Source organism: Varanus komodoensis, unplaced genomic scaffold (genome assembly GCF_004798865.1).
Source record: "Varanus komodoensis strain SLA01 unplaced genomic scaffold, ASM479886v1 scaffold4, whole genome shotgun sequence".
In the NCBI taxonomy this organism is placed as follows: domain Eukaryota; kingdom Metazoa; phylum Chordata; class Lepidosauria; order Squamata; family Varanidae; genus Varanus; species Varanus komodoensis.
Window position 1 is genome coordinate 54,491,317 of NW_025335941.1, and position 72,089 is coordinate 54,563,405.

Sequence of the window (72,089 nt, forward strand, 5' to 3'; positions counted from 1 at the left end):
ATCTGAGATATGGTCTGCAAAAAAATTAGCATTCCCTCCATGGTATTGTACAGAGTGAAGGGAGCTGTGTTTGCATGCTTCATAAATGACTACACTCTGCAATCTACCATGCCAGGGAGAAAATGGACTTAGCATGCTATTTTATTTTATTTCATTATTTTATTTCATTATTTTATTTTATTTTGCCATGCTAACATTGTATCTGCAGGTCCTTTTTTCAAATGACAATAACACCATACAAGCAAACTAGCAAAGTTGAGGCATTTAATATGGTCAAATGGTATAGCCTTACCCTCCATCAATCAGTCTTGTTGTTGTTAGTCGCGAAGTCGTGTCCAACCCATTGTGACCCCATGGACAACATTCCTCCAGGCCTTCCTGTCCTCCACCATCCCCCAGAGTCCACTTAAGCTCATGCCGACTGCTTCAGTGACTCCATCCAGCCACCTCATTCTCCACCTCAGTCTAAGCTCCCTTTAAAGCTATCAAAATATAGATCATACCAGAAGTATCTTGTACAAAAGAAGCAAAACCACTCTGCATTTCTCTTTAACTTGAAGACTTTTCAGGGATGCTGCTTGCCCCCAATATTCTTTGTCACAGAGAAGATGAAAACTTTCCTACACTTCAAATCTTAAATGAGATGTTTCTTAAATGGGATCGGAATCTTCTTGCTTATCTTTGCATTTCTGGGGGCGGGGGGGATTGAGTTTCCACTGATTTCCCTCTCTTCTCTACAGCTGGTGCCATTTTGGATATGTAAGTTTGGCACTTATCAGAACATCAGAAAGCAACAGAATGATGCTTTCCTACCTATCACAGACTCACTCTCCACCCCCTTCTCCTTTGCTGTATGCTACAACATACTATGCTATAGTAGATTGTGTGTGTCATTTTCGGCTGCCTTACTTTTTAACCTGCACTTCAAAATAAATGAAAATGATCTATTACTAATTAAATTTATATCCTGACTTTCCACCTAAAATGGTTTTCAGTATGTCTCAAACAGAAACTTAGTTACAGCATTACAGTGTTTGCTGTTGTTATGTGCCATCAAGTCATGTCTGACTTAAGGCAACCCTATGAATGAAATCTCTCCAAGGTGTCCTATCCATGACAGCCATGTTCAGCTCTTGTAAATTCAAAGCTTCCGTGATGGAGTCAGTCCATCTCAAGTTTGATCTTCCTTTTCTTCTTCTGCCTTTGACTTTCCCTGATCTGACTGTCTTCTCCCAGGTACAAAACAATTAAAAACATAAAGAAGATACCAGTAAAATATATAAACAAATCGGGCACCCAACCCATTAAAACCCTCCATTAACACCCACTTCAATCTGTTAATACCCCCTTCAGACATGCCTCACATGCCAAAGATTTCCTGAATAACTACATTGAGTGATGTCAGCATTTGGAGAATATACTTGTCTTAGGGTTGTACCTAAAAGGTCCAGCTAAGATTGGAATTACATTTCAGCTTAGATAAATGACATGAAATCTTTCTTGAAATGAGTTCAGTAATTGCAGTGCCCACTTAGGCATGGTTTAGTCAGGTCTGGTGTGATCAACTGTCGCTCTCAGGCAGCTTTTAGCACCCCAGGTGATGCAGGAGTACAGCTGACAGCCCTGGGTTTCCCCTAGCTACAGTACCAGCAGAGGGCAGCCATTTTAATTTCCCACAATACCCGACTGCAGGGCACTGTGTGGAATTGTAATGGTGGCCCCACTGGTGGCAATGAAGTACAGCAATGCCGAGAGCAGTACTGCTTTGGGGGGATTATGTGAAGTGGAAGAGAAATGCTTTCCACAGTGATGATCAGGCAAGGCTATGTCTGTGTAGGAGGGGGCCAATCAGAGGGCAGTTCTCAAGAACATCTTTAGACTCAAAGCCAACCCTGCATTCCACGCATGCCCCATGAATTAACCTGACGGAAAACTTTGACCAGCATGGAATCTTTTGAAGTTCTACTCCAATGCATGACTAGCTACTGTGGGAGCTTTTCAGGATCAAAATTTAAGAAATAAATAGTCACTTTGGATTAAATATTCAGTGCAATATTTAAGGGAAATTATGTGCTTAGGTACAACTAGTGGAAGATGAAATGGGCAGCATGGATACAGCATGGCATTCAAGAAGCTGCCGTGGTTTTTAAGAAGACATTTCAAAACTTAGCACTAATTTAGTTCTCTGATCACATACTGTAACTGGTAGACCTATGCCTAATCGGGTATTCAGTCTACCTGTTCCTTTTACTATATTGAAAAGGGTACATCTCTGCAATGTATTCTCATAAGCCATGTGCAAAAAATGCTGGCATTCTTTGATTGCACATAATAAAAGCCAAGAGCTAGTGCTATGAATTTGTCCTGAAGGCAAAAAGCCTTTATCTGTCACTTACTTTTTTTCTGCATTGTTAATGGCCACTGTCCTACAAGCCTCTCCTTCCCAGCCCTCCCAGTTCCCTTTATGCTCATCTCTGCATTGTGCTTGCTTAGCTGGAGAAACACTTGAGTGAAAACTAAGAGCCTGTAACAGATTCCTCCTGACAACTGCATTAGAACTAAATGGCCCAAGATTAGAAAGCCTAATGGAACTGACAAAGTCATCACCACTGGTCTCCATGGCAAAGAGGTCAAGGAACATTCTGAAATGCTCCAGTGGAAGCAAAGAAACAACAACAACCTTCTGTATTTCTTTTACAGGAGAAAACCCCAAACCTCCTGCAGTATCCTTTTACAAGGCATGCTCTGGTTAGAAAATACCAAACGTTGCAGAGCTAAATGAAACATGATGCAAAATATCCACTTGCCTCTGAATCCAGTGAATGCACATGTCTTCTTCCCAAATCTCCCCCATAACAGCTAAACAAAATTCCTTGTATCATAATAAAGATACTCTTCTTTCAGACACTACAGAGATGCTACAGCCTCAGGAGACAAACCAAATGCAGGATGAGTGTTGCTAGCGTGGGGGTGCGTCTGAATCCACCTTTTTTGCTAGAAGTTCAGGGAGCTCCTTGTGGCCAGGAGTACCTTTGTCCACCTTCAACTGATGCACCTGCTTTGCTTCTCCCTGAAAATGTATTGTTCTTTATTGTTGTTATTATTGTTGCTCTTATTAACTATAATATTGTTATAGTTATTGTTTAATAATAATCTCCAAATGTAACAGCACAATACTATTGTTTTGTTTTGTTTTAGTCTTAGGTGGGCTGTTAAATTTTTTTGGTTCCATGCAGCTTTTGAGGGATTTGAAATGTATGAGTTCCACTTTTTTTTAAAGTAGGGTTGTCCTCCATGATCTTGAGTTTAAGGTCTGTTTTCCATTTATACCTTGTTTTCAAAGTTTAAATTTTAACACTTCTTTCAGAGTGGAAGGAAGCCCTTCTGGGCTAAAAGGCAACTCAAAAATTTCTCTCTCTCTCTCTCTCTCTCTCACACACCCACACACACACAGCATTTACCTACATTAAGGGGAAAGGACCCTGCCCCTAGGAGCTTCCAATGTAGTATTTCACCCTATTTCTGATCTTTATGTGTGAGTCCTGATAGGTACACAGGCAAAACAGCATTACCTGTGCACAAGAGGCAGATTTCAGGTGGCTCAGGGGAACTTCAAGGTTTGCAGAGGTACAAAAAACCCTGGTGAGGGAAAACAAACCTAAGGCTTGAGCCTAAAAGGGTCTGATGAAGATTGGCTGTGCAAACTAGCCACAGAATGATGACCGACTGTTGGGAAGGAATTTGAAAACCGAGGGTGCGGAGGAATTCCATTCACATTTGCAAATCATGGAAACGTGTCCTTTTCGCAAAATATGGACATGAATGCATTCAGCAACGAAGCACTCAGGAAATGTTTCCAGTTGCCTGAACTTCCATTCATAGGTGCACATTTATGCCATGGCACATATTCAAAGGTACACAAACACACGCACACATAAAGACACTTTTGCATTGCAAATATTTGCTGAAGGGGAAAATGCACATTTTCTGACTGGAAAAAGGTGCACGTTTAAAATTTTGTAATTTGTGCAATTGGAAAAAGAAAAGGTGGTCTCATTTGGGATGTCAAATGAGGCAAAATGAGCTTCAAGGAAGAATATGAAGAACCTTCATGAGCCTGGACATCGGTCTATCCCTACGGAAAGCCAGATGGGACAGAAAATTTATTATTTATTTATTTAAAACTTTTATATGCCGTCTTCTATGCATGGCATCTCAGGATGGCTTACAAACATCAAAATAAAAAATGAATAAACAATACAAATATAATACAGTATACAGCCAAAAATAAATTAAATCAAGAAAGACTCCTGAAAACTATTAAAATACTAATTTTTAAAGTAACACTTAAATAAAAAGGTGTTGACCTGGTGCTGAAAAGAATATAGGCTTGGCGCCAGGCGAACCTCTCTGGATTGGGCTATCTTGGAGGAAGGTACTGCTGACTGGAGGATTCCATAATGCATCGTGGTATTGCCGGCTGGACTTGTATAGATCCATTTCAATTAAACATACTTAGCAACTAGTTTGACTCTTGCTCAGAATATGCATTGGCCTGGGCCAGGGTGGGGCTGCATGCAATGAGAGGCAGTCAGCAGCCCTAATAACTAATTTCATGTTTTGTTTTAGTTCAGCAGGGAACAGGCCCGGACATACGATCATCATATCCTCAGCCATGCCAGGTATGAGAACATGTTCTTTGCTTAAGTTAAAAATGCAGTAAGATCAGCTCTGTAACATTCAAGAGCTGCATGAATTCGAAGGTCCTTGGAGCTGAAGATGAGTCAGTAAATTTCACAGTCAGGAATATCTTGAATATAATGCAGCGTACCTAACCCACGTGAATATTTCTTCAGAAATTATGGACTAGAGAGTATATCATCCCACGCTTAGAGAGGTAAAGTGTGGGGGGATGCCATAATAGCTAGCGAGGAAGGAGAAAAAGGGAAAGTACCCCCCCCCGCCCCGCAAAGTGCTGCTAGGATTTTGTGCTTAATTACCACCCTACTTAAATTCAGTCATTCCAGAAACCTTTTCTTTTAGTCACTAGCCCAACTGCATTAATAATGCCTATATTCTTAAGGACGAGCTACATATTTTCCCTGATATCTGCATAAACAAGACAGCTAAAGATTTGCTTTTAACAAATAAATACAGATGGGCAAATCAGCAAAACACAAGATTCCCCAAGTTCTCTGGATTCTCTCTCAGAGTTTGTTCCAACCAGCATCCATATCAGATTGTGAGGACTGTTTTCCCTTTCCACATGAAAGTCCTGTGTAATCATCGGTTGTGCACTTCTGTCAAATGTACACAGTATTTTCTTACTGCTTGAACTCCATGTGTGCCTATATTTGTGTATCTATTTTAAATCAGTATTTTAAAGTATAGAGTTTAATGCAGTTTTCCAATGTGGGCATGCTGTTTAAGCTATTTATGAGTCCATAAAGCACATGAACGTTATAACTGCACGTCCTTCTACTTGTTCTATTTGCCAAGCCTGAACTTGTGCAGTGCTGACTAAAAGCGGATTTCACATATGTTTGAACAAACATGTATGTATGTCTGTACATTCTTTGCAAATGAAAATGCAAAGTTCAACAAACTCGCATAGAGCGTGGGAAGATATGGAGAGAGTTCTTTCCAGAGGCTGCAGTATATGGAGTGTGTTTGTTTGTAATTCCTTTGGCAACTTTGTTTATTTTGTCTATTTGAGTTCTGTTTATGTTAGTCTTTGTTTTGTTCTGTATTTTTTCTATGTAATTGTAATTAATATTTTTTTAAAAAATGCAAAGTTTTTTTAAAAAATATTAATTACAATTACATAGGAAAGGCAAGATGTTTGGAAGCTTGTTCGGCACATGCATGCGTGTATGGGTGAGAGAAGGATGGATATTCTTCCATGCATAATAAAACCAACACTTTTCAAATGTTGCTTATCCTCATATTCTCTCCCTGCCTCACCCAAGTTCAATGTTTTGGATCGTTAGGAAATCTTATCCTTTAGGCCACTTAGCCAGAATGAATAGATGCCAGAGAGTGCCTTATTTCTGAAGCAGCCAGGTTTATTTTAAAGGTTCCCCTGGCAGCGTCAGACTTTGGGAATCTTTTGTCAATGTTATTATACCAGTTCAGTGACTGGAAGACATAATAGAGGTCTATTCTAGAGGTCTCTAATGACTGTAATGCATGGCCATAATAATTTTACTCATGGTACAATGCCATTTTAAATATGTTTTGTGCTACTTAAAGTTCAAAATCAATTTGTAAATGTGACGTTTTGCTACACATTCTCCTAAAGGCAATCATAGTAAATTTGTCACATAGCCAGCCCAAAAGGACAGGCTAGTTGGCATCCTGGCACCTTCTGCCTGACACTAATCATGGTTTTCTGTCATTAAAACACATATCCATTTGCCTTAAAAAAGTTAAGCCACATTTAGCATCCTGAAGAGGAAGGGGAGAGATCAGAAGTTGTTTTTTTCTGATGAAAGAAAGACGTGTAGAAAGGGGGAAATGATAGATTGGGGTGGGGAGATAGATAGAATGTCTCTTTTTAATAAGGCACTTTTTGGAGCACTAAAAATCTGCAGTCTAGCCATGATAATGGCAAGATGGGGAGGTACTGAAATGTCAAATGAAAAGTTCTTACACATGCACATATGGTTGAGTAACATAGAGTAATATCTATGACTATGTTGTCTTAAGCAATCATATGCAAGAATAAATAGTGAAGCACCGTGTTTGGGATGCTAACCTCTCCTTCTCAAACAAGCTGCAGGAATAGAGCTCTGACACACCACACCTCACCTCCTAAACATTCCCTTCCAATTCCAGTCTGGGATCAGGATGCTTCCATGTTCGCAAGGTGGCAAAGTGATCGCCATCATTTTAATTATGGAAGTCTTTTAATGCCCACCAAGGGTGCGGTGCTTTCAGGCTGCTGGATGCTCACCATTTCATGTGGTAGTGGTAGTCGCCATTTGTTTTTACTTCTTTCTCTTTCTTTGATTTATTCTGTTAACTCTTTCTCTCCATCAAACAAGGGCAAGGCAAACATTTGGCAAGTAGCTACACATTGCATTGGGCAACTCTTTCAACTGTACCTAAAGTTTTTGTTATGTGATGATGAAGCATAGTTTCTGTGACAATACATGGGAAAAAAATCTGTCACCATAAGTGCAATGGGAGGAACATACGAGTGTTTAATTAAATACCCTCAAGAGATGCAACATGAAGTTGTCAACAAACAACAGCTGTAAAATGGTGTTATCCAGTTACATGGTACACTGCTACAGGTCTCCAAAAACAGCTACAAGGATGGCAGAAATAAAGAATGAAAATAGTGTCATCCATATTTCGATGCTGCAACCATGAATGGAATACAGATTGTCACTGTTTCTTTAATAGGAGAGTTATCCAGGATTAAGCAAACAACAAGCCATACATCCCAAGACAACAAGTCTGACATCATCTATTTATAAATATGTTCCACGGTTGACATTATTGCATTGCATTACAAAGAGAAAAGCGTTTGTAGAATGATTGCATTATCCTATTAATTCACAGCAAGCATCAGCAACGTTCTGAGCCAAATCAGTTCTTTTTGGCAACTGGAAAACCATTTAGCCAGTGATGGCAATGCAAAGGAGGTATGCAAACAGACTTAGGATGTTTTCTTGATGCAGCTTGTGCCATAAAAAGCAGAATATTATCTGTGTGCAACAAGAAAACAAGTTGAATACAAAGAGGTGCAGAAATTTAGCAAGTAAGGATTCGATATTGAATATAAGGATTCAATAGATGACAAAATCATCTAGCATCATTGGGACTTTTGCTGATTCTGAATTGCTGTCAGACAAATATACAAATGTACATTATCTTCATATGGTGATCATAGTAATGTATGGATTGCATAAAATCCATTCCAGCTACATTTCCATTCTGTCTTCTATTCTTCAGTGGAATTAGATTTTGCACAAATGAATTCATACACAAATAAGCAATTTTCTGAAAGGCACAAGTCTCTGGAAAATGTGTGTTTCTCTACTTTAGCCTAAGGGGGAAATGCACATTTTTTCTTTTCAGTATCTTCCTATGACCAAATCTAAGTAACATTGGAGAAAACAAACAATCAACAAGCTTTTGGAATCCATGTGGCATAGGAAAAGCCAGTCTACTGCAGAATTTGCAAGTTGGGTTCTTAGAAATCTGAACTAATTTGAGTACTTCACAGACATTTCCAATTCTGCTAAGTAATATCCCAAGATCACTACTGGCTCCATTTTAGTTTCTGCATCTAACACTGCACATCTGTCTTCTATTCAAATCAACGAATGCATCTTCACCTTCTTTCTCTCTCCTGCATCTTTCCCGTTGATATACAATACCCAGAGAAGTAAGTGGGAAGGAACTGTGAAGAACTGGCAAAATGGAGGTGATTTGCTTGAAGTGCCACTTCCCCAGTCATGCAAGGCACTGCAAGTTTCTGGGATGCATTTCCTGAAATCGGTTTTGCACTCCAAGCAGCTCTGCCACTGAATCAGTGGTTCTGCTTTGAGTAAAAAATGCAAGAAAATTCAAGAAAAAGTCTTGACAAAGACTATAATGGCGGAGTCTTGATTAATGACAAATGACAGTTCACAGTTCTCCCCACAGTAGGGATAGAGGAGAATTTTTATTCAGTTTATATAATGATACATATTTACCAACTTGACACTTCGGAAATCAGTACCTGTTTTCAGAAGGCAGTAGCCCTTTCTTATTTCCAGTTTGTGACACTAGTGTCCCGACACAGAATGTGCACACGCACCAAGATAAATAATAAAATAATAAAATAAATCAGATCAGAGAACTGTGCTCAGAAAATAAAATGCATGAAAGGGGGAAATCATTACAGAAGGGAAATTTGCTTGGGGTAAATGAGGGTTTATTATGCAAAAGTGCTCACTAAATGCATACATTAGTAAAATGCATACAAAAAATCTAGAACTTTCTAGAGTTCATTTATAAAGAAAAAGTATGCAGTGAGGCAGAATACAGAAGTGGGAGGGGTGAACTAAAGGCTAAATAAGATAAAAATGGCTTTTGAAATTTATTATACTTATATACTACCCCCTCCTGCAGGCAGAATCCTCCCCCATTTCTCTATTTCATCTTCACAACAGTGATGTGAGGTAGCTTGGGCTGAGAGCCCTTGATAAGCCCAAAATCATCCAGGCCGCTTCATGGCTGAGCAGGGACTGGAACCTGGATTCCTGCATCCCAGTCCAACACTTTAACTACTACACCACACGCTGATGAGGTTTGCTAACTTTACTGCACAGCCTGTGGCACTAGCCCAGACGACTGTATGCTAAACAGCTATATGGCTGAACGGTGCTTTTCCTTTAGGGAATGCTCATTGAGATGCTCATTATAACAACATGATATAATTATTTATAGCCAATCATTCTTTGATGTGGGGTGTTTGTTTGTTTTTATATAGCCTCTACAGCAGACCTGTTTGAGGAGGGGTGGCTTTTTGCCCACCCCTCAAGGGCCCTCTTTCAGGAATTGTTTGGAATTTATGCATTCCTGGCCGCTTCTTAGGTGGGTATCCATGGGGATCAAAGTCCTCGAAAAGTTCGTACACACAGTTTTATGATCATGTGAATGAATTACTTCCCTTTACAGAAGCAAGGAAGCGACTTGCTCAAACTCCCTGCACTGAGTCTGTGGCATAACAATAATTTGAACAAGGCTCTCCAAAGCTGAAGGAGTGGACTACAATTAATTTTCTCCACGTCATTATGTTTTAATAATTGTTCAGAGCTGATTTCTCCCAGCTGCTTAGCACTTGTTATGAAACAAGCACAAAAGAAACATTTTAAATGCAAGAGCAGTGAAAATTGCAACAAACTGGATAGTGCATAGGAATAATAGATTATCTCAAAAGAAACAGCAGACTCTTAACTTCTCACCTGCACACCAGTAATGAGGGAGAGTTGGTCCACAAAGGATTCTACCATTTTGTTGCCAGACCTGACAAGACCCTGCCTGGTATAACCTTCTCACTCATCTGTTGCCAAGCTGCATACACAAATGGTGTTGTTAGTGAGACAGGCTAAATTCACTGGGAAAGAGATGGTCTTGGAGGTATCGGTACCGGCCAGGCTGAAAGCCTAGCAGGAAATTTATTGAATTGCTATGTTTGGCAAAATCTTGGCTTGTTAACCATTCAACATTAATCCTATTAAATGGGGCCCCAGTGTGAGCCAAGCCTGGCCCTGGAATAAATCTGTAATGTTCCTTGAAAATACGCTCTTGAAGCATGGTAATATTATTAGATATTATTACATTATCTTCCTCTCTGTGATAAAGACTGACTGTGGAATTCTGCTGAACACTCACAAAAGAGCAGCAGTCAAATATGTGAGAGCCACATTTGGCAAATGGGGCAGAATATATTTTATATCTACTCTGCTGCACCTTACATGAAATGAATCGGTCACAGTTCACAACATTAGAGAAGCAGCATGTTTCATTTCTGAGCATCTCCAGAGACACATGTATTAACAGAAATGGAATTTGCCTGACCTGCTTCCCAAAGCTGGATGCTAAGACCTTGAGGGGTGGGGAGGAGAAAGAGAAAACCCTTTAGTAAAGCAATCATGTAAAAAGTTACTCAGAGATTACTGAACACTCTGCTTGGGACTCCCATCTGCACTACTATTTCAGCTAATGGAAGCATGGAATGGGGTTGCACTCCCCTTGAACAAGCAGGAGCCATCTTTCTCACTTGAGGTCCAGGTGTCCTCAGTGACAAACACTCTCTTATGCTACCTAAGCTTGGTGGCCCAGCGATGCTCCTGCTTGGACAGGGACAGCCTGATTTCAGTAATCCAGGACCAAAGTCGGTATCCAAACATGTCTTGGCTGGAAGCTGGGAACTGGGTACATCCTGCACAGACATGATGCGAAAGAAATTTCTCCAACAGCTCTTATGACAATGTTTTATCCTTTGCCAGCCCATTGGTTCATCTCTGTCTGCACTCTCTACTCAAGCTAATAACAGTAGTTTGCGGGTTGGGCATGGTCTTCCCAGTCACCTGCCTTACCTGACCCTTTCACTCAGGGGAGTTGAACCTCAGAGCCAGCTGCGAAATACAGCCGACTGGGTCCTTGTGCTATGGTTTTTTTCAGGTAGCTACCATCTCTTCCTCACATTACTAGATTCTTGCTACTTCACATACGCAACTGATCATTTTAGGTTTTCCTACCATTGTATTTGAAGAGGTATTCCTAAGGCCTTCCGCTAAACCAGGTGAGTATTTTTATTTATTTTATTTTATTTATTTAAAACTTCTGAAGTTCCTTACCAAAGTCTCAGGATGGTTTAACAATGCAAACTGTAAAATAAAACACAGCATCCCAAAATTCAATGGGCAATAAAACCCCAATTAAAACAATCAGATCTTAAAACATTGGGAAAATAAAAAGGTGATGAGGACACTCAAAATCCTGAAGGGCAGCTACTACATGGTAGCTGAAGATGACACTGGTCACCAGTGTCATGTAGTTTAGACACGTGCACCATCTTTGCATTCAGTCCCATACAACACTGGAATGCAGCACCAAGAATTTGTCCCCCTGGCCAAAAGAGGTTCAAAATCACTGAACCTGAGAATCACTGTATGCAGAATATGTGTTCTGTCACTGAGCTGGAGCCTCTTGCCTGCATATAATTCCTGTAATATTTGCAACAAACTCTTTTACTGCAGAATGACCCTCAGCCTCAGTTCACTATTTCAAAAGTGATAAAAGTAGTACATTGTTCTATTTCCACTCTGTAAGGAGCTGAGGAACATATAAATGGTTTCTCTTAACTCCTGCTCTGTTACAATCTCACAAGAAGCCTGGGAGTGGCGTAAACCAGGAGTGAGCCAGCAATTTAAGAAGGGATTTAGACCAATTTCTCCAAAGACTGAATTCACCACCAAAGCAACATCAAAATGGTTCTAAAGGAATTAGAGTTTTCTACAAATGGAATATGCAGAAAACACCACCTGCTTTTTAAGTGGGTTGCTTTTGTCCTTTCAGGCAGTCAATCACCCAAGTTTAGAAGTTCACAAATTGCAAACTACTGGGTCCAGACTTGGTTACACATAAAGCAGACCCACTGGAATTTATGGAACTTAAGTACAGGGTTGTATGAGAAAATCTCTCCCGCTTTCTCTCTCCCTCCCCTTAAATTTCCTTTTGATCAGGATTTTAACTTACCTTCCAGACTGAAAATGGACTCAGTCACAGTCTGTGGTCCAAACTTGCATTGCAATCCATGCTTCCCGAAAAATGTGCTCAGTAGCACACACATGTGTGAAATATGCACATGGAAAATACACACTTTAGAAAAATACACATAGATACACTTTAAGTCCTGGGGAGAAGCTGCATTTATTTCAAAGATGTGTATAAGGCATTCATGGATCTTGAAAAATCTGCATTGATTTTTCATGCAAAAAGTGGTGGGGGGGGGGGACCTTGCAATATGAAAAAGAGTCCAGCTGGAAACTGGTTAGCTTTTGCTGACTCACACATACCTATTTAAAGGTGGCACCCTAGGCCTGTTTGGACAGAAAACATCCTCCAGCTGACCGCATGCCCTCACCAGTGTGTTCTGAGCTAAAGATTTCCCAATACGCTATTCAATGAAAAGTTCCACAACTGAACCTAAACACAAGCCATAAGATAGCTTACTGTGGAAAACTATGCATTTCAGGGATGTCCTTTAAAAAGAAAAAGTTTTTAACTATTTCAAAAACAATTTTAATCTGATGATCTGAAATTCATTTTCAGATTTTTTCCACAGACATCCATGTATAAGAGGGCCCATGGTCCACATATTAAAATAGAATATAACATAAAATAATAAAAAACAAAGGAAATTTTTACACATGGCACAAATTGATGCAAATTGAACAACTCACGGTATTTTGCATATTTGGTGCAAATTAGTCCCAGAAAACATGTACATTTAGTGTAATTTGCATAGAATTGGCTAATCTGTGCAAATCATGCCGAATCCAGATGCCCTTTGGTTGCCAATATGTGTAAAACTTGAAACACGCTGTGATTTGCTTAATTTGTGTAAAGCAATGTAAATTGCATACACAAATTGCACAAATAGTTCATTTGCAGAGATTTCTTAAGCACTTGTTTTGAATTCACAAGCATAATTCTGTTTTGCCCCTCTTTAGAATAGTAGAACATCTGTCCTATGGCTAGTTTTTGTTTAGCTTTTTCATTTATTTGCTTGCTTGCCTGTTTAGGCCTGTGGTGCTGATCAAACATAGCTGATCTCTGTTTGCGACAGAGCAAGTGAGCACACACAAACAACATCAGGTGCAAATATTTGTGTTAACTCTGAGTTTCATTAGAGGGAAGCAGAATAGATAAGCATGTCTAAATACTACCAGCAAACACAACACTTTGATGATTTAGTGCACCGGGAATGCTTATCTGATATAGGCATTTAATAGGGAAGGTCCAGAAAACCTTTAGTGAGTTATTATGTGTGTGTTTGTGTGCATGTGCCTGTGAAAGTGGGGGGCACCATCAAACTAACTTTCAGGGTTTGATGATGATTAAATAATTGAATCATTTTCTTTCTCCCTTTTTTGATGCAAATGACCTTCCTTCAGTGAAAGGTTAATTTTGGGTTAGAAATTTTCGGAGCTCTGTATAAATTAAATGAGCTGATGAGAATCGCAGCCTCTTTTTTAAAAACTTGCCAAACTCATAAGTGAATTAATGATCTGCTCTGCTTTCCTTAGTTTTTCTTTAATCTTTCCCCTAAGGCAGTCTGCCCCAACCTGGGCCCCTCCGGATGTGTTGCACTGCAATTGGAGATGATAGGAGATGTAGACCAGTGCACCTGAAAGGAATTAGTTTGGAGGAGGCTGCAGTGAGGGATATAAATAAAACCAAACAAAGCACTTCAATCAATGTTCTTGACAGTTGTGTCGCAATGAAGGCTCTGAGATCTCAAGGCAACTTTTCCAGTCAAGTATAATGCAGGGAGATGCAACATATCAATGCCAAGGATGCTGCATTATGCGGAGACTAAGACTACAATTCTGAGAGATTTTCTTGTAAGTAAGAATAGTCAACATACTATAAGAAGATGCCTTAAGGTCGCATGACACTTTTAGAGCAATAAATGTCTGTGGTTTTAAGAAATATGGAAGTGTTCTGCTGATTAAAGGTACAATTTTCCTCCTCCCTAAATTAATGGTCTCAGAAACAAACAAAAAAGGATACCATTTATGCAAATTTCAAGATACAATGTGCATCACAATCTGCACAAATTACAGTTAGCACTTTTGTAAAGAAATGCACTGGGGGGCGGGGAGGGGTTAGCAACAAAAGTCCGGTGATCTTTACCAGAATAGAAATGCTACAGAATGTCGTCCAACTTGAACAGAATGGAATTCTCAGCATTGCACAATCCAACCCGCAACCATGCCTGGTCTTATAAGCCAGGAAGAGTGAAGGGCCAGGACCCACATGGAGACTCTTCAATAAACCTTTTACAATGGTACAGTCATGTTGTGCACTTCCTGCATGTACCAGTTGCTGAGGAGCTGGGCTGGAGGAGGTCTTGCAGCCATTCTGCTTGAGGGATCCTGCGGCAGCTGGTTTGCCATCCTGTGCATGGAGCACTGGGCTGGATGGACCTTTGGCCTGATCCAGCATGGCTTTCTTATGTTCTTATGTTCCCTGATCAGCTCACATATGCTAATACATGTGACTGAAGGTCATAAATTCGGACGTTGTCATTTTGTTCAGCCACCGGATTTATCATAGACACAGCCCTCCGAATATATTTCTTTTCATCAGATCTATTTCTTTTATGATTTTCTCCTTTTACAGAATGTGAATAAATGCAGTAGGGATCGATAAAGACTGTATTATGTTTGGCGAGCTTCATCATTAAAAACACTCCATCAGGTAGACAGCCTGCAATAATGAGCATGCCTTCCAGATCCATTTTCCAGGCAATTTCACTGCCTTTCTCCACATTTGGATACCTGGTATTGATTGGTGCATGTTTAAAGTAAGCAAAGAAATGCCCTGTATACAATGGAATCCCACATAACAAGTGTGCAGTTCGTTTATTTGGTTATGACTACATTCCCTTTATGCCATTTAAGGGCAGACCTCTGTTTTGTGTGCTCAAACTCTCACCAGATCAAACTGATTTGCTTTGGTTGCAGTGCTGCACAAATAGGCTGCACACTTCCTGCTGAAGTTGTCGTGGTTGCTATTATCATTCCCATTATCGTTATTTCTGTTTCTTTCTCACTCTACAACCAAAGGTTTCTGGGCGGTTTACAAAAATCCATAAAACAGACATTAAATTCAATAAAACATAATACAATCAGAAAAATTGAAATGTTTTAAATAGCTAAAAATAAACAATTGCAAAAATGACTGTAAAACACTGGGGAGCAAGTAATTCCCTTCAAGTCCCAGGGTGGCCAAGTAAGTCTTTAAAGGTCTCCGAAAAGACAGCCATCTTAGCCTGGCCCTGAAAAGCCGTCCAGAGATGTAAGCCGTCCAGAGAAGACAGTAATGGACGGCACACACATTTTAAATAAATAAATGAGTGAGTGAGTGAGTGAGTGAGTGAGTGAGTGAGTGAGTGAATGAATGAATGAATGAATGAATGAATGAATGAATAAGCAAGCAAGCAAGCTAGCTAGCTAGCTAGCTAGCTAGCTAACATGTCCCTGTCCTGAAGCTTCTTCTTTTGGCTACGCTTTAGGTATGCAAATATTTGCCTGTCTGGAAAGTTCTTCCTTTTGTGTTGTTGGTCTTAATCCATACGACCCTCTTGTTTCACTCTCATGTGCCTCTAGCAAACTGCCTACATGATCCCCACTTAATCCCCACCACCACCAACTCAAACTGTATATGCAACTGATAGGTTATAAAAGCATCTTGTACAGACTCCATCTTCGTAGTCCCTTCAGGGGCTACCTACATGCTGTATGCATTTTCTGGATGTCCAAGTAAACTGTTAATGTTCTTCGGATTCTACACCCCCAGTGTACCTGGTTTCTCCGGTTTTCTTGTTACATAAAAGGGTCTGCTTGTGGAACTCTGAGTCCCATAGGACCCTGAAAGAATAAGCATGTGCTAAAAAAAAAGGAACTCCAGAGAGGGGCCTGCTTGATGAAGTAGGTGGTCACAGTGCTGACTTTCATAAAACCTAATCAAGAAGCTGTTCCCTGCAGGAGATTGCCAAAAAAATCTTTGAGCTGGGCATGTTCAGCCTTGAGAAGAGAAGACTGAGCGGGAACATGATATCCCTCTATAAGAACCTCAAAGGCTATCACAAAGAGGAAGGTCAAGATCTCTTCTTGCTGATGCCAGAGAGAATCAATTCAAGTTGCAACAACCCAGATTCAGGCTGGACATCAGGAAAAGCTACTTCATTGTCAGAGTGATATGGAAGTGGAACCACCTGCCTGGAGAGGTGGTGGGCTCTCCCACACTAGAAACATCCAAAAAGAAACTGGACAGCCATCTGAGTGGGATGTTGTAAATTGGTGTCCTGCAACAGCAGGGGGTTGGACTTGATGGCCTTCATGGCCCCTTCCAACTCTACTATTCTGTGTTCCAGAAAATGGCAACTGTGTTCTTCACTTCTCTGAGTACTCCCATCCTAAAATTCTTGCCACCAGGAATGCTGCTCAGAATGTTTACTTTATCAACTCTTTCATTTGTCCAAGATCATCATGGAGACTTTTTTGGGTGGAAATTTGCTTTATGTTTCACTTTATGGACTACAGTTTTCAGTTTTCAATGCTTACCACAAACTCCACCATTTCCATGAAGACCTTTGCTGAAGCATCTAAGAAGGGACAACCCAAGCGTTATGCTGAATGGACAGCCATGGGCAGGTGGCACACAAGAGTTCCTGGAGGGTGAGAACCAGCGCCAAGCCATTACAGAACAGGGTTTTGTGTGCCACATGGCTGACTCATTGCTCTCAACTGAGAGAGGGACATTGGCCAACATCATCAGCAAAACTCTTTCCTTTGTCTCAGGAAGCAAAGACCCTTGGGATAGCACCACATTTAAGTCCTTTAAGACTTCAGTGGCTGATTGGGGGGCTCACAGATGGGGATTGCATGAACTCTCTATTCTTCTGACTTCCTATGAGCTCACAGAAAGAAAGTTTCTGATTGAGAAGTCTACTTTCATAGGGTGCTTGTTGATTCAGAGCACAGATGTTCAGGTCCATTGGCCATCTGATCCTCTGAGGTCCCAGTTTGGCCCTCTTAGATTCCCTATATGGGCATGCCCCGTTCCCCCGATTCTATCCCTTTTCATAATTGCCAGTCAGAGTTGACAAGTATTGGTCCTAATACATAACACTGTGAGGCCTCACTATTAGTAGCCCTCCATGGGGAGAGAAGATCATTTATTCCCACTCACTGTTCTCTGTTCTTTAAATGATCCATAAGGACATTCCACACACAGTTATTCTATGACTGCTAAATTTGCTCTGGAATCTTTCATGACAAATCTTGTCAAAAGTCTTCTGGAAGCCCAAATACACAATTTGTCGCTGATTGCCCCTGTTTATTTGCTTAATGACACTCTCAAAAACCCTAATAGGAAGTTGAGACAGGACTTACCTTTGCATAAACTATATCAATTCTTTTTCAGCAGGACTTGTCCCTCTGAGTGCATACTGAATCTATCTTTAAAGATGCTTTCAACCAATTTACCTAGAATGGATGTTAAGCTAACCAACCTATAATCCCCTAGATCCCTACCCCCTAGATCCTTAAAAAAGGAAGGTGTTACATGGACAATTCTCCAGTCCCCTGGTAAAGAGACTGATCTTAGGACATATTACATATTTTTCTAAGAAGGTCAGCAATTTCATATTTGAGCTCTTTAAGAACTCCAGGATGGATATCTAGAGTTTATTAACTTTCAGTTTGCCTATAGGTTTGAGTGTGTCATGTTTTGTCACTTTTATCTGCCTTAATTCCTCAGGCTCCCTTCCTGAATACATAAGTTCAGGAACAGGTTATCTGTTCTGTGTTCTCAGCTGTGAAGACAAATGAAAAGAGCTCATTCAGCTTCTTTGCCAACTCCTTATACTCCTTTCAAACTCCTTTAATTCCACTTTCATCCAATGGTCCAAGTGCCTCTCTAGCTGGGATCTTTTTTCTGATATATTTAAAGAATTATTTAATCTTGACCTGGGTGTTATTATTGATAGGCTCCATGAATGGTTTCTTTGTTTCTCTAATTGTGTGCTCACAGCTCCCTTGCACAAAGTTGTGCCCCCTTTTGTTTTCCTGTTTGGGAAAAATTTGCATTACTTGAAGGAAGTGTTCTTCTCCCTAATAGCTTTCTTGATTTTTCTTCTTAATCACACTGACAACCTCTTAAACTTTGTACTACCTCTCCTAACCTGTGATGTGCACATCATGAATTACACAAACAAAATCTTTCTTCTTTTTGGAAGACCTTCTTTCAGTTACCCAAACTCATAACTAGAAGATTGCAGGATGGGGCCACCTGGACAGAGGAACAGAATTATGGAAGACCACTGTGATTTCACCTCTGTGCCTCTAAGTTCTTACCTGCTGCAAGATAACAAGGAGAACCCAGAGAGGCAAAGCTGGGAGACACTGACTTCCCCAGTCTCATCAAACCAGGCTTCTGTGATAGAGGCCAGGTTGCCATGTTCAGGTCCTGGATGGTGATTGTTGAATTCAATGACCTGGCATCTAGCTGCAATAACTTGAGGGATTGCCACCAGGGATACTCAGACTGTCTGACAGGGGAAACAGCATAGGAGTACAACACTTTGTTGTACTCCTGCCCCCATGACAACTCAGATACCTCAGCATAACTCCCTCATAACTCTGTCATTCCAATGGCTGCTCCACTTTTTAAACATCTCTCCACTAGAAGGCAACACATACAAGTGGGTGAAGTCTCTTGGGCCTCAAGAGACAATGAGCCTATACAGCCTCAAGGGGGCGGCTCTCGGTCCTCAGAAATTCTGTCTCAGTCCTGCTTCATTCACAAGCAGCCTCATCAAACACAAAACAAATAACACAAGTTTAGACTATTGTGCTATACAAACAGTAAATATTTACTCTCAGTTCAGCTTAAAGCAAAGCATGGGAATGATGCAACCCTGAACAGTTTCTTAGGAGCTAATTTTGGCCTGAGAGCCTGCAAAGAGGTTCATCCCTGCACCAAAGAGTCATTATACTCTGGTTCGCCAATTATCTCCTTGCCACTGTTCAGAGCTGGATCTGCTGGGCTTCAGCACCATCAGAGCATCCTTTAAGACAGGCTTGTGCAAGTAGTGTCCTGCAAGGCAAACAGAGTCCATCAGACATGCGACTCGTGTCTTAGTACAACCAGCACCAGTTTGTGCTTTCCTGCTGCCTAGGAACACACAAACAGTAAGGTTGACAAATAGAAGTCAGCTGATACAGTAATTGGCTTTTGTGTGGATGGGGGATAGAGATGTGAAAGCCCAGAAAAAAGGGGGACGGGGTAAAAACATATAAGAACAACATTTTCCCCCAGGACATTTTTTGTCCTTGAGGTTTTGTTTATATTATTTTGTTTTAAATTCCCTTGGTGGGGAAGGGCTTCCGCGAGAGGTCGATGAGGCCCCATCGGTGAGGGTGTTCAAAAATAGGCCGGACATGCACATGGTGGGCATGTCGTGGGCAGAGCCGGCTGGAGCCAGGAGCCAGACTAGATGGCTCGGAGGCCACTTCTGACTCGCTCTGTTTCTATGTTTCTAAGGCACATACTTGCAGCCCTGTGGCCAAGTCCCTGTTTCATTCCTATGTCTTTGTTGTTGTTAGTTGCAAAGTCGCGTCTGACCCATCACAACCCCATGGACAACACTCCTCCAGGCCTTCCTGTCCTCCACCATCCCCCAGAGTCCACCTAAGCTCACACCGACTGCTTCAGTGACTCCATCCAGCCACCTCATCCTCTGCCATCCCCTTCTTTTGCCGTCAATTGTTCCCAGCATTGGGCTCTTCTCCAGTGAGTCCTTCCTTCTCATTAGGTGGCAAAAGTATTTGAGTTTCATCTTCAGTACCTGGCCCTTCTAAAGAGCAGTCAGGGTTGATCTCCTCTAGGACTGACCGGTTTGATTGCCTTGCAGTCCAAGGGACTCGCAGGAGTCTCCACCAGCACCACAATTCGAAGGCCTCAATTCTTTGGCACTCAGCCTTCCTTATGTTCCAGCTTTCACAGCCATACATTTCAATCCTATGTCTACTGGAGGGCAAATTCAACGGGCAAGAAACTTGCATCTTGTACAGTAGGTGCACAGAATTGCAGGAATCTCACCAGGTTAGCTTACTTATTTGGCCATCAGGTGTCCATGCTCCTTTTCCCTGACTTTGCCCCTTTCTCTCAACCACTGATATTTTTCTGGCTTCAGAATTTTTGCATGGTTATCATAAAACATCAAAAAGTCTTTCCTAAGGCATAGGTGCTAGCAATAAGAGTTTTAAGGTAAATTAGCTTTGATAATTGAGCCCATTCATTTTGCCTTTTTCCTCATACACCTCTGGAATGTAGCCCCCCATACTTCTCTGAAATGGATTCAGCCTTCAGAAAGTGAGGAAAAAAAGTTTCTGCATCGTGCTATGCAAAGTCAAGCCTGAACATTTTGGACTGTTTTCTCTGAAAAAAAGAGAGAAAGGGTTCCCAGAGTATGGATGTCTTCGCACTGAACTGGAGAGATGTTTCCTTGAGGCTGGTTTTTTTCTCTCTTTTTTAAAGATTCTTGTCTAGTGGAGGAAACGTAGGTCTTTCTAATTCAATCTCTGTCATTGCCAACACTGTAAATCACCAGTAATTGAAGATGCTGGGTACTTTGGAATGTAGTGACAAAATGAATTAGCTATACAGAATCTTCCTGAGAGAGTTTATTAAGCAATTATGCCCTCGCTTCTAAGCTGCTTATTTTGCAAAGCAGAGACCACAAAACTTATCGAGGGCAGGGTGGGGTGGGCAAAAACAGAAAGAAAAGACAAGAAAACCCAACAAATTGAACCATCTATTTTAGCAGGACAATTGTATTATTAAGGAAAGGCAACCAACAACAGCTTAAAAATAAGAAGACTGACTGACTGGTTCAACCCACAGGGATCTATACCTCTTTGAATTATTTTCACATGGTACTTTAATTAGGAAATCCACACTATTGAACTTGGGCTGACAACCTCTAAGCTAACTGTTGTGCTTTCTTTCCAACCTCTTCAAGATGTTGGAGATAAGTTCCAACCCTGATTTATATATGGAATGAGTGGAAATTTTGTTTTCATGGTGCACAAGAATAAGACACAGAAAGATTGGTGCTGAATTGCTGAATTTACCACAATTGCAAGATGTTAACCATACTTAATGTGAGTAGACTTTGAAACAGAATAAAGATTATTAAGATTATTGAGTAGATCTGTCAGTACCGTCAGAAAGCAATATGCTTAATGTTTAGATATATTTTTCCAGAACTGCTTTTCAAAATACTCCATTAAACAAACAAGCAAGCAAGCAACAATAGAGCCATTTATCTGAACAAAATGCAAGAGGTGTCTGCTCATTTTCGCCTGATTGAAAGGCAGCTTTGTTCTCCAAAATACACTGAAATTTAAATGCATAGATTTTTAAAAAGATAGTTAGTGATGGGTGGCTGTCTGATGGGTGGTTAAATATTGTCAGCTGTTCAATCAGCTCACCAGTTTTCATTTAACTGCAATCACATGTGGACCAATATTTCTTAACATGTAGAGTGCCTTTAGAAAAGGGAGGTCTGCTTTGTATTATAGAGTGACCTCATCCCATTGGTGGGAGTCCAAGTTTTATGGGGCAACCTGCCACCTAGTCATTCTTTCAAGAAACGTATTATTCTTTTTTGTTCTTATACCCAAAACAAAGATGTGAGATGCGGAATTTGGACAAACTAGGGCAGCACTTAATCTGGTCAGAGAATATGTGAAGCAGCATACAGTGTCAGTTTTACTGGGTAGGACCAAACAAGCAACCTTCCCTCTGATTGACAAGTCTCCTTTTTTATTTAATGCAATTATTCAGTGCATTTTTCTACTGTTCAGTAGCTGAAATTCTCTGGGTAATTCATAGTGATTAAAGCAATAAACTACAATGTGATAACATGCAATATCAAAATTGAAAGTTATAGTAGAACATGAAACCTACCAGCAGTGCAAATACTGAAAATGCAGTCACATGTAAAACAACATAGTCTGAAAGACTGAAGTGCCTGGCAAAATAAGAAGGTTTTTACCTGGCACTCAAATGAGCAGTAGTGAGGTGCCAAGTGAGCCTCTCTGGGGAGCTCATTGCACAACCAGAGTGTCACAACGGAAAAGGCCCTCTTCTTAGTAACCCCCCATCCTACTTCCTTGGTAGGGGCTCCCAGAGAAGGACCACTGTTCCCCAACCGAAAAGGATGCTAACTGAACTCACTTTTAGGGGTTGAAGGAGGGCCTTTCAACTCTCCCACCCAGGACTACAGCATTACATATGTGACCTGAGATTCATTCCCAGTCCTAATAGTCCTACAACCATGAGGCACTTCTTTTATTAATCCTCTATTGCAATAAAGGTGTTTCCGGATAATGCCCAGTTTCCTACATTCACCTGTCAAATGTGACCAACCTATTTAAATAGCATCCTAAGGCCACTATCCCAATAAACCCGAACAAACTGACAAACAAACAGAAATCTGTCTTTCCTAGACAATCAGGTCCACAGGCAAAATATCCCTACCTGTGTTGCAGTGGCAGTCTTACCTACACTGCCTCCTATGGGGTGGGAGGGTGAATGCTGTGTCAGGGTGCAAATCTGAAGAGGCAGGGTGGATGAGACCACCTTTCACAGCGTATTCCACTCTCTCCAGCCAACAGAGGACTAGCCTTCCATGCTCTTCCAGCCTGCAGGGCTGATGGACAGCCTATAGTTAATGAAATGCTCCAATGCCCATTTTTGGTAAGGTAACTGAGAGGGTTCTGGCAGAGAAACTGCAGGAACATTTGGAGGATGCTGTTCCAGACCTGTTTCAGTCTGCATTTCAACATGGTTATAGAAATGAATAGACCTTTGTCATCCTGATAGAGGACCTTTGTAAGAAAGGGATTTGAGTCCACTCAGTCTATTCCATCTCTTATCTCATCATTTTTAGATAACGTTCCCCATAGGGTCCTCCTGGATCAGTTCCATGGCTTTGGTTTTGTAGGCACGTTGTTACAATGGTTCCAGTCTTTCCTGTGGAGGCAGTAACATTGGGTGATTATTCCTTGGTCCCCTGGCAATTGAGCCACCCTGGTACCACCCTGTCTCCACTGTTGCTTAACCTCTAGATGCAGCTGTTGGGGACAGTCCTTAGGGGATTTGGAGCCATGTGGTATCACTACACTGATGACACACAGCTCTGTCTCCCCGTGACAGCTGCATTAGGAGAGGGTGTGCCAGTCCTAGCTCATCTCCTATCTCCTTCATTTGAATGATCAGCTACATATCCTGGGGTTGCTCCTACACCCATCACTGCCACTGGACTCCCAACGTGCTGCAATGGCTCATTGGGTCTTTGGCCATCTACAGTTGGTTCACCCATTACGCTTCCTTCTGAACAGGGGCTGCTTAGCCACAGCGTTCTAGGTGCTGGTAACCCCAAAACTGGATCACTACAATATGTCCCATGTAGGACCACCTCAAGGTTGCCCCAGAAGCTGGAACTAGTGCAAATGCAGCAGTTTGGCTGTTGTCAGGAGCTATCCAACATACGACTTCCATGCTGAAGAAACTGCACTGAGAGTCCGTCCTCTACTGGGACAGACTTAAGGTTCTAATAGTACTGGAGGTCAGGCAGTCAACTGTTCTAAATTTTATCATGCTAAATTTTCAAGACATGCTAAAGACATCTCTGTTCCAGGAAGCTTTTCTTGCTGACCCGCTGTGGTTTTAATGTCATCTTGTTTTTTAAAACTTGTTTATATTATTTTCATTTTCTGCTGCTCACCACTCTGAAATATGCTTATGGTGTGGTATACAAATACGGCAAATGAAAGGAATGAAATGGAATCAAATAACAGCTTGAAGGGAGCATGTTCCAAGAATAGTTTAGGAAAGTATCAGTAATGTTCTGACATGTGCAATATGTCCCACTCTTGCGTTCTCACAATGCACTTTCGGAACTCTTTAGATGGTAGTTCCACCAAGGGCAGATCTGGAAATCAAGCTTCCTAAGGTCAGTTCTACAGAAATATCTCTAGTAGGGATATATGAAAAATCAGTTCTGGGGGATTCCCTGAGCTCACCTCCCCAGACTCCAGCCCACTTTCCTGTGAAGGTCGTGTCCAACTTCCTAGCAAGTACACTGAGCATTCAAGTGGCGCTAATCAGAAATTGAGCCCTGCATGAACACCACACAAGTGGCATTCCTCTTCCACACATAGAAACATAGAAACAGAGTCAGAAGGGATCTCCTGGGCCATCTAGTCTGACCCCCAGTCCCAGTTGAGGCACAAAAAAGAAAAAAAAATGTTGACATGCCTTCCCTATGCATGCCCAATGTGACTTGTAGCTTTTGTTTCTGCTGAATCTGCTGCAGAAGAAGGTCACTGGTTGTGCATGCAGACTTCCCCAAGTGTCTGCCAGGGCTGAGCATGGCAGAAAGTCCAGTGAACAGAAGACAGCTCAATTCCAGATAAAGGTGCTGAAACCCTTAGTCTCCACCTCAGTCAAGTGGCACTAATTCCTGTGTTTAATGTATTGTAAGCCACCTAGGAAGGCTTTGGCAGTTATAGGCAGCCTATAAATACATGTTTAAATAAGTATAAATAAATGTATTGAAAGATTACTAATAATTTATGAACCTATACATTTTATGGTGCTTTGTTATTACTATCGCTGCTATTGCTGCCTTTGCCACTGATATTATTACTTTACAGGCATTTCTCTTTAAGCTTGGCAGTCTCTGACTCTCAGTTATTAGTAACACCCACAGCTGGGTCAAGGCACAAAAAAGAAAAAAAAATGTTGCAAGCCCATCTGTTCAGAGGGAGTGATCTGTAACTGCTCAATTTGGACAAAAGCTGCTTTATCACTGCACCGTTCCTAAATAGAACTCTGAAATAATGATGCTCAGTTTCCACATTTAGATCCCAGGGAGATAACGTCCGTCTAGACAGATGGTTATATAGACTGCACAAGCAAGGACAGCCAAGAGGACGGGATGAGGTTAGCAAAGCACATGCCTTCGTTACTGCCTCTTGTCTGAGACTTTCCTTCCCAGAGAGATGGTGATTTCTGACTGCCGACTGTACTCTTGGGAAGGCGAGAAGGTTGAGGGCCTGAGATGTGAAACCGGAGCAAGTAATGCGCCCCGAAAGGCAAGCACATCGTGACGCAATGACATTATAGTAGGCTGAAATAATTTCCCATAGGTTCTGTCCTGCTACAGGTTGGTCCTTTGGGAAGGACTTGTGGCTCACTTGTTTTGTTCTTTCAGTGTCCCTAGAATCATTCATTTCTTTGTCTACTAAAGAGGAAAAAAGAAACCCTTGCCCTTTTAGTGCTTTAGCACCACTCTGGATGGCTAACAAATAAAGGGTTCCCTTCTCCACACTTGCAGACACAATTGCACTGTCATAATAATAATACAAAGGTAGAGATGGGCACAGCAGATAAAGCAGAGGCATTGGATAAACAATTGGCTTATCTGAGAAACAGAAGCATGAGCAGGAATGTGATTGCAGTACAGTGAACCCCCTACAAACGATGGGCAGGCAACTGAGCCTCAAGGGACAAAGAGTTCCACAATTGAGCTGTGGCCACAGATAATGCTTTTTATCTCATCTCTTTCAGCCAAGCCTATTTGGGATAAATAAAAGGACATTCCTGCCAAATCTTAATGTGCCAGCAAGTTAGCTAAGCCATCCAGGGCATGCATGGTCATCACCAATGCTGTGAATTGTGCCTAGACATAAACTGAACCCAGTGCAGCCTTGCAGGACAGGTTTAATATAATGTGCAAGGAAGCATTCTCCAGCATTCTCACTGCTCTTGCAATCTGGACCAATTTGTTCTTATCCAGATTTCAGATGGGGAATTGGGAATGATCAAAATATAATCACTCTGTCTGGAAGGCAGGAAAACTACAAGTCCTGTGTTTCCTGGCAGCCTACTTCCAGTTAAGGAAAAGCAGGCAAGTTCTCTCTTATCTCCAGAGGGCCTGCTAGCACCAGTACTCTCTTTCCCCCTCACAAAAGTAAGAGTTTTCTGTTAAACTGGAAAATTGTGGAGTAATTCCTCCAAGAGAGATACTGTGTCAGCCTGACAGCCAATATGGTACAGTGATTCTTACGTTGGTCTTTGATAAGGGGGAATGCAGTTGAAATTCCCATTCAGTTGTGAAATTCACTTGCATGCTTTGGGCCCATCTTACAACATGACTGCTGGGAGGAGAGAATGGGAAAGGTGGGATGAACTTTAGATGCTTCCGTGAACAACCTGTGCAAAAGGCAAGATAAATATTTTGTTCCCTGAGCTTTCTTGAAAAAGATTTAAAAGCTACAAGCATCACCTCTTCTGTGAATATTCATAAAATATTCAAGATTTCAGAGAGCACCTAGGTAATGTTCAACATATTCTTACACCCAAATACATGTTATACTCATTGCAAATCATGTGAGCCTTCTCTTCAATTTTTATTCTAGTGTAAAGTTGTAGCAAAAATCCAGCTCCACAAATAATCACCTCCCAAGAACAGGTGAAAAAGAACATCTCCATTGACATCAATGGCATCTTCCCTCCCCTTTTAACCCCTACATGGGGCAGGTGGCATCACACAGAGAGGCACAGTCCTACCCCCTCCTGATACAAAGTAGTTACGCTCCCAAATTGCCTTTACAGCAGAGCAAAACGATCAAAGAGGCCGCTCAGCTCCCTGCAACCCAACAGATGCAGCAAGTGGTATGCCCCCAAGAGAATCAGTTTGCAGAGAATTTGGGGGAAGATGATCATTTCCACTTGAATCCCCTGCTTACGGGGGGGGGGGGGCTGTTTGTGCATAAGCTGTGGCAAGAAAGGAAGAGCTTGCTGCAGCTAGTCTGCACACCGTCAGCTCTGTGTCCAGGGCTCAGCCCCCGGGTGGTGCTGTTCTCAGATTTGCAGTCCCATCTGCAGCTCTGGCTGGACTCAAGGGAGGGGAGAACGGGCCTCTTGGAGCCATCTGGGAGGGGTCCCCCCCCACTTCAGTCCACTCTGCTGCTGTAAAAAGGGACCATGGCCCAGGCTGCCTCTTCCCCGCACAGAGAACCATTGCAATCCTGCTCTGACCCCAGTCTAGCCCTAGGGGAGGTGGTTTATCAAGGGGGACAGCCGTCAGTTATTGGTTGGCAGCATTAGGATGGCTTTTTACCTGTAGGGATCGACTGGCCTGTCTCACAGGGCTCCTCACAGAAATATGCAGTTGTTTCAAGCTACTTGCAGGCAGCAGCAGCACAAGCTCAGGGCAGATGGCATCAGGCAGGATCCAACTCAGAGGCAAAGGCAGCATGAGGAATGGAGGGTCCCAGCAGTGCAGGGACACACACAGGGCTGCCGCTCAACTCAGGGGAAAGAGGAACATAGAAAATGTGTACGTCAGCATAGCCAAGCCATGCTTTCGCAGGACATCCACCCCTACCTCCCAACTAGGACCAGCCTGCATGTGGATAGCGGACAGATTGGCCAGCAGGTAGCTCATCCAATGAATGGATCCATCCCCATGTGATGTCACACTCTAAGCTGTCACCAGTAAAGTTGTGGCTCACACAATCCTGGTATGGCAATAATCAGGCACTTGGCCTGCACATCTTTATGGGGTTCTTTTACCCAAGGAGAATTAAATTTTGTCTGACATGCTGCAACTTCCTGTATCATCCCTTTAAAGTCCCAAATATAGATGGCATTCTTGCAATGTTTGATCTTAGTCTTTGATATTTGGTAAAAGTGATAGTTGCTCTGCAATGATATTTATGATTTCGGTATTTAATAGCTACCATGTGTGGGTAGTCATGCACAGCACCTGGCATGCACGGTATGTAGTATCTGATCCTATTTGCTAACGGAGGTGCAATACAGTGGTGTGCCTGGCAAAGGTTGATGGTCAGCAGGCAATCCGGGCACTGTGAATCAGGAAGCATGTTTTATGCGAGCATGCCTGGCCCTTTAAATCTGTAAAACAACTTTGAAAAGAGAAAGCAGTGGAGCAAGGGAGAGGAATACCTGAACCTGATCCTGGGCTGGGATTGTCCGGTGGAGGGTTGGACTAGAGAAATGGTGAGGGGGCGTAGGAAGCCAGGTAGCTCCTCTGTTCTCATTTACCTCCCCCCAAAGTTGGTTCTGATTATGAATGGAGCCATTGGGATATCTCAAAGTGTACTTTTGTGTAGCATGTAGTTTGCCTTTAATGTAACAGTTGGGATGCAGCAACAGGTGCAGTCTGATGATTCTGCACAATCAACAGTTGATTACAGTTCATATGAGATGTCTCCCAAAACAACCAAACTGTGACAACAAACCTAAAATTCCCCTGCTATTTAAAATCGAATTTGACGTGCAAAAAGCATATTCAGTTTTGAACATAAGCATTCACGTTCATGCTTCAGGTAGCCAAAGAGGGCATTCATGTAAAAGCATGTAATTGCAAACTGAGAAATACTTCTTGGAATTTAAATGGAAGTGCAAGTTCACAATCACAGGGAAGACAATGCCCAAGTGACCTGTTGGCCTGCTTGGAATAGGCAACCTCAAACCTTCTTCCCTTAATCTTCCTTATTCCTCTGTCTTCCAACAGGACTTTGATTGGACAGCCCTTACCATGAAGGACTGTTCTTTGACTGCCCTTCAAATATGGGATGCATGGAAATTCTGATTTTTTGTAAGCTCTTTGTAAGTGTCTCTAGAAGATGTTTGTAATAGAGCTCCTCAGCTCCACCTTAAGTGGCTGCTCTTCTTTCCTATATGGCAATGCTTTTATTCCATATCAACTGACTTCCCACATTTTCATCATATTCCAGACTCATTAATCATTTGATTCATCCATTTTCAGCATTTCCACCTTAATGGTTGCATTCTTCTCTTTCCAAAATGAGCTGGAACATTTCTTTTAGCATCGCAGAAGCACAGAGTTATTTGTACTGTCCCTTGGCAGACAGAGGACAGGCAGCCTCCGGAGGCCTGAATTTGTCTGTGGATCATAAACCACAAGTAGCAGAGAGGGATCTTCCCCGAGGCAGCGCCCCTTCCATTGAGCAGAATGCAAAATGCAGAGGCAGAGAAAACCGAGCAGCAGGCTTGTTGCATTGTGGAGGTCAAAATGACAGGCAGCTGGAAAGGACACAGCGTGTGTGTGCAGGTGGGTGGGGGTTGTACAAAAAGATGAGAGAATGGTCCTTCTGATGTTTCAACTGCCTGGTGTCTTCTGCATACAACTTGAAATATATTACCTGATTCCGATTAGTTCTTTATATTTATAGGAGGATGTTCTGCTACAGGACTCAGTGGCTTGGATGTTCATGGCATTTGCTCTTCTAGTATTCCATGGCTAGTACTGTTGGTTGTGTGTGTCTTTTAAAAACAGGTTCATTTTCCATGCCTGTTGCAAACTTTCCTTCTGTTTGTTTCATTTTTCTTTTCCTTCTGGTTCCTTTCCTCCTGCTGCCTCCCCAAGCAGCTGAAAATTAGTGCCAATGTACATCGGAGCTCCATGATTGGAACCTCATAAGAACCCTGGATGGAACAGATCCAAGGATTATCAGCTCAGCATCCTGGTTTCCACAGTGGACAACCAGATGCCCATGAGAAACCAACAAACAAGACTTGAAGGAAGTCACCCTCTCCTTTGTTGTTTCCTAGAAATAGGTATTCAGTTGAGGGAACTGTGAATCAGCCTAAGCTGAACTCATTGAGGTTCTTCAAATTCCACTTCATTCCAGCTCATGTCCATGTGAGGTAGCAGATGTGGTGCTTTCTTTCTCTTTTCTTTGCACGTGAACATTCATCTGTGCTTTCATGCAGTTTTCCAAATGTACACATCAGTTGTGTGCATTTTTGAAACACACACACTGTTCTTGCATTGCATGTTTGTACACATGCTTTAAATATATTTGCTCACACATTTTTTTCAAATTTACACAATTTTCACATTTTTGTTGTGTCTTGTGAATCACGTCACAAGTTCAGAAATGTACAGACTTTGACTGCAGGTTGTATGTGGATCTGTATCTAGTTCCATGAGTAACAAATGCATATGTTAATAAAAAGGAAATTATTTTCTTGTATATCCCTAATTCAGATCGATGGGTCCCTTCTGATACCTCTTCTAAAAGATGACTCTCCTCTCTAGGACCATCCCTATAGAAAGCGAGAAGTGGCATGTGGCTGCACTTCCCAAGGCTCATACTTTACATATTCCTTCTAAAAGACCATTCATTCATGAGTCAAGAATCCAATTATCAGAACCCAATGCAGAGCCGTTGCCACTGTGCTTCTGTTTTTAATGGTAATGGAGTCTTCAAGCCAAATCATTTTTCTTTTGTCTTTTGCAACCCAAAGGTGTTTCAAAGGCTCATGGATCAGGTGATATTGGAAACCATTAACTCCCCAAAGTCATGCAAGGTGCCAGCCATTTATGCCAGCCATGGGAATTTGAGTTTTTAGGAAAGGTCAGGGTAGAGCAAGCAGCACAACCAATGGGACAGAAAGCTGCGGTCCCTGGAGAGACTTTTATTTTCTTTCCGAGGAAAAGTATATTTTAGCATCTTGACTTTGCAATAGTGATGGGGAATCTTTTATGGATTTTTGGTGGCCTTTCTGAAGTTTGTCTGTCAGAGGTCTCTTCTCTTGAGAAGGTCACAGTATGCATATTCTGTGGCAGATGGCTGTCAAATGCTTGGCGGCATTGACTTTCCGGATAATGTACAATATGAGAACTAAGCATGTGTGAGGCATCTGACAGAGGGATGAAAATCCAGTGGATTTTCTCAGCTTGGCCCCATGGATTCTGTTCTTTCAACTTTGTGTTGGGCTTACTCATTATGACATCAACTGACTCATTATTTGGGCTTGCGTATTTTGTTCCAGTGCATTCGGATTAATACGTTGATTTATTTTACATGGCTGCCTTAAGATTGGGTTAATTGGAGTGATCCAGCGTGGCATTAAAAGAATGCACTTTTAGCATTGACCAGCAGCAATGAAAAAAGTAACAGGGTGAAAGGTTTACTGAGAGATTGTGTGATCTTTCCAGAGAATCTCAGGTGTGGGGCAGTATAGAAATGCAATAAACAGCAACAAGAACAAATATTCTACAAATATTTCCACAAGTATTTGTGACTTTTAAGGTAGCCTTGAGCACCAGAAGATTCCTTTGTTTGAAGAGATGTCCAAGTCCAGATAAACATAAAGTTCCTAAGAAGGAAGAGCAAGGCCAGAGTGGTGGTGGGGTTGAAGTTACAATTCAGAGTTGCACCTGGCCAGGAGACTAAGTGCATGCATGCACACAGGTGGACAGGTAACACAGTCTTTACATGATAGCAGCCTGGTCCTATAGTGAAGGATGTGTGCATTTTATGTCATCTGGTGTCCTTTTTTCTTCTCTTTGGTTTTGTGAGGGAGGGAATGTATAAGTGTCCAGATTAGCTGCCCCTCCATCCTCCCCTCAAACAGAACACATTTGAAATCCATAGCTGTGAAGGAATCATGATCAATTCCCATTAATAATATAACTTTGATTCCTTTTGGTTGCTTGAAGCAAAGAAAGAATGTGGAAATTATACTTGAGATGCTACTTTTCAAATGCTTTTCCTCTGGGGAGAACCTGACCCTTGATCCTCTACCCACAGGAGATAAATGGCCATTCCCAACAAATGTGCTTGGCTCTCATGTGTTGTAAGAAGCCCATTGTAGGGTGTGGGGAGAGAGAAAAAGAAAGCAAAACAGAGGAAAATGAACTAAAAGGAAGACAGAAAAAGTCCATGCAAACAGCAGCTAGAGTGAAATGGGGTTGAGTGTCTCCCAATTAGTGCTTGGAAAAATTGGGGGTGTGCGGAAGAACATGGTAAAAATAACTCAAAAATTCATGCAGGTCCCTGAGGGCTATGGAAAACCTAATTAATGGAAACTATCAACCAATCCATGTACAAATCTCTGCATGGTTCAGGAAACAGCAGTAGATGCTAATGAACCCTTTGGAGAAAATTGGGAATTGAGGGGGAGTCGTGAAGAATTGGGTACTAAGTAATGCCATTTTTTTCCTGAACAATCCACAGCTGATGGCTGACACTCACGGTGCCAAGGTGAAGATTATGGCATCTCAAGGTGCAGGAGAGAGCCCAGATTCAGCCCCAGGACAGGTGCCTGTCCTCCACCTTTGCAGCCAGACTCCGCACAGAGCATGCATCAGTGGTGGGGAACCACCCTTTTGCAAAGGTTTCCAGCCTGGCCAGTGGAAGAACCCTGCCAGCACCAATTCCCTGCAGGAAAAGGCAATGCAGCTTACACTCATTGTGCACAATCATTTGCTCCTGGTTATTTTTGTTATTTCATTTCAGTGCAACCCAAGGCTCTCTGGGTAGTTCACACATGGGTAGGAGGGAAACGCAGTACAATAAAAACAGCATAACATTTCCAATGCACCTACTTTAAAAAAAATAAACAGATTTAGTGGCTAAAACAGTTTTTTTGTCAATACAGCTAGACTGATATCAAAGCACAGCCACTCTATAGGACATTTAATTCCCTTGAAGTGGGGAGCAGCCTTTTGTACCAGCCAAAAAGATGGCAGAGCTGGCACTGAACGGGACTCATTCCACATTCCGGCCTTTGCCACTGAGAAGGTTTCTTCTTATTGCCAGTCTTCTATAGGAAGGCCCACACTGTCTGGGGGAGATCCAGGTCAGTAGAGATGGTCCATCGAAACTTGTGGTCCGTGGCAGCAAGTTAAAACCACCATCTTTTATTGGGCTCGGACATGCTCAGGCAGCCATGAAACTATCTCATAACTGGTATCCTATGTTTTGATCTCTGGCTGCCACATTTTGTACAATATGCTTCCGAACAGTCCTCTGAACAGTCTACAAGGGAAATCCCACGTAGGGTACATTGTAGTAATCTAACTTGGAGATCACCAGAACATTCGAAATGGAACAAAATGCACATTTCTGCACGCATTTTTCAAAAGTACACATCTTTCTTCCCAAATATGAGATGGATTGTTTCCATCAAGGAAGCCACAACCTCAAATTTAAAAAAGGCTGAGCATGGCTGTGCAAGTCAAGACATTTTGGATATCATCCATTCATAGATTCCCGATAAATTGGAGATGACTTGATGTCACAAAACAACAACAATTACTACTACTACTACTTTTCTTCCTTTGACTAGAACATGACAGTGCAAATTTTAAGAAGTGTGTATTTTTAAAAAATGTGCATTGTAATAAATGCATTTTATTGCCCAGTTAAAAATGCATGCTTGAAGATGTGCATTTTTAGATTATGCAATGCTTATACTGTATTTTTAAAACATAAACAAAAGTTAGGGGATTTTGAAACATTTTTGAAGAAATTGCCCTCCCATTCATGTTTACAGTTGCAAAGGGGCATTTCTGAGTGACTTGTGAACTGCTGCATTTTTTCAGATATTCTTCTTTCTTTAGATGGTTTTTGTACAGGTTAAAAAATACTGGATACACTGTTATGACTAATCCCTGCTTCCTGCTCTTTGGCTTCATGCACTGCTATATTAGAAAGCAATTTTAATCCTTGGGAGAATAGATACATAACTAATTTAGCATTCCATACTACAGAGCTTAAATAAACTGTAAATGGAGATTAAATCTCTTTTTGTCTAGTTTCGTTTCCAATGCTTGTTTGTTGTTAAAAGCCCATATTCATATTGGCAAAAAGTTAAAAATAATGACATTTTCCTTTGAATATCAATAAAGCAGCTTTTCTAAATAAAGCACAATTCAGGAAAGGCCTATTCTCATACTCCATGAGAAATATTAAATTGGTCCATTAAAGGGACGGCAAGGAATCACTGCAAGTTTAGCAGGATTAAGCACTGCCCATATAAAGGGTAAAAGCCATTTTAGTACAATGTCGCTCTCTAAAAGCCTCTAACAGATACAGGCAGCTATAAACATAATAATAATTACAGCTTTTTCTCAATATCATCAAGAGGCAAACACATTTGTCTGCTGTAACCAACGTGAGCCCCAAAGTGGTGTCCAAGTGTTGCCATGTTGCAACAGTTCTGTTCTGTTCTGTTTATTTTGTTTTGAAACCATCCATTGGATTGTCTGTTTTGCAATTCTTTGATTTGTGCATTGCATTGTGGTATTTTACAAGCAGATAATTGGCCAGATTTGGGACCTGATTTTCAATTTGTTCGACTGGGAAAAGTGTCCTTTCTGTGTATCCCCCCCTGTTGACTGAAGCATGGAAATACATTTTAATATGTGCAGGTATATATTTCAAGGAATGTGTTTTTCAAAAATATGCAGTTTTGAATGCGAGTGTAAGTTTGGCAATATGCTAATCTTTTCTGGAAAAAAAATGCATGCCTGTTTCCACTCAGGCAAGCTCAGATGGTCTGCAAACTGGAATGAAATTCTCATAGGCCGCTTGGCAGTGTTCACCACTGGATGTTCTCCTTGGTTTTCCTTTGAAAAAAAATGCATTTCTTGCTATCCAATTAGCATGGACAGTTCAGAGCAGCCATTCCATTTTTCCATAATGCACCTGATGTGACACTGTTGCAGGGCATTGTGGGGCATTAAAACGGAGGCTGTGATTAAGCCACTCCTAAAAAAGCCTAACTTGGACCAAATGGATGTCAATAACTATCAGCCTGTTACTAACATCCCCTGAACAAGATGTTTGAACAGGTGGTGGCTGGGAGCTCCACGGCCTCTTGAATAAAATGGAGTCACTGGATCCATTTCAATCAGGTTTCAGGCATGGCTTCTGCACAGAGATGGCCTTGGTCAGCCTGTGGGATGACCTTTGCTGGGAGAGAGAAAGGGGGAGTGTGTCAGCGGCCTTCGACACAATCAACTGAGCTATCCTTCTTGATCGGCTGGCCAGGTTAGGAGTAGGAGGTACTACTCTGCAGTGAATCTACTCCTACTGGGCCAATCAAGCCCAGAAGGAGGGGCTGGGGGTTTGCTCTGTGCCATGGCAGTTATGCCATGGGATACTGCAGGGCTCTATTTTATCCTCCACGCTACTTAACATCTACATGCACCCACTCAAGGAGGTTATCTGGAGGTATGGGCAGAAGTGCCACTTGCTGCTTGCCTGCATATCATCTGCCGCCAGGTTAGATGGCCACGCTCCACACACTCCACCTCACCTGCCTGCCTCCCTTGCTCATAGCTGCTGAGTGGGAGATGGCAGCGAAGATGGGGGTGGGGGTGGGGGCGGCTTTTGCATCAGCCCTCTATTTTATCTGGCCACCACGAGGTGGGGACTTCCAGTGCAGGGCCTATTTCTCCAGCCGGCTCCCAGGGTGGTGCCCTTGGGCAGTGGAAGGTGGAGTTCCTCTCACTCAGGTCTGCTCCACTTCCCCTGGTTCCTCAGTGCAGCACCAGCACTGTCTGGAGGGGCCGGGAAGGCTGGTGATAGTCTTCAAAACTACGATCTCACTCACCAGGCTCCCTGTCCTGAAAGGAGAGGGTTTGGAGTGTTTCTACTGTGTGCTTAGACAGATTAGGAATTCTGCTAACATACTGACCACCCTGCTGCACTTCATCAGTCTCGCTGCCTCAGCTGACGGAGGTGGTCTCAGACCTGGTCATGAGAACCCCAGGATGTTGGTCCTGGGTGATTTCAACTTCCATGCCAAGGCTACTTTATCTGGGGCAGCTGAGGACCTCATGGCCACCATGACAACCATGGGCTGTCTCGGCATGTCAGTGGCCCAACACACTCGAAAGGAAGAAATTCAAATTTCAGTATGCTTTCTTTTTAAACATTTGCAGATCTGTAAAGACATTGGACTGAAGGTGTGCAATACTGACGTGGGGCAGAGATAGAATGACTTCTCCATCCCTAAAAGAAGCAGTGGTTATATAAGACAAGCACAGAGAGAGAGAGTGGCGGGGGGGGGGTGTTGGGATGGAGTGAGACAATAAGAGAAAAACAGAATTCTGGATAATGAAAGAGACAGGCACAATCAATGGGTATGCAAGACAGAAATACGTAGGATAGAAGGAAGGAAGAGAAGTGGGGAATAGAGACCTGCAACATTATGGGAAGAAGCATAGGGTCATATCCCTGGGATTGGTGCAGGTTCCTCTTCTATGGAATGTGCAAACCAACCCGCTGGTTGCAGTCTTTCGTTACGCGCTGTCAGCTGAGAAAGTTTTGCTCAGCCTTTGCCTCTGGGACGTGTTACTATATACTTCTTCCAATTTGTACATTACAGCTGGACACACACAGAGGGACCTCAGAACAAGCCTGATCCTAACAAGCTCGCGTCCTTCAGCCTCTGAAAGAAATTAATTTTTACCCTGAGGCCTGTGACAGATGACTGGGTGAACCTAATATAATCAAGGCCTTGTGGTTTCATTTGATAGAAACAAAACAGAAAAAATGACTGGCACTCTTCCTTGAATCTCCCAAGTGCAAAAGCTGAGTAAATTATAGGTATCTCTTCAAGCGTCTCTAGGCAGCGCCACAACGGCTATACTTTTCTTTTAAATGCACATGATTGGATCAGAGGAAGATTGGAAAAATAAAATAAAATGGGCAACCTCCTGGGATTAGAGAAGGAAAAATGAGCCTTCAGAACACATGACATTCTCTCTCTCTCTCACACACACACATACACAATTCTTCAGGTAAAAAACCTTTCAAGATAAACAAAAGATGCAACCAATACTCCCAGGGGAACAAAAAACTACAGTCTGTATGTGTTTTCTTTAGATGCAAAATACAGTGCTCATTGTTTACATTTGTAGGTGTAAGACTTGGTATATTGTTGTCACTGGTATATAATTAGGAGATTATGTCTGGAATGAATAGAGCACCAGTTTATAATCAAGTTTTTCAGCCATATTCAATTTTGTTTCTCTCCCATTCTGAGGTTAAACCTTGTCATTAAGCGATAATCTAGAGGACTAGTCAATAAGCAGGTATCCAAAGGTAGCCACTGCTGAGGGATTTGAACAGGCAAAACGTATTTATGTTTGGGGAGCACAGCTTGCTAAATATCAGGAATTGGACTTCAGCAAATATTGGAAATTAAATTGCCCAAAGCAAAAATGAGGTATTCTTTTATTTAACATGTCTGATTTCAAGAGCACTGCATTTTCATTTGCAGCTTTTGCACACATTCAATTTTTTTTGCCTTGCCAACAACATGAAAAATTTCAGCACCTCTGAACTGAATCAGTGTGCAACATAACATATTTTGGATGTGGAAAGGCCTGGGTTGAAGCTACATTTTCTCCAGGGGAAAGACACTGATCTGAATGTCTTGGAACTCTCACAGTCCTTCATGAGAACCAGCAGCACCACTGGGAGGGGACCCTGGAGTCCATGCCTGAGGCCCATGGAGCCTGCTCTTGGAGCAAATGAAGCCCAGCGTGGCTCCCTGGACTGCCACCACTTGCAGTCTCTCAGCGGAACTACCTCTTCGATTTCTTTTACACCTCCAAGAGCCCAGTATATATGACATGGACCTCTCCCTGTCCATTTTATCCTCACAACAGGTAGGTTAGGTAGAAAGCCGATGACTGCTCCCAAGTCACCTGGTGATTTACATGGCTGGGTGGTGACTAGGACCCAGGTATCAGTTCAAAAACTTTCCCTCCAAAATAGTACTACTTTTTTAGTAAGCTTTTTGAAAGTTTAAATTCAGTTGGTTTACTAATGCCGCTCCTAGAATCCAAACCCAGATGGTATTTACAAGAGGCCCAGACAGTGTTTAGTATAGGTGAACAAGGTAAATAGAGAATTCCACCTGGTGGAAGTGGAAAGGTAGTTGAAGGAAAGGGCAAAAGGAGCGTGTCCCCTGCGTGGTCTTGTCTCCCTTCCACTTAATAGGTCAGGATGTAGGTTGGTCAAACCTGACAGATGCCAGGTAGACTGGAGGCCCAGTTTGGCATCCTGTGTCTGTCACTCACACCTGAAATCCAGGCTGATGGCTGATGGACTCCCTTTTCATTGGAGGTTTCTAGGCAGAATTTGGATGACCAACTCCTAGGAATGCTGCAGTGGATTTCCTGCTCTGGCAGGGAATTTATTAATACAATTATAATACTTCCCCATTGCTCATTGAGCTCTCTGGGGGGTTCACAAAATGTAAATATAAAAACAATGCCTAGTCATCAAGTAAACAATAGACAATAAAACCAACCTGATAACAAGTATAATGAAATTAATATATGGTATAACAGCAATGAAAACACAATTAAAACAACTGTTATCGATTAAAATGATTGGAAAAGAAATAGGTTTTCACCTGGCACTGAAAAGAGAACAAAGAGGGTACCGGGCATGTTCCAAAGATGGGATGCTAGTACTGAAAAGGTTCTTCTCTTGGTCACCACCCTCTCAGTTGTGTGTGTATGTGTGTGTGAGAGCGGTATTTCCTGAGAAGAACCTCAGCAGATCATTTTAGGGGCTGGATATCGTTTGGATATCCTGGCCTTAAACCATTTAGGGCTTTAAATGTTAGCACCAGCACTTTGAATTGGGCTTGAACTTCAACTGGCAGCTGAAAGAGGACTGGCATTATATGGCCTTGAGAGCCACTCCATGTTAGCAGCTGTGCTGCCCTTTTCTGAATCCGTTGGAGTCTCCAGACTGTTTTCAAAGGCCAGCTGGAGTTCAGCAAGGTCCCTTCCATTCTACAATTATAATGCATCATGGTGTGTGTTGAAAGTGGGTCTATCTTCCCCTTTTTCCACAGCAGCATACTTAGATGAAACCTTAGAAGCATAGCCCTTTATCTGGGTGCTACAGATTACAAACACATGCATCAAAGTATTGTTCTCTTTGAGGTGTGGGAGAAGCATGTGAGTAGCTGATGCTTCTCCCTCCTTCTTCCCTCCCTTTCAGAAAAGATTCTTACTCCACCTTCTGCTTGAGGACTGGATGGCAGGACCATCAGAGGCTTCTTGCTTAGTCTGATCTCTTGCCTGTCGTCCTCTGACTGGGTCAAGGAACTCCCCCTCCGTCTCCCCAGCTCCATCAATGAAATGTCTCTCTCCTTTTGCAAGGCAGACTGATTGCCACACTCACTGGGCAGACTCAAATCATCATGAGGCAACCTCAAAACTGCCAGGCCCTCTGCCCAGCTCTGCAACGGCAGACTAGAAACTTTGATGGCATGTAATGATTGACTTTAAAAGGAACTCTTGGACATGAAGTGACCCTTCTGAGTATTTCTCTGTTTGCAGCTATGAAATATCTAGAGGTGTAGAAAGCAGAAGCTTGTTGAAGTTTTCCAAATTCCATCCCAAACTTCATTCCTGCACAAGTCCTTATCAAATCAAGATTTTGTCTCCCTGTCTGAAAGGCCATCTGTGTGTTTTCCAGGCAGTTGGTCAGGCCAACTACAGGCTGCATCCACGTGCAGATCTGGTTAAGGAGGTATGAACTGGGCAAATGCTGATCGAATCCAAACTGAAATTAATTTCTCGTATATCCCTAGAAACACTAGAGAGGATGCTACTTTTTTGAAGAATGTGTCCCTGGTTTAGGCAGCCACTTCCGAAATGCCGAAACACACACGTGCACAAATGTAAATGTGTCACCAAAAAGAAAAAAAGAAAAAGAAAAGTAAAAGAGGGAGGAGAGGGGAGGCAAGGCAAGGCAAGGCAAGGCAAAAAGAACAGAAGTGGCTATCTTTTTTGTTTATGCTAATTTGCATGTATCAATGGAGATTTAGACATAATTATTATAGTGTAAATACAACTACAGTTCTTCTCTCCAGATGGAGGAAGTATGTGGGAAGGTGACTGAACTGGCTGTCAACTGTCTAATGCTAACGGTTGATGAGAAATTGTTCTTACTCATATGCATCTTTAAACTGCAGCAGGACAGCCTTTCAAACAAAGGACACCTTCCAACTGAGGAATACCCCTTTTATGGAAAGGACATATGGCTACTGTCATCTGACTTCCCAAACTGAGCCTGTACAGATCTGCAAGTCTTTCTGTGTATTTTACTCTTGGGTTTCTAGTATCTCTGTAGATGCCATTCAAAGCACTCTCTAGGATTACCCAGAATTCTCATTAGAAAATTCTGATTAGAATTCTCATTTTCTAATCAAGGATTGTTATTATGCTCCCAGCTATAAGTGCATAAAAAATGGAAGTTCCATTCAAGTCAACTGTGCGTGTAGAGTTGCAGGCTTCATTTGTACTTTTTCCTCCCTAACTTTATTAAGAGTGTTTATCTTTTGCACTTTAAATGCTGACTCAGAACCACATTTTCTTTTCCATTAGAACTATTAAGCATTCCAAAAGGTGCTGAACAAGCGACTGAAATTCAAATCCCAATAGTTCTAGTCGTTACGCAATACGGGATTTTGTCAGCATTAATGTTTCTCTTTCCTTTTTTTCCCTTGTCTTCCTTTACTTTTTTTGTCAACATCCATTTTTAGAACATTTTATACCACACAGAAAGCCACTGCAGTGTAATTGCTACACTGTAGTACAATAGCACGTTGAGCTACGAGGAAGGCAGTCTACCTCACAGGGTTGTTGGAGGATGGAAGGGCGAATCCAACTAAAGACAGCAATGCAAGCCACGGGCAGACATCTTGGAAGCTTTGCAATTTAAAGCCCCAGGTTGGCGCCTGCTAGGATCTGGAGAAAAATGATTCCCAAAATTGTTTAAAGAAAACTTAAAACAAATCTTTATTGATGTGATGGTGGAGATGTTGCTCAGGGGATGAATAATTCATACAGCTGAAGTATCAGGAAGCTAATTCTAAATGTCCTCCTATACCTAAGTGGATAGCTACTCAAAGCAGATATTGTTTGTTCTGGGCCCTCTGTGTTTTGAATTGTTTTGTGCGTGTGATGCCACTCCAGGCACACAATTCTCTACTGTAGGTTTTCTTGTGACATATCCTGTTCATCCCACAGAATACAAATGCTGCTGTGGGCCTGAACAGCTGCACAGAAACCAGGAACAAGGTTGGTGCTGCTGTACTTTGCCATGTTACGAGCTGGTCCTGTTCTCTGATGTATTGTTCCTTTTAGATCAATAAGGGGAGGGGCTGAGGGTCACTGAGCAGCATCCCACTTTGCATTCAGAAGGTCCTGGTTCCAATTCCCAGCATCTCAGTGTATGACAGGCTGGTACAGGGAGAGGGAGCTTCTGCTAGTCTGTGTGGACCAGGGCTGGGCACAAAGTAGATCCCCAAATTTTTGGGACCAATTCCCAGAAGCCCCTGTATTTATTTATTTAAAGTTTTTCTATGCCATTCCATTAATAAAAGTCTCTGGACAAAACAAAAGCCAAGAACAAAAGAAAACATAGCAACAATACACAACACATTGCATCCAATAAATAATGATAAAAACAAGGATACAGCCAATTAATTGTTAACATGCTGGGCAAATACAAAGGTCTTTGCCTGACGCTGAAAAGAGTAGAGTGACGGCACCAGGTGAACCTCCCTGGGGAGCGTATTTCACAGTCGGGGTGCCATCGCTTTAAAGGCCCTTCTCTGAGTAGCTACTCTCCTGATTTCCTTCAAAGAGGGTTCCTGGAAAAGGACCTCTGCCTCCGACCTCAAGGGGCAGGCTGGCACATAGGGAAGAAGGTGCTCCTTCAGGTATCCAGGACCCAAGCCATTTAGGGCCTTATAGGTTATTACCAGCACCTTAAATTTGGCCCAGACCTCAATTGGCAGCCAGGGTAAACAATATAGGACCGGCATGATATGGGAGTATCTGCCTGTCCCTATTGATAACCTGGCAGCTCTATTCTGGACCACTTGAAGTATCCAGACCATCTTCAAGGGTAGCCCCATGTAAAGCACATTGCAATAGTCCAAACAGGAGGTTCCCAGAGCATGAGTCACTGTTGCAAGGCAATCTCATCCAGGTAAGGATGCAGTTGGTGGATCAGGTGAAGCGGAAGGAAAGCGCTCCTCGCCACTGCCAGTACATGATCCTCCAGGGGCAGGTCAGGGGCAGGCAGCACTCCCAAGGTGTATGCATGGGCAATGGACAGAAATGCTGGAAACTGAAGTCCAAACCACCTGAAGACCATGAGAGTCAGTGTGGTGTGTTGTTGGACTGGGACTTTGGAAATATGGGTTCTAGTCTCTGCTCTGACACAGCCTAGATGGCCCGGGATGCCTCTTCTGACTCACTTTGCTTCTCTGTTTCTCCTGCTTTCCAGTGCTAAACCTTGGCAGATGAAGGTGGCAATCTAGAGAAATGCTGCTCCCTGCAGAGGAGATTACTGCAGCCAGGCTCACTGCTACCGGTGGATGCTTTTAAGTCTCCGAATTCAGAGACTTGTAAGTCTTTGTCTCCTTGCCACTCCTGCCCTAAGAAACCAGCTAAGGTTGTCTTGACATTTTGTTTCTTTTGACTTACTTCATTTCTATACTGCACAGCAGCCAATGCTTTCTGGACAGTTCACAAGAGTTACAACTGAAAAATATGACATATTGAAAACGTCGTGGAAAATCATTACCATGTGACCTTTAAAAGAGTGTCAAACAGCTTAAAAACCAGTTACAATTAAATAGTAAGACTCAGTAAAACCAATGACATTCAACACTTGCATCATATGCATTCCAAAATTAGTTGGCACCACCAAAATGGTGCCCTTCCTTGTTCCCATTCCCTGAACCTTCCTCAGTGGGGGCAGTTGGAGGATGGCCCTTGAAAGTTCCGCACAGGTAATGGCCATGGAGTGCCGGACCATTGATTCATTTAGCCTGGTACTGTTGACACTGACTGGCCAAAACTGTGTTTCCTGCCGTATCTAAGCAGCAGTATTTAGAGCCCAGCGATCGGGTGCTGAGAATTGACCCTGGCAAGCACATCCTCTTCCAAGCACTGAAGCTGTTTCTCTTCTTCTCCAGCCCACTACATTGCACGCTTTACGACTACTTCTTTATTCCTAGCATGTTTTAGCAAAACACAAATATGCTTGCCTAACCCTCTTCCCATTTCAATGAAAACTAGCATTTGTCCCATTTGGGATCATTTTGATACCCCAGACCACAGCATCCCACGCAAGGCAAATCTGCATTTCTCCTGGCTGAATGCTTTCCCCAGGATTTTCACTCAATATAATTAAGGTTTCAACTTCCCGTGGTTATGTAAAATTATGAAAATTTGCAAAACACTCCCTGCTCTATTGACCTTCAATCCACAATACAATAGTGTGTCCTACAAAGTTAAAAATATCTTTGCCTGAATGGATTTTAATTCTATTTTATGGAAGTTTTAGCTCAGACTCTTATCTTTCAAAACAGACTAAAGGGAGCTGTATTTAAGCTTCTTTTGTATCTTTGTTTAGGACCTCAAAGGGCCCCTGAAACCCTTCTTTAAAGCCATGCCACCTGTGTCCAGGTCATGCTTTTGGTGTATATGGAGCTGGTGTGATTTGCTTAAATGTCTGATTTGCACAAATTGCATGAGGACCAAATTGCTTTTTTGGTTGCTGCTATATGCAAATCAGATGATTTCCTGCAGATTGCACTAGCATTTGTTGTTGTTGTTGTTGGATTCTATACCACCCAGAAGCCCTCTTGAAAATGGGTATGTTTCCATCTCAAACATGAAAGCCTGTGAACAGGCATCACAGAGAGCTGAGTGCAACGGCCCCTGTGCAGGCGGCCAAAGTGGAATCCCGGGTAGCCAACTAGAATCATGAAAATCTATCATGCTTTCTTCCTATCCAGTTCTTCATGGATCCCTCTTTCTTACAGCCTCATCAACTACCACAGGTATTTGGCAGGCAGGTACATCATTGAAAGGTATAGAAAGACTTGTACCTATAGAATGTGGCTGATGCCGATAGGTGAGAATTTTGTTTCCTAATGTAATTTAAAACCAGTTCACCATGTTCTTCATATTTCAGGGGAAAGGAACATAAGATTTAAGAACATGAGATGCAGGAATGGGGAAAATGACTGATTTGTTTATCCCTACCTCTGATTTAGCTCTGACAGCAGGCTAGTAAAAACACCTGTAGGTGAGCGAGTTGTATAAACTTATTCACAAGGCCGTTTCATATCACAGTTATGGTTGACCACTGCATCAAGGAATCTTGGGAATCATAGCATTGTGGATACAAGCATGCTACATTTGCTGGAATACTTCAACAGAGGGAAGTGCTCTTAAACCAGTCAAAATCTGTAGGGCATATTTGTCTCCAGAGAGGTTTTGAATGCCTCTCACTAGCAGGCTCTTTGAAATGCAAAAGTGGAAAAATGGCTATATATGTATGCATTACATTTGATGGGGTGGGGAGGAAATAATTAAATTTCTGGAGCAGTCTGGAGCTTCAAAGATTAAATGACAAAAAGTTCACCAAACGCAGATTACAATTCATGTCAAGACTGGAGATGGTTACTTCTAGACTACAGTCATTTATCCATTTAACTAACTGTGTATTCGCCCATTAGTTAAATTTATGGATTATCCTATTGTTGAAGCTTTAAAGGCAATGCACACAATGATAGCAAAATCACTAAAAACCAGTATAGAAAAACCAATTATTGTAAAAGTAACAACAAAAGAGTAGTATTTAAAAGACATGAATGTCTCAGTAACTGAAATCAGGGAAGATGGTTTTAAAATGCAGAATTACGCATAAAATAAAGCAAGCAGCAGTTAATAATCCTTTTTATGGACTGGAAGAACTAACAAGGCATCCAAAATGAGGGCATCCCACTATTGGGGGCCATTCCAGAAAAGGCTTGCCTGCAAATATCCACATGTCAAATCACATGTTAAAACTCAGAAGATTGGGAAACGTGGGGAAAGGCTGTCCTTTAGTTATTAGCCCCAAGCTTTGAAGGGCTTTGTAGATTAGTTCCAGTACCTTCAATTGGACCTGGAAATGAACTGTGAGCCAGAGTGCTGGACTAGATGGACACTTGATCTAATTAAGCACAGTTCTTTTTAAGTCCTTATGAACAACACTTGCATGATAAGCTCATAACTCCCTTAAATAACAAACCGTTATGCACTTCTACAAGAAGAAAGGGAAGGCTGCACCTGGGTTGTTGCATACCAGAGATCTTCCATTTGGTAAAATATCCCTTTCCTCTGTCTCTCCTCCTCTATGTGCACATGGGTGCGTGCATGCATGCACATGCAAATCCTAAGATTTTCTAAAACACCTTGAGGCACAGTCCTGGAAAAAGTCATAGGAGGAGGCACTGTTCAGGACAGGCACATGGTTGGGTGTCCAGGGACCATGCAGCTAAGGACTGCCAAATCCAGGGTTGCCTCAGCCCTGGCTCCTTGTAAAACATTTAGATGGTGGAAACTGGGCTGCTAAATCTCGTGGCCTCCATGCACATCCCAGGATGGATTGGGTACTGATAACCTTCTGAATTCTGAAGGTAACAGGCCACTACCCTGAGCCTCAAATTTTGTAAATTTGTAGGCCTTGAGCCCCAGTCTTCTGTATTGCTTTCTGATAACCTCAGAATGTGGTAACAAGGATACTTAAGAAGAAGCTGACAAGAGGAATGTTTAAGAATCCAGAAAGAGAAGGGAATTCTCAGCAAAATTGCAGCCTGCTTGTGTCTGTCTTGATGGACGGAACAATGAAGTCTGAGAATAGAATGCTGTTTTTAACTGTAATATCAAATCGGTAAGGTGAGCAGGCCTGCCTAAGCTGGAATTGAAACTGAAAGGAGACAACCCAAAGGCAACATCCATTCAAGCCTCAATGATCAGTTTGAAGGAATATAACCTGAGGGCAAAGAATATTCCAACCCTGCTGGTGAATCTGAAAAGAGAGAGCTCAAGGGCAGGAATCGCTCTGGCCCTAACAATGAGCTTGAACAGACAGATCTTGAAACGGCCATCCTGTGTGAAGAGTCTAAGTCTGAAATTGAAGAGGGAAGGGAGAAAATGAGGGCTTTGCACTGGACTGCATCCATTTAACAGCCTGTGGTAATGAATGCACAGCTGGGAAGAGATGGAAGGCATGCCTAGGCTCTGCATTTAAACAAAATCAGGAGCACTTAGACTGAGTGCCCAGGATCAAGCAAGAGAAAAGGGAAACAGGAATGGCAAAATAGCTGGGTTTTCTACTTAGAAGCTGGCACAGTGTAGTGGAAAACAGCATGAACTTGTGAGTCTGGATGTTTAAGAAATGCAGCCATAGCTCAGAAGGAGAATATGTGCCTTGAATCCCAAAAGCCTGGGGTTCAATCTCTGGCATCTTCAGAAATCCCAGGGAAAGGAGCCAAGAAAGGGGTCTACTGAAAACATACACACCAAAGAGCTTCTACCATTCACAGATAAATAGACAGGTGCTTTGTCTATCAGGATCCTGGGTCTAACCTAGGGATAAGAGAGAATCCTTTTCCAGATTTCAGATCATCCAAACATACTTTGTTCACAACTTGAATACAAATAGGTAGCCATTTTTTCTTTCAAACAATATTCACATATTCCCAAATGTGTTATTGCATTTAAAATATGCATGTTTCTTTGAAAACTGAATGGGAAATGTTTGCTGTTGAAACAGACATGCATATGTCCATTTCTGCATTTTGAACAATTCAAAACACAGATCACAAAAGAAAAAGGGAATGAATCCAACTGACCTTCAAGGTGATGTTTGGAGAAGTTTGCCAGGTCAGCCCTAAGTCCCTTCCTAGATTAAAGTCTTTCTCTTAAGAGATGTTCATAAGAAGAAAGTGATCCATACAGTCTGGCAACCTCATCCTTGTTACATAATAATAATAATAATAATAATAATAATAATAATAATAATAATAATAATATCATCCAGTGTGATGCAGTGGTTAAAGTGCTGGACTTTAGATCTCTGGATTCTAATCTCTATTCAGTTATGATGCTCACTGCCCAAATCTGGAACAGTCACCAACTTTCAGCCTAACCTACCTCATTGGGTTGTTGTGAGGCTAAAATTAGGAGGAAGAGGAGGGGGATTATGGAAGCTGCTTTAGGCTCCTTGCATTTAAAAAGTGGGCTATAAATAATTCAAGTAAATACATCAATAAAATAACAAGAAATGCCATGTCACCATTTAGTAACTCAATTTCTCTTTCGTACATTTTGATTTCACCAGAAAAGGAGTACTTAGAACAGGGCTATTGTACTTCTTCAGGATGAGGGCTGAAGTCCATTTCAGAGAAGCTCCCAAGGGACATAATCCAAAGGTGGATGTGGCCAAAGGCAAAGGGGGCATGGTCAAAATGTAGAGTATACTAGCATAGTTCCGCTAAAAGTTCTTACTTCCAGTAACTAAGGCCTCGGAGAGGCATTTCAGTCTTTTAGAATGGAAAATAGTCAGGGAAGAGGGTATGGCCTGGAGAAGGTAACATATCCACCTGGGGAAACCCAGTCAGGCCAGATCTGGCCCTGCACTTGAAGCTTTGCACCTGATTTAGAATAGCCAGCAACTAGAACTCAATTTGACCAAGTCAGCTGCAGTATGTACTATTGCGATCAGGCTTCCAGCCAACCATGCTTTCTCGCAGAGCACTCCATTCCATTCTCCCATGGTTTATTCTCCCTACCCAAGAAACAGTACCATCAGTATTTCATGCCTCTGATCATGCTAAATCTTCATTTGATTGTTTTCAGCCACACTCACTTCACACACATTTAAGCATGTTTTTCCCTAATCTTTTTGCAGACTTGCAAAATGGGGCATCCCCCATGTGTGTGAATGATATCCTTACTGCAATATTACACACACACACATAAACACACACACACACACACCCTATACTATATACTATACTATGCAGGATACTATTACTGCAGTGCTATATGCCTCAAAATATAAGATTATAAACAACTTCAACACTATCCAGTCTGAATCTAGAAGAGAGCACTCATAATAGGTAGAGAGGAAAAGCTATTGAGGTCACTGGGTAAATTATTAATTTAGCACCAGTTTCAGAAATCAGTCCCTTAGGCCTGACCATGAATGTGAATTTTGCCCAGCTCACATCCCGTCTGAACTCCAATGGAAGTGATGCATGGAAAATGAGGCTTCATAATGTTTGGGGTCACCTTCAATTTTATCTATAAACTAATATCAACATTATGATTTACTAGGGTTTATGATTGGGGTTGTGCAGTGACTGCAAAACCCTCTGGGCAAAATGAAAAGTTCAGAAGAGATTTATTCCTACACACACACTCTCCCCCCCACACACACACCCTTTAGTAAGGATGCCTGAGTTTATTGTATCTCTGAATTATAGATATCCCAGTTCATTCTGTCTCATTCATGAGCCTGTCATGGTGAGCAGAAAATATTGTTAGTTATTCACAATGAATTGCTACATGGGGGAAAGAAAGGGAGAAGGAAAAATGTATTCTCACACACTTAAATAAATAAATAAATTGGAAATGTGAAATATGGCTGTGTTTTGCAAACTGGGTATTGTTGTACTGTTGATACGTAAATTGGAAGTGGAGAGCTGTCATCACAAGAATGAATAGGGGTACAGTTGTGTGTTGTTCCTATTTTGGTTTCCTCTCTTTAGGCTTCACACTTAAACAGGGATAATAAATTCATAGGTTGCCACTGGTGAAAACAACTGGGTGCCATTTTCATTTTTAAAAAATGAAAGGAAAACAAAAAGTTTAATTGCTCTATTAAAATAAAAATGTCATGCTCCTTGTTTGGTTTGCCTCTATTTATATGTAGAACACACACAGAGAGACACTTCAAAGAAGACATCAAGGATCCATCTGCGATAGGGATGGAAAAATGAGCTATGTTTGAGGTTGCCAAGATCCTCCAAAGATTATCTTACATGGAAATGTGGAAACTTGCACAAATCAAGCAGTGATTGTGCAAATTCCCCTAAGTTTACTCACTGTCCTAATTTACACAGTTTTATTCTATAGGCTAAACTGAAGGCATTTTTGCAAATCGAACTGGGAGCAGATGTAAGCAATCATTTGACAACTGGGGAACAGTTTCTGTGGAGATTGGCTTGTGCTTGGGCATACATCAGGAACTTTGAATGGAGCATGCTGAAACATTCTGAGAGAAGATGCAATGTTCTCCTACATTCTTAGTCTGGAGAGAGATGTCCCACCATCAACAGAAGACTTCTTTTTGAAGACTAGACAGTGCCCAAACACACATGGTTAGGCTGCCACAATTGTGAATCAGATCCTCTGCATTTAAGAACGTCCTACACCAGGGACACAGAAATTAGAGCTTCTATGGTGTGGTATGAAAAAGTAATACAGAAATAAGAATGAGAGAGGGAGAGGGAGAATGAGACTTGCTCTAGGACATGCTCCACCATCTGTGTCTTTATCATCGGTCTTTTCTGCTGCCTTCTTCCTCTCTCCCTTCCCAGCAGCTCTCATCATAAACCAATGCTCAATGTGTGGGTGCTGCACAATACCTGGGCCTCAGCTGGAAGAGACAGAGATGCACCAGCAGCAGACAATGGTGCCTCACATGCTGAGGTGTTAAGGGAGAATGAGATAGGTTGGTTTGGCAATATCAAGTGGTGGTGGGAAGAAGTGAGAGCCAGTGTGGTGTAGTGGTTAAGAGCATGGGACTGGGACTCAGACGATCTGGGTTCGAGTCCCCGCTTGGCCATGGAGCCAACTGGGTGACTTTGGGCCAGTCACAGACTCTCAGCCCAACCTACCTCACAGGGTTGTTGTTGTGGGGATAAGACGGAGGAGGAGAATGATGTAAGCTGCCTTGAGCCCTTTGTAGGAAAAAGGCAGGATATAAATCGAAATAAATAAATAAATAAATAAATAAATAAAGCGGGGAGTAACAAAGAAATGTTGAATGAGCCCATGTGGTCACATGAGCTGCAGGGATGACAGGACCCTGAAAGGGCCTGCCATGAACTGACACCTGCCCCAAGTCATCCTTCAACCAATTTTCCCCTGCAGCTTAGTGTTGTGAGGCTTTTCTCTCGCTCCAGCTTTTCTCTTTCCAGCAGATCTAAAGAAATGACTTTTAAAATAGAGCACTTTTTTTGAGATAGACAGCATTTTTGTGGTAAAGAGCGATTCATAAGAAGGTTGTTCTCAAGTAACATCAATCAAAGAAACATTTACTCTGTTTGTGGGAGCAGCTGTGGTCCATCGAGTTGATTCCAACTGAAGACCCCTTCCAAAGGCTTGGCTCCACCCACAGGGAGGTTTCTGCTGCTTGGGGGCCGGCAGTAGGAATTCTTGCATAACTGGCTACTCATGTGACCAACCCCAAGCCCAGTGGGTTAATAAATGTGTATCGTTCCTCCTCTTCAGGCCCTTCCTGATCTACCTTCTCTCCTCCAGAACCCAAGCTGCTTTGGTTCTCAGCAGCTGTCTGAAAAATCTCACCCATCAACCTCAACATTTCTGTCCCATAATCTGAGCCTTCTCCTTTTCAGTCTGGTTCACATTCCAGGTGTGAGCCTTCTAGCTGGGAACGCTGTGTTTTGAGATAAATGAGCGCCATCTCTACACTCAGGTCTGGGTGCCTGGAGCCAGAGCCCATCATTTAAATTGCCCTAAGTGCCTTAGGTAACATCACTGAAGCCACTGAGCTGAGGGCTCTCTCTTCACACCTGGAGCCATTCCTGGTGGTAAAGAGCCCTCAGAATACAGCTCTACAACTCAAATGCCTGTAGGACCTCCATCCACTGTAAGCTGTGGATCAATATACTAATAGGTAAGAAGGAAGAACAGTTCTTTTTTTCCTCCTATTCCATGGGGGAGAAGAAAACAGTTGAAGTTGGGTGCACCTCTGAGTCATTCTAACTTATATGCCCTCATGGGGATGAAACTCTCTCCTTGCCCCATCTATTGCTTATTCCTCCTCCTCCTCTTTCTGAAGATCAGAACACAGATCTTGGGAGAGGAGAATATCTGAAGCTTTCCGAGTGGTTCAAAGGGGTAGGAGCTAGAAAAGCTATGATTGGATCTCTTCTTCCAAAGTCATAGTTCTTTCTCCAGCCTTGGAAGAAGAAATCTGGAGCTTTCCAAGGCCCTTCAAAAGCTGCTTAGGGCTTATCTATAAAAACATTTTTCTTATATTAAAAAAGATCACTTTTCTCATCTTATTTTCAAAACTCCCACAATGATTCACAAAACAGAGTCATAACAAAACGCAATAAAACAAATCAATTAAATGATGAAAGTAATAAAGCAAACCAAATCACAAACCCAAGAGGAGTTGTAGAATGGTAGAATTGAACGTATGGCCTGCAAATGAAAAGGTTGCAGAATGGTTTTTATTTTCCTAGATGCTAAAGTTAGTGATGGATGGATTGGTGCATTTCTCTTCAGTGTTAACAATGCCAATTTAGTTTGTGATTTTCATAAGTTGACTCAGTACCTTTCTTCATTAAACTCTTATAAACGGGGGGGGGGTATAAATGAAGGGCATCATCACTCATCCCTATTTGGATACTTTTCAAGACAGTGCATGGTTGGAGTGTGCAGTGGATACATTAGTACAGCCATGGACCAGTATCTACATTTCAAGCTGAGCTCAGGAATGGGAGGAGAGTTTTCTAGTTCTGCAACTTGCATTGCAAGATATTTCAGAATCTGTAGCCATTTGTTTCTTCCTGAGAACCAAGAACTGAGAATGATCTGTCACCCTCTCCTGCCAAAGGATCTGTAGATGCTAGGAATGATTTTCCAGCACATACTATCATGATACCAACCCTAAATGGTTGCACACCCTTGCATCCCACTTCTCACACAATATCCATCAGTTTTGGTGCAAAACACTTTGCAGATAAAGCACAGTGTTTAATTAATACTGGAACACCTGCTTCTTCACACTCCATTTTGATCTACAGAACTTAATTAAAACTTATTAGATTCACAATGCCTTTTTTTGTTGCTGTGCTATAATATATCATTGATTACAAAGGAAAAGTGTTTCGGTGATGCTTTGAGTGAGTGGAGTCAAAATGTTAGAGGACGACAGCAGCATTTCAGACAGTAAGCAGAAGCTGCAATAATTCATCAATACACGTTAAAAAAGATCTGCTTGCTGGGATTTGAAACCTGTCTCTTCTGGCAGAAGTGAATTAAGGCCAGGGCTCCCGCAGAAAAAACAAAACAGAATAAAAACGTGTGATCTGTCCTGAGAAAAAAAATCAGTCTAAGGCGAAATATAAGGGGACATTTTGTTGGATAACTGCTTGTTGAGGGATGGGAGGAACACTGGAGAATTCTATGGGAAACAGAATTTTGCTAGGACTAGTCAAATTGCTTAGAGGAAGTCTATGTACATGGTAGGGTGGGCTACACATAGCCAGTGCTGCAGGCTACCCCCAGGCTTTTGTGACCCCCCCCCCTACCCAAATGGATTTGCCATGGCAACAGAAAAAGGGGAAGGAAGGAGGGAAGGAAGGAGGGAAGGGAGGAAGGAAAACCTTTTTATTTGCCCGGAATTTTAATATTTAAATTTTTAACTTGCTTTTAGTGTTATGCTTAGTCACATCTCACCTCATTTTATTATGTTGAATGCATCTCTTCTGTTTATTTATTGTTTGTTTAATAGTGTTGTAAGCCATCCTGAGATGCTGTTAAGGACAGGGTAGAAATATTGTAAGGAAGGAAGCAAGCAAGCAAGCAAGCAACGCACACTTTTTTTCTTCAGAGCAGACCCACATGCTGGGAAAAGTCCCAGAAGTGCAGTTTTGCTTCTAAACCAGACATGCATTCCACGCTCATTGTGTTTTCTCCCTGCTACTGCATCTCTAGATGGGGTCCAAATGGGTAAATGCACACCCCTCCAAACTCTAGAAGTTGTGCAGCCTGGCTTTATTTATTCATTATATTTATATTCTGCCCCTTTCCTGCAAAGAACCCAGGTTAAATCAGGAGGGGGATGACTGCACAGTGTCTGGCTCTGGGTAAAGCCAAAAACTGTCTACAGAACCTCAGGGGATCCCCTGACTGGCATGTCCACACTGCCTCTTCTTTTGCCCCTTGCACTCTTTCCAACAGCCTGTTTCTCCTGGCAGCTGGTTGCTGGCATTTCTTAACCCAGAAATGTAAAGACGAGAACAATGATGATGATGTAGCACTTTTTTCCCAAAGTGCTGCACATAAGGTACAATAAAACACAGTTTAAATACTATATAACTCCAATAATTATAACAGCCTCAGTGTACAACACAACTAGAGGCATTGCATAAAGGTGTAACTAATATACAACACAAGATCTAGCATAAACGGAAGCACAGAGACTATCAGCTTCTCAAATAAACAAAGCCCCTACTCAAACAGAAAAGTTTTCTGAAAAGTGACATTAGAAGAGTATTTATTATCCCAAGGAGACCTCAAAAATATTTGTCACCTACCACCAGGGACCACTGTTGATGTAAAGGGCTTTAACCTCCACCACCTGCTCTTGCACTACCTCGGCCAATGGGCAGGGCATCCAATTTAACCATGTATGAATAGGGAAGAAAAAAATTAGGCATCAGCATCGTGCCTTAGGCCTTGCTCTTCTTCAGGGCCTTCCTAAGCATCCTTAAGAAGGTAGACCTGCGTAGGAATGACTATAGTGCATAGAGGGTGCTTGAAGCAGATTTGAATGGCCACCTCTGTGGCCTTGTCCCACTGGATCCATTAGTTGGCTGGCATGTTACCTGTCCTGGTGTGCAACACACACAATGCTCTGTCGATGTTCTCCACTGCTGCAAGATAACAGGTGTGCCTTTTGACCCTACGGCCGTGCAGTCACAGAGGCCTTCGCTTGTAAGTGGCAACCCACTTGCAAGAAGAACCGCTATGCTGGGCCAGACCCACAGCATCCTGTTCACACAACTACCAGCCAGCTTCTCACCAGGGAGACGTCAGTGTAGCAGCAGCCTTCTGCTCAAGCGTCCTTGCAACAGCGACACTGCTTCCGAAAGCAGAGGCAGATCACATCGAGCCATAAAGACAAGCAGCCACGGATAGCCTTCTCCTCCGTGAGGTATTCCAATCCCCCTTTAAAGCCACCCCATTTCGTGGCCATCACTACCTCTCATGGAAGGGAATTCCAAAGTTTAACTAAGCGAAGAAGTCCTTTCTACTAGTGGTTTTGGATCTGTCACCACTCAGCTTCATGGAAGCATTTTGGGACAGGGATAAAAATGTGTCACCCACCTTCTCTATATCATTCATCATTCTACAGCAACAGAAGGCAGGACTGAGCCAGAAGCTATTGCCCTGGCCATCCGCACCATTTTCTACCTGTTTGGCTGCTCTTGCTCAAGGACCGAGCCTGAAATGTGTGATGGATTCTTTGCAGGGTACATCGTTAAGGAGCCTCATTCTTAGCACACATAAATGAAGACTTCGGGTAGTGCAGCATGGAGTCTTTCTCCCCTGTGCTCTCCCTGTTACTTTTCATTTGCAGTGAGAAGTGCCAACTCAGTACCTAACTAGAACCAATAGAACTTAGTCTATATCGCCCCTCCTCATTTGTTTCTCTCCCTCCCCTGCATTTCTGGCTTTGAAGACTTCTCTACACTTTCACCTCCATGGCCATTTAGAGATTGTATAGCCATCATCAGGAAACTTGGGGTGCAGATGGGTATTTCCTTTGGTGTGGATATTTTAACATGCTGCTTTCCTCCTACAGCAGTGTCCAAAGGCAGCAGAAATTTGTGGGAAGGATAAAACTGCTTCTGCATGCTGTCCATATATTTTCATTAGCACAATGGGATGCTAATGTGCCCGTTATCATGTAGACTTCATCCTGGACAAGGCAGATGGAGTAGGTAATGCAAAATGCTTCAGATCAAGATAACTAAGTTCCATATCCCTTCTTCTGATGCTTTCTGCAAAGGATGAGAGAGTAGCCCCTGCCGGTTAGCTGATCTGATTAAATAAACAGCTGAATTACTCCAAGTGCTGCATGTATGGATACTTAAATGAATGGGTGCTTACGCTAGCAAACCACTAGAACTACTGGTGCTTATGCACTTAATGCTGTGCAATTCATACTTACCCAGTGTTTCTGGAAAGTTCGGCCTCCATTTTGTGTGTTTCAGCACTATGCAAAATAGGGATATTGGAGAAATCCAGAGCAAACTCCAACAGCTGGAGTCTTCCAAGATACATGGGTTCCCTGGATTTGCGTACTACCTGTGCATGTCTATGTGTGTGAGTTTAAAGAAAAGCACTTTCTAGAATTGTGCACACACTTAGAAATAAAATGTGTTAAAATTACTAGGAAATATGCTAACATATTTTCCTTAAAAACAGAGCATGGAGAGCTGTACTTTTTCTCTTCTGTGCCTTTCATATCTGTCCCATCCTGTCCTGCCGTGTCCCATCTTTGTGCATCTGCGTGCGTGCGTGTGTGACTGCACTTGGCTTGTTGATAGCATGATGGGCCCTAAAAAACATGCCAAATATTATACAGCTGTGAAAGTTATGTAAATTCTGGAAGAATTTTTATTTCGCATATTTTTTTTTTCAAAAATGGGAAAAAATCCGTTTCTGCTGTACCCATAGCTGACAAGGCTCTCTGGGTGGCTTACAATAGATAAAAAGCAGCAATACACAACAATTACAAGTTAAATTTAATTAAAACAATACAACAATTATTTTGATAAATAATTTATTTTGAAATTTGAATTTATTTTCAATAAGCAATACATAATAATTAATTATTGCATCATTGCATTTATACCCCACTTTTTTGCCTCTTGCTGCGAATCCAAGATGGCTCACATGGTCCTTCTCCTCTATCCTCACAACAACACAGTGAGGTAGGTTAAGTCGGAGTCACCAGAGAGCTTCCTGGCCAAGTGAGGATTAGAACCTGAATCTCTTGAGTCCAAGTTCAGTCTGCTGAGCACTACCCTGCTCTGGCCCTTGATGACCAGATAATGGAATGAAAGATACCTGACAATTTGTGAAAGGGAGATAAAATGGATTAAACGAAATCCCTACCTTGAACGGTTCAATTTCCATGTGAATAATGTGCCAGCAAGAACATATGTGACCAAGGCAAATGTTGTATGTCCTCTACCTGAGCGCTAGCCCCTGGACCAAAAGGGAAGCCATCCCACTTGCCAATGACTGCAGCGTATGGAGATCTCTGGAGCACCTGACTACTCAGTCAGGACAGCCTTGCTCATGGATCATGACAGCAATCCAGGCACAACATGGCAGTAGAAATGTAGTTGCTGCAGTATCTGGCTGAAATTTGCGTGCACTTATTTGCACATATATCTCGGAGAAATGATACTCTCTTTGTAATGCAGCTAAGCACTGTGAGAAGAAAGGATTCTCATTCCAAAAACATGCCAACATACAAACTTCAGTGGCATCATGATGCTGGCCTTGATTTTCAGTGCCTTTACTGACAATCCCTTTCTGTTGCTACCACATACTGAAATGACAATTACATTGAGCTGCCTACCACAACCGCTAGGTCTCTTTCTGGATTGGTCACCACCACTCCACACCTCATTAGTTCATAGGGGAAGGAGGACTACCTTATTTCCACTCAACATGCATCATTACATCACTTACTCATACTGAACCTCATTTGCAGTTTTGCTGGAGAGAGTCTTCTGAGTTCCTTGCAGACTGCAGGCATTTTCCACCGTCCTAAATAATTTGGTATCCTTCACAAATTGCTCACCTCTGATACCACATTATTTATGAACAGGTTGAAAGTACTGGTTCTAAATTCTCTCTTCTCCACCTGCATGCATACTTCTTTCTATTATGAAAGCATTTTATTCTCTCCCTCTGTGGCCTTATTGGCAAAATAGAGGAAAGAGAGGATACCGATTTGCTATGTCTGCTGATCAGCAGCTTTAAGTCCCACCTCATCCTTATCTATAGCTATATCTATATCATCTATATCATCCATCTATCTATCTATCTATCTATCTATCTGTCTGTCTGTCTGTCTGTCTGTCTGTCTATCTATCTATCTATCTATCTATCTATCTATCTATCTATCTATCTATCTATTTAAATCATACTTGGACTTGTCAGCACAAATAGAAGAGTGACCTCTTTCAAGCAGGACATACGGTCATCCTACTAGCTGTTCTTAATCGATTACTGATTAGAACCAATGATAGAAGGCATGCATAAACTGCGCTGACACTTTAAAAGAATGTACATTATTGCTAGTATTATGCTAAAGTAAGCATCCAGCATTCAACATAAACAGGAACAGATTGGCTGATCACAAATACTCAGTTTTTCCTCTGTTCCAGTAAACAGCTTTACTTTTTAATTACAGAGCTAATTTGTTTTATACTAGCAAAAATATCAGCCAACTCTAACACAGTCAAGGAAAAAAACACCCATATCATATGGAAATGTATGCTACCTGCAGCAGGGGAAAATCCAGAGCAATGTATAATGTGGTCTAGGACTCTAAAGACTATCAAGCCCTCATTGCCAACCAGTTTATCCCTCTGCTTTTAGCAATTATTCACTTACACACAACCATTTTGGTCCAGTGGAAAAGGAGGAAAAAATCAATCTCGGGAGTTATATTGATGGCTCTGATTATAGCTCATGGGACTTATATGGCCTATGAAACAATCTACTTTATGTTTGCCTAATAACAGCAGCATTTGTGCGAGATTATTTTTAAGAAGAGGAAGGATGTTGGCATGTACGTCTCTCTAAGATATAATAAAAAGTGTATCACTCATTTCCAAATTGCTACTGATGTGCTTTTGCAGGGGAACTGACGCAAAACTATGACAGGTTTCTGTGTCATTAAAACTTGAGCCATGCACCATTACAGCAGGATTCAAAATGGCACACAAGCATGACAATCCTGCAAACCTCATTGTGTACAAGTGTCCAAAATGAGCACTGCTACTTTCTGGAAAGGCCAAAAATATCCGCAGAAGTCAAGAGGAAGACCAAATATGAAACTGATTGATTCTATAAGGAAGCCACAGTGCTGAATTTGCAAGAGTTGAGCAGGGTTCTCAAGGATAGGAAATTTTGGAGGGCATCATTCATGGGATCACCTTAAGTTAGAGATGACTTGATGGTATGTAACAACAAAATCAAGAAGTATTTCCCCATCTCTACTTCTGAATCTTCCCTTCAGTAGCGAGGTTCACATATCCCACCCATGTGCACCTGTCAAACTAACACAGAAGGACCATTATGGGATGGGGCAGGCTAGAACTTCCCTCTACCGCTGGTGTGTATCTCAAGCACACTGTCTACAGAAAACTTGTTTCCCCAACATCTGTCCTTTCATTGGGTATGGAAAAACTCTCTATACATACTTGTGTCTGAGTGTAGAGCAGAGCTGAAGATTCTTAGGCCTGGGGTCACAATTTGACCCACCTGGGTATCCCAACCTGATCTACCTGAGGTTGCAAAATCACCCCCTGAAGTTTGCTCAGGTGCTCATATCCAACCAACCACTTGGCAGTTTCCTAGCTTCTGTATGGTCCCCTCCCATTCTAAATGGTTTAAATGCTTATCCTAAAGTTTAGTTCCTGGCAGGAAGAACTGGAAGCAAAAACTGGTATCTTTGGTCCTTTGGTTCCATCATGATTCCCTTCAAATCTGGTCATCAGTGGAATGAAGTCCTCCAGATCAGCTCCAACATGGAATTCCACCTTCATCCCGAAAGAGGTTCAACACCCCCATGGTAGAACCACAATCCTGAAGGGACCAGTGTAGGGATTGTGTCCAGAAGCTCTGCAAACATTCCCCAAGACAACAAGGGAACTGATTCTAAGTGGGAGAACGGCAACTGTAGATAATAGGCTTGTCACTCGCTCACTACAGAATGTTCAGTTGGATTCATTTTTGGATTCTGATCAATAGAAGTTGGTGGGGGACAAGCCTATGAAGGTCCTTCAAGGTTGCCTGGTGAGGTTTCTCAGGGCAACTGTGAGAACCAAACTGTTTTGGAAGGAACAGAATGGTTTTCAGGAGTGGAAGCATTCTTGAGACCCAGTCCCAGGAACAAGGTTTTGGGAGAAACGAACTGCACAGCTGGGCTTCACCATTCATACCATCTTGTTCTCCAGTACAGAGGGATACCCTGAGGGTAGAATCAGAAACTTTACTGAAAGGGAACCAAGGAGAGATTTTCAGTTTGGATTCAGCACTTTACATGAGCAGAAGCTTTGGCAATAGGGCTATTTAGAGCACAAACTGTTCTGTTATCTGTGGATAACATTTCAAAAAAGGAGCTGCATTTCAAAGAATTGTGTTGCGTTTTGGAACCAGAGGGAAGGAAGGAAAGGACTGGCTCATGACAGCACCAAGGGAAAAGAAATTTGGGTTGAAGGAAAGTAGCAAGGACAATGTTGTGACCTAGGTTTTCCTCCCTTCACATGTCCAAAACAACAGTTTGTTCCTTTGCAAAAGGTTTTTATTCACCAAAGGATACCCAATGAACTCAACTGACACAGAATGAATCTCAGAACATGCACAGAGTGGTCCATTGAGCCCAGTCTAGCAACTATTAGAAACCCTCCCTCTCAGGTGGTCCTTTTGGAAGTGACCTGGCCTTTTTCCTGGCCTTTCTCTAGTTGGCTAGAACTCCTCTCCTGATGCTGCATCTGGCAGCCAAGAACATTCATGCTTAGAGGAACTCTAACATTATTTGTTATTCGTTATTTGTTTTTCGGCGCCAGGATAAGACCTTTTTATTTAAAACTTATTTTAATTGTTAAATTATTTGAATTAATAGGATTTTAAATTTTTAGCTGAGAATGCACCAGGGGTTTTTAAAACAATTTGTTTTTGAATCGTTATATTGTTATTATTTATGTATTTATGTATTCTTTGTGAGCTGCCCCGAGGTTTTGTTGCGATGGGGGCGGCATGGAAATGTTTTAAATAAATAAATAAATAACATGTGTTACATGAACATGTGAGTACAGCCTCATTCCATGCCATATGGATTCCAGAAGATAGTGAGGCGTTCCCACTGTCTGTGTCTAGCCCAGATGTCTACACGATCTTCCCCTCATCTTTTTTCAGTTTGTGGTGATGGGTTGTGAGATTTTCCCCAAAAGCTTTGATATGATTGCAGGGAAATGATTAGCTTAGGTAGGTAATTTCAAATGTGGCCTCTATATATCTCGGGAACATCACTTCTGCAATCCAAGATAAAGTAACTCCATAAAACAGCTGCATTCATGTTCCACTGCACTACACTGGATTACATTCTGAATTTTGTTAAAGCCTTGTTGAAAATATAGATATTCTATTTTGGGATATGAAATAAAAAATATTTAACATCAAACTGAAGCCTTTGGGGTATGATCTCCCAACCTATTCTTAACTACTCCAGATTAGTGACTGATATGTAGAAAATCTGATGAGAACTCTGACACTGTGCAAGAAAAAACAAACAAACAGGTAATATAATCTTAATGGCCAGCATGTAGAACAATGTGGAAAAGGGAATGACATACTCTAACAACTCCAGATAATTAAGCCTTTTGCAGGAGATATTTACCTTCAGTGGCTCCAAATACGGTATTTATTTAATTACTAAGCCATCACACAGAAAACTGCTTTGTATCAGCATCCTCTGCTGACAGATTTCACTCTACAATGTGGTCTAAATGTTTTCCTTCCTTGCCATCCTTCAGGTTTACCATAGCCATTCTGGACATGGCAGAGTTAAAATAGTTGTACCTTTTGCTAATCATTCTGACTTTGTTATACAGATTGCAGCTGTTACCCAGGCCTGGGTAGAATTGATTGGTCAATTCAATCAAAGCATATTAATATTTAAAGTGGCACCATACCATTCATAAAGCAAGGCATAAAGTGTTTGTTTACTCTGCACTAATTATTGTAGTCAAAGCAGCAGACTCAAGGAACTGCATTATTCATTAAATATCCAAAAATGAACGTAATACTGGAAATGTTATTTGTTTGCTGGGAAGAGCCTCACAGAATGGGATGACCTCTTTTTCCCTCCTTTGAGCTTTATGATGAGAGGAACAACTTTTGAGTTTTGTTTTGAAAAGGATATAAAAGCAGCCAATGCAGATTAGACAAATGGACGTGGATTGCAATGTCATGATGCTATAGTGGTGAGATGCATAAATCTGACCCAGCAAAATTATAAGATGCATGATGCCCATCTTCCCAAGAGTTAATCTTGATGGTCTTATCAAGATCCTTTGGCTTTCTTTGAATTTTCTCAGCATTTCAGGAACCTGAAATTCACTTCCTGTTATACCAAGTTCTACAATGAAATACCAGGGGAATCAGGGTGTTGTGACTCTTAAGTCCCTGATTCAAATCCAAAAGCCTTAGACCCTAGACTGCTGAGAACTTAAAGCCAGACATCCCCAAGTTGGTTCCCTCCACATGCTTGAACTATGAGCCCTGAGTGTCCCAGCCAGCATGGCTTAGATTGAGATGAACTGGCTTGTAGTCCAACAGTTCTGGAGGACACCAAGTCACCTGCTCTTGTTCTAGATCATTATCTGACCAGAGTGACATCTGCCTTAATGATCCCAAAGCCAGTTGACTTCTATGCTTGCTTTAGTGGAGCCAGACTTCACAAGACTATCCTCTTCTTTCTGAGGTCAGTTGAAATGGATTTTCCCCAGCGATGCTGTATTCTTGTGAGCTGTTCCTGATGTAATGAAAAGTACTTTGGGGAGGCTCAGTCTGAATGGGAAAGTAAGACCCAAAACTTACAAAAGACCTCTTCCTAATGGAGATTTTAAAAACTGCCAGAACTAGCTTCTGAGCTTTGAGATAAAATGTTCTGGTTTTCAGTGGTGCTGCTTCTGAAAATTATTGAGCTGGTAGACTTATGGTCTTAGGGCATATGGATTTTTACTTGGAAGGAGGGAGGGACCTGGGTTTACTTCAGCTGCTTTCATTTTGTGTGGGGTAGAAGGGGCCAGAACCATTTTCCATTCTGTCTCATGCAGTGAAATATCTTGCACTGAGCCTATTAAATAACTGTAATGCAATGAGAAAACAAAAGAGACAAAATTCATCCATCCAATCTGATGAAAATAAGAAGTGGAGTGAGACTGAATGGCAGCACACTGAAGTTTCTCCTCCCCGCTGAGTGCTCTTTTGATGTTTAACATGAAATTTTCAATCCATACTTCTACTTGTAGAAAGAACTCACTTTCTACCTTGCTGCCACTTCCTAAACCTGTTCACTCCAAAGCAAGTCCCACTGACTTTAATGCTTCAAGTTCTATTGACAAAGGAGGATTGCTCAAGTAAAGACATATCTGGAACCCAGCGTTCCATCGTTTGAGATATGTCAGGACCCATGGTGAGTACTTAGGCTGGAAGAAGATATCCAAGAAGATTTTGTTTGTTCTTTGTGTGTTCATTGTGTGATGTCTGTCCAAGTTTTCCTTAGAACCCCTACCCAGGTTGTGTTAACTAAATTTAAACAGGAACCAAAGCAATACAGAACATCCAGTTCACGATTAAAATAGAACCAGGGCCACAAGCAATATAACAACAAAACCAAAAATGTGCCTATATATTTCACTCAAAATGAAAATGAAAACATATTCCCCTCGAGCATTAAGCAAAGTAGGCCAGAGGATGTATCTGGGAAGAGCATTCAGTGGTGAAGATATAGCAGCTGAACAGCCTCCATGACCAGTAGTCCCATCTAACTTCTGAAGCTATAGACAGGCAAAGTGAGGATTCTTAAGAGTGTGTGCTTTACAGCAAAAAGCCCTTTATTGGAAGAAAGAACTTGTCCTGAGGTTGCACATCAACGGCACCCAGAGAACAAACATAGCAAGCTACACAGGTCACCTGGGCACAGTTTTCCAGGGAGAAATATGCTGGAGGATGACAAGAATGCCAATCATGACTGTGAATGTGAGCAGGAACATTTTGGAGGAAGAAATGTTAAAAGAATTCCCAACTTTGCAATCATTTGAAAAAGAGAGGGTGCGTTTTTAAAATGTGCACTTGGAGCTGCACGTTTTGAAAAACAAAATGCGTATTAGTCAAGGTGTGAGGAGATGGGCACTTTTGAAAACTGCCTGGAAAAATATGCACATTTCTTGTTCAAATGAGAGTTTTGGTTATCTCAATCATTACCGGTTCTCCCATTCCTAGATGCATTTATCAACACCCTGTTTTAGGCTATGAAACCCTAATTGTCCTGGGCTCAGAGCATATGGAAGCCTACTTTCAGAGCCTTCACTATGTGGTATTATAGAAATATTGTTAAACCAGACATGGAGCGGGCAGCCCATCACATAGATCACGGGTCCTCAAACTACGGCCCGGGGACCGGATCCAGCCCGCCATGCCCTTTTGGACCTGCTGCTTGCACGCTCATGCACACGCCCGCCGCCACCTACATCGCCCTGTGCACGGGAGGCTGCGGTTTGCTTGCTTGGAGAAAATGCTCTCCAGGCGAGCAAGCTGCTGCCTCGTGCGCCCTCCTCGTGGCTCATACCTGCCCGCGCCTCGTCTCCCCTCGCCGCACTCACACGCCCGCCCGTGCTGCCGGCCTGCACGCACCACCAGGAACCACCTTTCCGGCCCACGCCCAGCACCAGCAGCTTTCAACTGGCCCCCTGGTGGAAAAGTTTGAGGACCCCTGACATAGAGGATGCCTTCAAAATAGAGGGCAATTTTAAGACAGGTTTTCCAGTGCAGGACTGTCCTTTATTTGAACACCTAACCACTCTAGACCCAACTAATATGTCAGATCGGTCCTGAAAATTGACCGAAAGCCAGCAAAGATCTTCCACTGTTGGTGAAACATGTACATTAAAACCCATCCACTGGATCCACTGAGCTCTTTGAATCAGTGGTCTGATTGGGTAGGAGGCAGTTTCTTACTTTCAGTATTTGGGATCAGGCCAAGATCTTGCAGATACTGCAATGCAAGTGATCTTGTGTTTTTATGAGGAAACTGAAAGGAACAGCACGCATTCTCCATCATGAGCACTTGCAGAATCCCTAAATATACCCTGCTGCTACTATATCGTTCCACAGGAGTCTGGTACCTAATTATAAAGCTGTATGGGGAAAGTTTTCTGTCAGCAGAACCAGCAGGGGAGGGAGAAATAATCCACATTTTTGCACATTTGCGGAAGAACAAAAGACAAGGAAAGAAAAGTGATTGTTGTTGCAGATGGACACTTAGGAAGCTAAAAGGAGGCAATTTAGTGCAGCTCAGCTGCTTGCTAGCATCACCAGCAGCTACATGGGACCAAACTGAAGAATTCATTTTATAATGAGTCATTTAGATACTGGAGAAATGCATTTTCCAGCCAAGGTGCCATTCACTGACAGTGTGCAGCCACTGCCAAGGTTATGGTCAGGGAGGCCGTCACTCCATGAAAGGATAGGCGGCTTCTCTCAGAAGGCAGATCATTTATAGGGTGTTGGGGTAGACAGGTGACACACTTTCCCAAAGTATCTTTGTCTGACCTCATAACTTCGTTGGGAATGTAAGAGACAGTTATTCTGCGTGCACTTTCCAGGATTCCTTTGGGGAGGATGGGATAGTGGGCAAATGGAGAGTGTGGGAATCTAGATTTTTAAAAAATATTTACTTATTATTTATTACATTTATAAACTGCCTCATAGCCCATGGGGCTCTCTGGGCAGCATACAGTATAAAACTGAATAAAAACATTAACAATAAAACAGAATACATGGGACTCAGCAACTCAGCGAGGCTCTAGTAAGAAGTCATACAACTTCTAACATAATTGCAGCTTGAAACCATCAATAAAAACAGTATTAACACCAAGCTTTGGTTAATCATTAAAATGTCTGGTGAATGAAGAAGTTTTAATCTGGCACCAAAAGGAGACCCGGCATGGCACCAGGTGTATCTTCTTGTGGAGCATGTTCCATAGATGGGGTGCAACCAAAGAGAAGGTTCTTCTCCTTACCATCACCCTCTCCTTGCTTCCCTTAGCTGCAGTTCCTTGAAAATGATCTGTGCTGAAGGAGGATGAGGTTATCCCACCTGGTCATCTCCAGGTGCTCAGGCAGACCACGGGAACACACATAGTTTGGGTGTGAAGGAAGGATACAAGGGAGAGGAGGAAGATGAACTTGGGCCTGATCCCATGACACAACATCAGGCTGGAAGGGCTACTCAGTTAGAAAGTCTACAGAGAAGTTAAACAAATTCTTTCCATCAGTTCTCACAGCAGAGGATGAGAGCAGATGCCTGCCTCTGGGCTATGCATTCTAGAAGAAGAAGATTCTAGAAGAACCCAAGGGAATAAGGCTGATAGTAGTGACAAAAGATGAAATTTTCCACCTTCATGACAAGCTGAAAGTCATCAAATTATCCAGTCCAGATGGTTTCCATCCTAGAGTTCTCAAAGTACTCAAATAATGAAATTGCTGACCTTCTGACCAAAGTATTTAACAGGTCCTTAAAATTATCCCTTGTACCAAAGGATTGGAAGATGGCCAATATAACACCAATTTTTTAAAAAGGATCCTGGTAGAATCCAGGAAATTAAAGGCCAGATAGCGTAACATTTGTTCTAGGTAAACTGCTTAAAAGCATTATTAAAAATAGAATCAGTAAATACATAGAAGGACAAGCCCTGCTGAAAAACAATCAACTTGGCTTCTGCAAAGGGAAGCCTTGTCTCACTTACCTATTGGAGTACTTTGAAAGTGTCAACAAGCATGTAGACAAGGGGATCCAGTACAGATTGTCCGCATGGACTTCCAAAAGGCTTTTGACAAGGTCTCACACAAAAGGCTTCTAAGCAGACTAAGTGGTCATGGAATTAAAGTGGGTGGGGGTCCTTTTATGGAGAAGTAACTGATTAAAGAAGAGAAAGCAGAGAGTGGGGGAAATGGTATTTTCTCCTAGTGAAGAGATGTGACGAGTGGAGTCCCATGGGCTTCTGTATTAGGACCAAAGCTTTTTGACCTATTCATAAATTATCTGGAATTAAGAGTAAGTATTGAAGTGGCTAAGTTTGCTAATGACAGTAAACTCTTTAGGGTGGTTAGAACTGAAATGGATTGTGAGCAGATCCAAAGGAAGCTCTCCAGGCAGGGAGAATGGGCATCAAATTGCCCATGTTGGGGCAAAAAATCTCAACTTCAGGTATACACTGCTGGGATCTGGACTAGAAGCGACTGAGCAAGAAAGGGATCTTGGGGTAGTAGTGAACTACTAGAAGCGTGGCTTCTACATCGAGAGAGGAATTACTACAATTCTATATGAGTCTGGTGTGCCCACAACTGGAGTATTGTGCTCAGTTTTGGGCCCCTCGTTACAGGAAGGATATAGCCAGGTTGGAGTCAGTGCGGCGTAGGGCCACAAGGTTGGTGGCCGGTTTGCAGGGGACGGGGTATGAGGCGAGACTGAGGGAACTGGGTCTCTTCAGCCTGGAGAAGCGGAGACTCCGAGGGGATCTGTTGGCGACATACAGGTGTGTGAGGGGGTGTCACACGGAGGTGGGCAGAGACCTGTTCTGCCCTGCAGAGGAGGGCAGGAAGCACTCCAACGGAGCGAAGCTCAGGGAACCAAGGTTCCCTTTAGATGCCAGGAAGCACTTCCTGACAGTCAGGACCCCGAGGGTGTGGAATGGGCTTCCACGGGAGGTCGTTGAGGCCCCATCGGTGCGGGTGTTCAAGGATAGGCTGGACGTCCACATGATGGGCATGTCGTGAGCGGAGCTGGCTGTTGCCAGAGGTCAGACTAGATGTCCCAGGAGACCCCTTCTGACTCGCTCTGTTTCTATGTTTCTATGTTTCTAACTCGATGAAAATGTTGGCCCAGTGCTCAGCTGCTGTGAAGAATGCAAACTCCTTGCTAAGGAACATAATAGAAAACAGAACTATCAAAATCTTACTTCCCTTATATGACTTTTTGTTGCAACTTCACTTCGAATATTGTGTTCTGTTCTGGTCACCTTACCTGGAAAAGGACATTATTGAGTTGGGAAAAGTGCAGAGGAGGGCAACAAAAATGATCAGGAAACTGAAGCAGCTCCCGTATAAGGAGTGGGTATGACAAGTGGGACTATTCAGCTTAGAAAAATGGTGAACAAGGGTAGACATTATAGAGGTTCTAGAAATAATATATGGTGTGAAGAATGTAGGGAAAGACAGACTTTTTTTCCCTTGCAGATAACACTCGAAGCTGGGGTCAACCCGTGAAGCTCATTTGGGGGAGACTTATGAAAGATTAAAGGAAGTACTTCTTCATATGGTGTATAGTTAAACTGTGGAATTAACTGTCATTGGAAGTAGTTATGGCCTCCAATCTGGATGGCTTTAGGAGATGATGATGATGATGATGGTTATTATAACATTTCTATGCCTCCCCTTGCCAAAGCCTCGGGGCGGCTTACAACACAATAAGATACATTGAAATACAATAGAACATAATAAATTACCAATAAATACAAAAATACAAAAAATACACTGAGATACAATAATATAAAATTAAAATTAGCAGTATAAAATAAGTAAATAAAGAATATAGGAGGAGGAAAAAGAAGGAAGAAGAAGTTGCCCTGGCCAGATCATATATTTTAACAATTAAAATGATGTTTAAATAAAAAGGTCTTTACCTGGCGCCGAAAAACCAGTAACGACGGTGCCAGGCGGACCTCTTTGGGGAGTGAATTTCATAGGTTGGGCGCCACCGCAGAGAAAGCCCTCCTCCGAGTACTTACTCTCCTAATTTCTTTCATGGAGGGTTCCCGGAGAAGGGACTCTCCCGCAGATCTCAAGGGGCGGTCAGGCATATACGGACGTAAGCGCTCGTTCAGGTAGCCAGGACCCAAGCCGTTTAGGGCTTTATAGGTCATAACCAACACCTTGAATTGGGCCCGGGCTTCAATGGGAAGCCAGTGAAGCTGACGGAGGACTGGAGTCATGTGAGCATAACGCCCCGTCCCCGTCAGCAACCTGGCAGCTCTATTTTGCACCAATTGAAGTGTTCGGACCGTCTTCAGGGGAAGCCCCACGTAAAGCACGTTACAGAAGTCTAGGCGGGAAGTCACCAGCGCGTGTGTCACCGTCACCAGGCAGTCGTACTCCAGGTAGGGGCGCAGCTGATTAATCAGCCGAAGCTGAAGGAAGGCGCTCCTCGCCACCGCTGTCACCTGAGCTTCCAAAGAAAGCTCCAGGTCGAGGAGTACTCCCAAGCTGCGGACCTTGTCCCTAAGAGGGAGTGTTGCACCATTCAGGACCAGGTCAAATCCACCCTCTCCGAAGCCCGATCCGGAGGGATTAACGAGGGAGGAGGTTATCACCGGCTGCTAGCTTGGCTGGCCATGTGCTACCTTCTTTACCTCCTACACCAGGTGCTTAGCAGCTGGACAGGAGGAGGTCTGCAGCCATCCTGCTTGAGGAATCCCGTGGGTAGCTGGTTTGCCACCATGTGTACAGAGTGCTGGGAACAAAGGGGCATTTGGTCTGCTCCAGCATGGCTTTTTATGTTCTTTTTATCTAGGAGCCTAGCCCTTCTGCCAAGGGGCACACCCAAAGGGTAGAGCCCAGGGTTACTGAAAAGGAGAGTTTCCAGAATTAGTTTCTAGTTTGGGTTCAGCAAAACACTCTGTGATTCAGTGACATATCTTCTTGTGGCTATAGTTTATTAGCTGTGAACTGGAAATAAAGAGCTATTTTGCAAAGAGCCTGTCTTCTTCTTGAAATAAATTAGGGGAAGCCCAGTACTCAATGGACACAAAGGAGTAGCTGGCAACCTATTGCTGGTTTAATAAGCAGTTGCTAGATGTTGGTACAGCAGCTGACTGATCTGTAAATGGGCCAAGGGAATTGGTTGTCCATGGATACATGGACACAGGTTACATGCATGGCACATCTTCAATAGGTTCCTGCTACTGCCTGACCACACCTCTGGGGCCTGATGCCTGTGTTGGCATCTGCATTCAGGCTGATGATGGCATTGGTTCTGCTTGACCACAGCCTTTTCGCCAAAGGAAACCAAACATGGGTAGAGGTGTGTGATGAATTTAAGGAGGGGGTGAAAATTGGATGAGTTTTCACAATTCAGCCCCTTGGGTCCCGTTTTGTTAGCCCTGTGCACATGGACTCACTGTGGAGCAGGTTAAGGAAGCCTGACAACTTCTGTCTCTCAGACAGATCACAATTTTGTGTGAGCTTTTTTAATCACAAAGGCACACAAATAAATACTCCCAATCCATATGGTTGTGATGCAGTACATGCAGCTTCAGCTTATTTGCACAAACCTGCACAAATCAGAAGTTGCAGGAATTGTCTGATTGTGCACAAACTGTGCCATAGCCACAGAGTTGTAGGGCATTTGTCTGTGCACATTTAATTAGCTGTTGAAAATGAGCTAATCATGGTCTGTCTTAGATTCTGTTCCAGAACTAAGAATCTGGAAAGAAATCCATTGAACTCAAAGGAAGTGGATTTCCCTGCTTTAGTACTTCCCTAAAGTACTAAAAAGGCTGGGTTCTTACAACTTCTACCTGTGTTGGTAAATGGGGATGAGGAATTGTCCATATTTAGTCTCAGGGTCAACATTCCACCTCTCAATCAAGTTGAAGATGTCTATTCAACCAGTGTGGTACTAATTACTGTATTTTTCACTCTATAAGACCCACCTGACCATAAGACGCACCTAGTTTTTAGAGGAGGAAAACGAGAAAAAAATATTCTGAACCAAATGGGCACATAATCACAGGCACATTCCCCATCACTTCCCCATGGGCTGCACATCTGACAGACTTACTGCACACACATATTCGCTCTATAAGACGCACAGACATTTCCCCTTACTTTTGAGGGGGGTGGGGAGTGCATCTTATAGAGCAAAAAATACGGTATTCAGTTCTGGTCTTTCTTCCTGACTCGCACCTCATTCTTGACGCAAGATTCCTGACCATTAAATCATATCCAAACCCCAAGTGTCAGGAACAAGATTGCAGGAGGAAAAAAAGTAAGGACTAGCAGCATGCTACCTACTTAATGCACCATATAGTTTAACCTGACACATTCCAGCAAGTGACCACCTAGCACCTGAAATGTTGGAAATGCTGAACTGGCAGGTTCACCAAAGGAGGAAGACATCTTCCTTCAAATTGTTGGTGCTTTTTAGTTTTGTTTTTAAAAGAAGGGAGGGAAGGAGAAAAGAAAAAAAAACATTTCAAAAGAAGGAAGAACAGGCCTTTCTTCTTTTTTGCAAAGATTGGGTTGGTTTATCAGTCTAGTGCCTTGGCTTAAAAAAGATTTGTGGACGGGAGTAAGTTATAAATATGCAGAGAAACCCCATAACTGACTGCAAACGAGGTCCACCACTTACCTAAGCAGCAATAACGCCATCGATTTCACCAGAGGTGCTCTTGCGTGATGTGAGCAGCGTAGCTGATTCTGTGTTTGGATTTTCCTCTTCCTCCCCACTGCCCTAGCAAGAGCCTATCAATCGCACTGTATCCTTGTTCTAATCATAACAGAGCTATTGTAGGAGAGGCAGGGATCACCTCACTGCAAGAAATGGAAAATGTGTGTGAAATATTGCAGCTGAGAAAAAAAGAGGGAAAGGGGAAGAGATGCAGAGAAGAGAAGCTGCCGACTGTCAGAAATTGATGCTTTGGTAACATGAAAGGAGTAAAGACCGGATTTCTTTTTATAGAAGCAAGTGGAGAATGTGCTTGCATGCACACCTGCAAAGAATGGTCTTGTACGAGTCTTGAAAGGACAATTATTTACTTCCCCAGTAGCCACCCAGTTAAATAGGAGGGCCAACACGGCATTCAAGCAAGTGCAAGTCTTTTCAGTAGCATTATACATGCATCTCTGCAGCACACATAAGGACTGAACTGAAGACCGGAGTAGTTCCGAAAGTCTAAGAGGAACTGAACTCAAGGTTGGAAAATGATAAAGCAGAAGTGATGGAGATCATTACAAAATCCAGCAAGGCTGGCAAATGGCATTCGATATCTGAAATTCAAAGCAGGGTGGTAACGTGTGGTGCAGCCACTAAAGTACTGCAGTGGGACAAAGGAGATCAGCGTCTTAATCATGAAGTCCCTTGGATGACCGTAGACCAGTCACAGACACTCTGCCTAACCTACCTCAGAGGGTTATTATGAGGGTAAAATGGAGGAGAAGAGGATCACACACAGCAACTCGGGTTCCTTGCAAGACATAATGACAGCAGGGTGTAATGTAATAATAAATAGCAACATAGAGGGATGAGGACTGTGGGCATATTGTCTTGGCTTTGCTACCCACTCCCCTAATCACCAGTCTGGGGTTTTCAAGGAGCATCCATGCATATTTCTCAGTACACACCAAGCACAAAATAAATGCAGTGGGCATGCTTCCTGAAGCAAAGTTTTAATTGTAATAGGCCAGAGACATTCCTTCTCTGCTTTTATTACACTCTTATTACAGTCTTTCTTGTTAGCTCACTGGCCAGGGCAGTTTGCATGACCTTTAATTTCAAAGCCACGTAGCAGCTCTGGATTCAGAAACCATCATGATTTCCTGAATTAAAATTAGTCAGATGGTGACACCTTTTATTAGGCCAATACTAAAAGGTTGTGTGTGTAGCAGAGATTTATGGAATTTAGTTGTAGATTTTGTTTCCTAGTATAGTTATGTTCCCAAAAAATACATACTCATAGAATACCCAGCTAGAATAGTCTGGGATGGTTCTATTTTTCCTTTAATTATGTCATTAGAACAAATTATTCGCTTTAACTTAAGGCTTCAGAAAGGTCTGTATAAAACACCCTGTATTATAGGTTTTATAGTCCAAAGCTGGCCATGTGTAAACAATTAGACAGTCTAATGTGTTACAAAAGGGCTTAAAATACTGCTGTGAATAGTAATACATTATGGGAATCCT